Source organism: Drosophila gunungcola, unplaced genomic scaffold (genome assembly GCF_025200985.1).
Source record: "Drosophila gunungcola strain Sukarami unplaced genomic scaffold, Dgunungcola_SK_2 000158F, whole genome shotgun sequence".
In the NCBI taxonomy this organism is placed as follows: Eukaryota; Metazoa; Arthropoda; class Insecta; order Diptera; family Drosophilidae; genus Drosophila; species Drosophila gunungcola.
The window spans coordinates 81,212-149,375 of record NW_026453319.1 but is presented as its reverse complement, the minus strand read 5'-3'; the positions used below and the strand labels follow the sequence as shown (position 1 = coordinate 149,375).

Here is a 68,164-nt window from a genome sequence, read left to right as displayed (position 1 = left end):
TTTAATTCTTTTTGACATAGTTATGTTAGCTTTAAATTTTTTTCAAGACGAAAATCATCATAGCTTCAATGTTTTTAAGCAAATACGCAAATAAATAAATTTAATTGTTTTTAATAATATTTAATTTGTTCAATAGCTGCAAAATCGGCCTTATTAAATCTTTTGCGTGCGTTGGACAGTCATTTAAAGATAAATGGTTAGTATAATTGCTCAATTTAAGCATTTTAGTTAAGATTTTTTTTTTTTAGCTTTGTGCAGAACTACTCGCACTACCTCACCGATTTTAAACCAGTTCCTGCAGGAGCAGGTTGCCGAGAGCTTGATGGCGCATCGCAGTCATACGTAAAGACGCTCTGCGATACCCTCGAAAGTACTTCTAAACTGATGTTGACTGTCTTTCTGCTATCCCCTTGCTCTTGGTTCCCCATAATTTATTTTTGCTTGCGTTTTATCGTCCTTCCTGTACCGACGCTATATTTCCAGCCTTGTGTTCAATGATAACACCGATCCGCCAGCGAACAACGACCGTACCAACCATCCAATAAACCTACCACCAAAATACGCAAACGGATGTTAAAACTTCGTTGACTTGGCTCGCCCAACCCTCCAACTTTGGCGACGTTGTCGCACTTGAAACTGTTCAAATTCTCATTCGACGTTGGCATCTTCCACATCCGGTCCGCACACTCTAGGTACCACCCCCTTCGGCTACCCTACTCGGATTACACGTCTACGGTACAGCTATGGGTGCTAAGTCTACACTGCCAAACGAATTGCATTGGGCATGAAGCATTTGGAGTAAATGACTTCGTTTATGGGGGATCTGGACATTGCTCAAGATAAAAGAATCCCCTTAAGTCGTTCGTGTTTTTAGGTTTTGTAAGTCTTATCACGGAGAACGTGTCATCAAATAAATACACATATTAAGATACGTTAACCCAGTCTTTTTCGAGGTACTAATTTAAAAACATGTATGACATAGTCAAATGGGTATATTTTTATAAATTGGTAATTTATTGTTTTAAGACCATATAGCAACACTAGCTTACAAAAATATCTCGTCGAATTACTCAGAGACAATATTGTTTCTTCTGGAGCACTCAAAAAATACCCCGATTTGTGAACGTATGTTGAATTGTGTTTGAATTGAATAATACTCCTTATATTTTTCTATTGGTGGGGTAATGGTTCCAAAATTACTCTCCAAATTCAATGATTAAGAAACATTTTTTTTGGTAAATAAAATATTAAAAAAAACACTGAAATTTTGATAATCAAATACATCAGATTCCGTTTCTTTCTTTTCCGTAGATATACGTTTTAGCAACATTTTCTTAAATGTTTGCTTAATCGTTGTGATTTGTGGACGCTTTTGAATCACAAAAAATATCACGTTTCTTAGTTTAAGCCAAGTGTTTTCAGATGTTAATAACTTAAATAATAATGTATTTAATACCCATTTCAGCTTAACTTTTGGTATTTTTGAACGTCGCGACCGAAATGGTTACCAAACATATCTATGCATTTATGTCTAAAGAGATGACATTAGTTAAAGGTTATTTACAATTTTTTCACAAAAAATTTATTAATGTTTTTTTTTTTTGTATTTTTAAAGTCTGTCCCGTTCGAGATCAAAATTTTTGTAAAGTAAAAATCTATGAGCCTTTCCATATTCTTAGCACCATTTGTTGTTTTAATATTGGGTTCATTAAAAAAACAATTATGTGTCTTCATTTGGTAGAATAAACGAACATGTAAAATTTATTTAGGACTATTGTAGTTATGAGCAATATATTACTTTTTTTGAAGAAAGGTATTCAAAATTTTAAGCTAGTATGCTTGCACAATTATGCACTTAACGACGTTTACAAAATTCCAGCCACTAACACATATGGTTGTCGCAGAAAAAGTCAGATATAACTGAATGTTAACTTAAAAAAAGCGCCTTATTTTTGAAAAAAATTTCGCCAAACTTTACAAGAAAAACTTTAATAAGAAAAATATATTTCGCATCATTTCGGAGAAAAAAACTGTGAAATTTTTTGTTTAGTAACAATATGTCGCGTCCATATTCTTTTTGTACAATATTAAAAAAAATGTACCTAGGTACATACCTAGGTACAAGTACGTAGCCCAACACTGCCTATATATTAATTAAATTTTATTCTCGTCGAATTGGAAAATTAATGGTCTGGTACAAATATTTGTGCCGTTTACTGAAATTAATCTTAGGCAAGAAATTTAAAATCCTGTGATAAATTCACATATAAAAGTTAATCCGAAATCTTTAATTGGCCAAAAGGAGATATGATCCCTACGTACAGCAAGGAAGCACACATAAAACAGATTCTCTTCTTAAGAGATTTTACTTTTTAACCAACTAAAAATATAATTTTAAGGATTTTTAAAATTTATAGTTAACTGAAACGAAAGTCGAAAAACATTAATAATTTCTGATTATTTTATTTATAGAAAAAAAAATGGGAAACGGATTCAACTCATTTTAACATACAGTACAAGATACAACAAATAAAAAAATTAAAAATGTTATCTTTTTGGTGCTTAACATTTCCAATATTCGTAAAAATAACCGACCCAACAAAAACCACGTTTTAATTTTTTCCTATTTCTCAATTTTGCATCTGCATTATCAAAAGTTTAAGAAACAAATATTTATTTTTTAAATATTTAAAATGGCTTTTATAATTACTTTAGACGGCCCTTCAGTGTATTTATTTTCTTGTTTTTTGTATTTTTTTTTTCCGTACTTTAGTTCTTGCATGAGAATACTCTTAGCTGCCATAGGAACTCAATTAATTGTACTGCAAATCATACTTGCATACACGCAAGTAAATCATAATTTTAATGTCTTTAAGAATATAATAAAGTTTTGATATAAAAATATGAAATTTACAATATGGTCGATTCAACATTTTAATATCTAAAAATCTTAAAAATATTGATAGTGTTTTTGCGAAAAATTGATATCGTCGAAATGTACTTTTTTTTACATACATATCATACTGATACTTCATGTATCCCGCATAATATGATACAGAATATAGATTATTTTTTCTGTGTACAATTGTCGCGAGTAGGGAACAGCCAGTTGTCGTCCGATTTTTGAATCATGAAAAATATTTGTAGCTATCACCCGGATCAAGCGGTGAACACCAGCGGGGTGAGGGTGCATGAAAATATTCAGTCGGCAGATCCATTCTTCTTCAAGACCCAAAATAGATATGCTTATCGGCGCTGATACTTTCTTGTTCTATCTATTGGGCAGATAAAGCAGGGGACTGAACACTCCCTATCTTACAAAAGACAGTTCTCGGCTGGGTAGTGTCAGGGAGATGGGCCTCTGAAAAGAAAGTAAAGGCTGAAAAAATGGTACATCTCAGCTGCCATGAGAAAGCGTTGGAGTCATTTGACTGTGGGGGACCATACTCCTGAGCTACAACTCTGTCAACAAGACTTTGAGAAAAATACTCAAAGATTGTCGTCCGGTATATTTTTGGTTCGTTTGCCGTTCAAATCTGATTCAAATACTCCTGGTTCAAAACGTAGTTGCAAAACGAAGATTTCTTTGGCTAGAAAGAAAATTGTCAAAGGACCCTTCGCTGAAGAAGATGTATCTTGAATTCATGGAGGATTATGTTTCAATGGGCCACATGTCCTCCACCAACGACAAAATTCCGAAAACTCCGCACTATTTAATTTCGCGGCCACAAAGTACTTCTACTAAGTTGAGAGTAGTTTTCGATGCATCGTGCCGTACCTACACGCAGGTAGCGTTGAATGATCTTGATGGTAGGCCAAACTATCCAAGAACACATAAGTTTGTCCCTGCGGCTGACGTCAAAAAAGATGTAGCGCCAAGTGATGGTGGACGAAGCTGACCGAAACCTTCAGCTCACGGTATATGGAGACGAGATCCTTTAGAGTCCCTGAAAATCTTTAAGTTAAACACCGTTACATATGGAACTTCGCCAGCACCCTTTTTGGCGATCCGGTGTTATGTGCGGCTAGGAGAGATGGCGCAAGAAACTCATCCAAAAGCCGCAAAGGTTATTCAGAATGATTTCTATGTTGCCGGTTGGTTGACTGGCGCCGGATGCGTTGAGGACCTGCAAAGTCTTTGGGACGAAGTTTCTCAGGAATTGCTAGAGGCAGGTTTGAAATTGGCAAAGTGGTTTTCAAACTGCCCAGAGTTATCCGCATCTAATAACGCTGTAATGCCACTTATGGCAGACTCAGACATAACTAAGACCCTTGGCGTGGTTTTGTTACCGGTTAAAGATTACTTACAATTCCGGTTGGATGACTCTTTCCTGGATCTTCGCCCGACAAAGCGAAATATTTTGTCGGCGACTGCTCGACTTTTTGACCCACCCAAAGGGAAAGAAATTGTTGCAGGAACTGTGGCTTCGAAAATTAGATTGGGACGAGTCGCTGCCGTTGCAGTTGCTTACATCGTGGGAGACGTTTTAAGCGAAGCTTCTGCAGCTTCCGAAAATTAAGGTATCGCGACTCGTCAACACAGATCAACAAGTCCCGATTCAAATAGATGGTTTCGGTGACGCTTCCATGCGAGATTATAGAGCGTGCATCTACGTTCGTACCCAAACTGCTAAAAATTTGAAATATTTTGTCGGTGACTGCTCGACTCGACTCCCCTTAAGACGAAAACTCCAAACTTTTACACAAGTTATCGCAAATAAATCTGCCGAATCCTACTGCAGTCACACAAGTTTCGCGTTCGTTAATACAAACTAATATAAATTTGTACGCCACGATCAGACTTCTGTATCCTATATATAGCTATATATAGCTCCCATAGGAACTTGCAAAAATATTTCGCGCAATGTAAAAGCTATTGACATTCATCATTCCAAATCGTATTTTTTTTTTGCTTTTCTGCTATCCTATCCTATGAAATCGGTTAAATCTGAGGTTTTTCAGCATATTTCGAGCAGTATAAAAGCTATTGGCATGATTATTTTTAAATCGAATTTTTTTATGAATACCTTCATTTGGTTAAAGCGCGTGCCGATCTGACGTCTTCATCCTATAGCTGCCCTAGGAAAATTGGTGAAATATTTCGCGCAGTTAAGTTGTTGACATGCACGTTACTTGCAACTGGTACAATTGTGTCATCTATTGGATCTAGGTTAATGTGTGAGCTGATGTACATTTTGTATAGAAGCCAGTTCGTCCTATTCGTTGTTAAAAACTGTGAGTTTTGGATAGCTTAGGGCGCTCAAAGATGGACTTTGGGCCTCTATATGATTACCGTGAGTTCTTCTCGTAATGGCAAAGTCAATTAAATATGAATGTTTATCTGGGTCAGTTGACCAGTAGGTCGGTCTTCCTGGCGAGACAAAGTCCAGTTTAATACTTTGTTGGTTAATCGCGTTGTATAGTTGTCAAATTTTGGGGTTTAAAAAGCGAGATCTCCACTGAGTGTGCTTCGCAGTTTGTGTTATGCTTATGGTTGTAGTCTGAAAGTAGGTTGATTCGTACGTTGGAAGAAGATTGTGTTTCACAAGTCACTGTTTTTGTGGTTGGAACCATACCTGGATACCAAAGAGCGTTAGCGAATGTTGTGGTCGAATATACTGGCCTTTCTGCGTTTGTCTAGTGCCTTAATGGAATGAACTGAAGAATATTGGCAGATGGACTGCTCGGGAAATCAAGTTCCGATATTTTTATTCTGGAATTGCAAAAGTTCTTGTACACCGGGCATCCTCTGTAGTTGGCAGTATGGTTACCACCGCAAATACAGCATTTCCTAACTGTTGATTCGTCCTTATTGGTAGTTTGACAGTTTGTGCGCGGTTTTTCGCTTGCGTGATTCCTCAACAGAAATTCTACGATGTAGAACTTATTGCAGATTATAAATGCGGTGAACTGAGTTTTTATTAATTTGCTTAGTTTCGGAAAATAGTTAAATGTTAAAAATGGGCTGCTGAACTTTGTTTCAGCTAATTATGTTTGTTTTTATCGCGTATGCGGACGAAGTTTTAATGTAAATTTACAGAAACACTCAGAAACGTCATGGAAACAGCCCTCTTAGCACAGATAAAAAGGAGCTGGTACTTTTCCCCAAAAAGTAAAAGCTTCCAGAACTACCCCAACCATTCTAACCTCGCTTAATCTTTAGCGAAAAAGCCAAATATCTAGGCTTAACACTTCCAGGAAACTGTTCTGGACAGAAAGAATAGAAGACCATACACGGAAAGCGGGCAATGCACAGTGGTCGGGCTTGTATGGGCGCCGCGGCCATAAATAATTCTCGAGGGGCTATCGCTTTGAAACTTGTACCAAAAATCTAAAAAAAATTGTATTATGTTACTACACTACCAACTTAAAATTTGTAACGAACAACCTTGAGCTGATGGTATTGCAAACTGTTAGCCCTGCACGCGTTTAAAACCGGCTCTAACTCGTCAGCGAATGTCGTGGTGTCCTTGAGAGGCTTCAGCTTGCTGGGGCTCTTGAATTTCTTTAACAATTAAAATGTATCGCGTGCAAACAGGCAACGAGCCAATATCGGCCGGAAAAGAGATAGCATTACAAACAGACAGACAGATAGAGATACCACTTCTCACATTACACGCCCTAGATGTAAATGGGGGTGTTATCAACCCACCCTACCTTGGCCAACGCTCTTCCAATAAAATGCTGCATCAGGCCCCTTTTAACAACTGATTCTAAGACGGCTCTCGGGTTAGCATGGAGTTGTAAACAGGATTGTTTACTCAAACATTATAATAATTGTTTATTCTCTAAATATAAGAGGGAAAGATATGAACTTCATTTACATTTAGATATTTTTGTATACAGGTATTTTTTAAAACTAGCATGCATAATCCTTAATAAAACTGTAAATTTTCATAACTTCATGTATCGTGCGATCTCAATTACAGTAACAAAAGGCTAATAAAATATATTTAAATTTAATATTACAGATTTACTCTTTTTTTTCTTCACTGTTTCATAAGAAATATTACCGTTAGCATTGAGACATTTTATTTAGTATTTATTTACTGTCAATTTTAGTGTTAATTTACACTCGATCACTTGATTGCGTAATAAAATTTCGGATAACTCTCAAGACCTTTAAAATTGCCGCAGGGTACAAAATTGTCAAACTTGGCTCACCTGAGATATCCCACTGATGAAAGCGTTTCCATATGTTGGTGGTGTTGCTGAAAATTTGTTAACAAATGCAAGCCAAAGAAGTTCGGCAATTACAACCCTATCGGCTCATACGTCTGCACATATTTAACGTGACCAAAATTTGCATACACATCTCTTGAATTTTACATGTCCCTACTCTTTGCCTATATTCCCATCTTTTTACTCTATTATAACTAACGATAAAAACTTTCAAACTTCTTGTTCTCTCCTTATGTACAATCAATTTTCATTTTTATATTCACATTTCGTTTAAAATTTTAACATTTTTAACTTATTTATATTTTTATTGATTTTAATTGGTAGAACTTAGCCTTATCTTTTACGATTTCTATGTCTTCATTAGGTTTTATGTGTTTACTTGGCGATTTCAAATTTACTACATTTTTATTTGCGTAAACAACTGGGATTGCTTTTACTTTTGTGATTACATTTAGATTTGCGTTTACTTTTATATACGCATTTTGCTTTGCGTTTACTTTACTACTACTTTTGAGCACTATTCTGACCTAGTTTTAGGTTCCATATGCGATGTCCAGAATCGCATCATGCCTTCGTGGCTGGCTGTGACCCACATGCCGGAAGCTTCTGGAGAATCTTCACCGCCAAAAGAGAAGTTAACTGTCTCTGTCATCTTGTCAATGGGTACTTGATCCGATTTGCTCTTGAGCAGCGCCAAACAACATATAGCCGACCTATGTTCTGATTTCCTCACCATGAAATGGGTAAACAAGAGACTCCTTTTGGCTACTGGGATCCTCCTCATGAAATCCATAAATTAGATAGGAAACAAACTCGTTCCAGTCCACCTTAAAATCTCGATTCTGATTGATCTTTAAAAAGAGTCGGGTATACATCGAGTCGTTAGACATGACATCTAGATCTTCCAGCATGATTCGCAAGTCTTCGATCCCGACTTGCCGTTCGGGAGTGTTAAGAAAGGCTGCGTGCAGTTTCTCAAGTTGATCCTTTGATATGTATTTGTGCAAGCGCTCTGATAGATCCTCTGCTAAATGGTTTTGTGTCGAAGAAATTGTTTGGTATTCAACTGCGCTTTTAGTATTAACACTCGCATTATACATAACTGAAACTATTTTTTTTAGAGATCTTAGCCACATTAAGACGGATTGAGTTTCTATATTGGAAATTATGTATGATATAATGTATTTAAAGTTAAACATTAGCTTTCAAGCCTACTATGGTTTAATTTTAAGTGCTTTCATGCACAAATCAGGGCAAGCAAAACGTATCTTAAATATAGATTTCAAAAAAAAAAATTTATTTTATATTGATACTTAGGCCTGTTAGTGCAAAGTCCAAGAAATGAGCGTTTTACCGAGAACGCTTGCCGCTTGCCTTTTTTAACAAACCAGAAATACATACTAAATGTGCCTGAGATGTCATTAAAATCCCTACTGTCCGTTTGTCTTATGACTTCGCTGCGAGCTCTTGATTTTCCGATGGTGTCAACAAACACAGGTTTATTTTATTTTTGACATTAAGAACGAATTAAATAAAAGTTGGTTTTTGAAATAGAAGTACTATGAATTTTTAATGAATTTCTGGATAAGTCGAATAAGTTAAAATTTATATGGATTTTTAAATGGATTTTTTCGAGTTTTTAAGGGTATAGCAACCGTTTTTAAAGCCGTTTAACAGACCAAAATTTTCAAAAAGTTTGTGTTTGTCGAGCTCTTGCAGACAAATAACTTATAAAATCTAATTACTTAGTATGACAATGTTAAATATTGATCTATTAGTAGTAAAATTTTGTAAAATGCACTCGAGATATAAAATAAAACTTGAAAAGACAGGTGACAAAAACATTAAAAAACTGTCCCAAAAATTTTTTTTAGTGGGATACACGTAATCTAGAATTCGTACACTACAAAAAAATTTGTATTTTTGGCTTGGGGTATTATTTTTCATTTTGTAAACTACTGTTATTTCTAAAAAAAACCATGAGGAAACGGCATTACAGATTAAAAAAAGTTCTAAATAGTGTAAATATATATATATAACTAAAACTTGAACTATAAGTTTAGTTTTTTAAAACTTTAACTAGTTACATTTTTATTTTTGAGAAAACCGACTAATTGATTTTAAGTCTTGAGCTGAACTGATTCTTAAATATAATTATCATGTGGAGCCTCGGTTTCCGAAAGCTTTCGATCTTCTGAGTGAGTTATTTTTAATTAAGTGAACTTTCTATTTCGATTGACAGAACTTTGATTTTAATTGAGTGAAGGAGAGTTCTTTGTCTTATCTTGTTTACAGGTTTAAGGAAGACGCAATTTGAATATGTAAAAAGTGTGGGAACGTGCCGTTGAAATTTATCAGCGGCGCGACAATAAATGTTTAGTCTGGGATTTAACATTAACAATGGAAATTTCTCAGAGCCTTCTGAGTTTAGAAAATGTGTACAATAACTGGATTTAAAGTTTTTTTTCCTTTTGATAGGGGTGACTCAATAGTAAGATATAATGTGTGGAAAGGGTGTGTAGGCATATGCATATCGTGTGTGGGTGTATGTAAACCGACTAATTGATTTTAAGTCTTAAGCTAAAATGGCAAATATCTACCAAAGAGGAAAAACAGACACTCAATTCCCAAACGAACTTGATAGCCTTCGCAAATTACTAGAAGCATCTTATATCGACGTAGAACTAGATGCAGAACAGGCTAAGCATTATCTACTTTGATAAAGAGTTGCGAATGCGGAAAAACCAAAACAGTTTTGGAAGCTAGCTCATTTAATAATATATATATATAACTAAATACATTCATTGCAGTACCCAAAAAACAAATAACCACAGTGTAATGTATACAAACAACCAGGTAGTTATAGAGGCAATGGTAGAGGAAACTATCGAGTTAATTTCAAACGCCGTAGAAATAACTTCTACCAGGGAAATTATCGCGGTAGAGGCCAATACTACCAATATAATAATAATCGAGGAAATTATGGCCAGGGCCAATATCAAAACCAGAATTACTAAGGAAACCAAAACCAACATAACCAAAGATGTTCTTTCCGAAATATCTCAAATAATAGAGGAAACTCAAATGCTCAAGTAAGAGCTATTGAAACAGAACTGGAAAACTAAAAAATTCCCTTAAGAAGAAAGGCCACACAAAGCAACTATATATAATATAGTGACATATCCATAATCCCATATAACTCATATGCATATGTCAACAAGCCCACACACACATACACCCTTAGTACCCAAATCAGCAAATATCTAATTACAAATGCACCTAAGCCTTAGACTAAACATCCAAAACGAATCAGCCGATATCTAATTGCAAATGTACCCAAGCCTTAGACTAAACATCCAGAACGAATCAAATTACGTTATCAGTTCCTTCCATGCGAGCAAAATCCCAAGATTCTAGACTAAACAAAAAAAACATTTTTCTAAAAAAAAAAAATTATAAAATATGGTTGTTTATATAAGAATTTAATATTATCTTTATGAATCAAAAAAAAGTCAACTTCGGTCGCGTGTAGACGTGTTTTCTTAACGCTCCGGAAAAACGATAATCCACTTAGTCGAAAAGGTTCGAAAAAATTTATAAACGCGAGGTTTTGCGATTCGCGATGCTAATTCGAATATCGTAAACTAAAGTTTTAGTTAATTAATTATTTAATATTACGCTTTATCAATAAATGAGTAAGTACGTGGATCAGCGCATTCAACGCCAAAAACAACAAGACGAAGCCCTTGAAAAAATTCAGAGAGAGCAAGACAAACGTCGTCTCTCTTTGGCCCGAAACAATGCTTATTTCTCGTTCACGAGTAATACTCTAGAACCGAAAGTGCAAGAAAGTGCAAGTTTACTGACCGCCGAAAACTAGAGAGCTAGTTCTTGCTCTCCCGCCCTGCTTTTCAGCGCACAAACACCTTGGAGTGAGCAATGCAAAACTCCAACCGAGCTTCTGCCACCTAGTGCAACAACAACAGCAACTACTACGTCAACTACAACGGTCTCTGTCGCCAGCAATGCAATAACGACTCCACTCTCTTCTTCTGCAGCGGGTAAAGCAACAACACAACCAAGTGCAAAAATCGGGTCAAACGGCAAAAACAAAGCTACGGTACAAAAAATTACAATTCCGCAAGCGGGTTCGGCCATGCAGACAGGCATGGATCGCTATATTAATATTTCCAAGCGCAAGTTAACCCCCCAAAAAAATCTGACGGCAATATGCCCAAAATAAACCGTACCAACAAAGGCCCTGAAAATCTCGGGCCATTAAATGAAAATAGATTTTCCATTCTGGCGGAGCCTGAAACAGAGTACGAAGAATTAGCCCCAAAGAAACTTAAGCCCCCACCTATCTTTATTCGGGAGAAGATCTCCAACGTCCTAGTCAATAAAATAGTTGAGCTTGTCGGGAAGGATAACTTTCATGTTATTCCGCTTATGAAAGGGAATATAAGCGAAACCAAACTTCAAACCAAAACCGAAGATGATTTCCGAGCAGTGTCGAAATACCTAAACAATGCCAAAAAGAATTACTACACGTACCAGCTGAAAAGTTGCAAGGGCTTACAAGTTGTCCTCAAGGGAATATAACTTGATGTGACCCCCTCTGAAATTATAGAGGCTTTAAAAGAAAACGGTTTTTTTCGCCAAAAATGTTATAAACATTATGAACAAAAACAAGAAGCCGCAACCACTTTTCAAGGTCGAGCTGGAGCCAGACAGCAGAACTTTGAAAAAAAACGCAGTGCACCCGATTTACAAGTTGGAGTACCGTCTGCACCGTAGGATCACAGTAGAAGAGCCGCACAAACGGAACGGGCCAGTGCAATGCATAAATTGCCAGGAATACGGACACACCAGGGCTTACTGCACCCTCAGGTCAGTTTGTGTAGCTTGTGGAAACTGCCACGGCTCCGAACCCTGCCCTGCCAACAAGGGAGACTCTCTCACTAAAAAGTGTGTAAACTGCCAAAGAAACCACACAGCAAACTACAGAGGCTGTCCAGTCTACAAGGAGATGAAAAGTCGGATGCAAAGAGCGACAACGGCACGCCAGAACATTTACATGAAATCACAAACGACACCCGAAGTTTTTTTCGCAAAAGCAGCCAGGTCATCATTTGGCCCTTCAATTACCACCAACAGCATTTTCTACGCCAGTGCTCTAAGATCAGGCACAGCTCACATAGAGCCGAAAACTGATAACATACAGCAGGCCATGGGACAGCCACAAAGTAACATGGAAACTATGATGATAACTTTGCAACAAAATATGATGGAATTTATGTCCTTCATGAAAACCACCATGCAAACTCTAATGCAAAACCAAAATATCTTGTTACAAATGCTTGCAGTTCAGCAGTCCAAATAAATTATGCCGCTTTACAGTCTCAGAAGACCAATTCATGGACTTCTACAATTCACTTGGAGAGCGATTCATAGCAGCAGGTGATTACAACGCCAAGCACACACACTGGGGATCCCGCCTTGTTACCCCCAAAGGAAGGCAACTATATAATGCACCCATCAAAACATGCAACAAACTGGACTACGTTTCACCAGGCAGTCCTACATACTGGCCAACAGATCCTAGAAAACTACCTGATTTAATTGATTTTGCTGTGACAAAAAATATTCCTCGCAATGTAATATCTGCAAAATCGCTTTTGGATCTATCATCGGGCCACTCACCAGTGCTAATAACTCTTCTTCAAAGCCCGGAATTAATCGAGCACCCTTGCAGGCTGACGTCGCATCGAACCAACTGGCTGAAGTTCAAAAAGTACGTAAGTTCCCACATCGAACTTACACCACAGCTCAACATCAAGGAGGACATCGACTGCTATGCCGATGCACTGGAGTCTGTACTCGTCGCAGCAACCAAAGTCTCTACACCGCAAGGGAGGGATGGGCACACACACCAACACAAAACTAACCTTGAAATCGAACAGCTTGTTTTGGAGAAAATACGTTTGAGGCGTGCTTGGCAAACCAGCAGATCGCCATCCTCAAAACAAAGTCTTAAGGAAGCTGGTCGCAGACTTACCAGGGCTCTAAGGCACGAAGAAGAAAAAGCACAACGCCAGTACATTGAGAATCTTTCACCCACCAGCACCAAGCATCCCCTGTGGAGGGCCCACCCAAATCTAAGTGCGCCGGCCGAAACAGTAATTCCCATAAGAGACTCTTCAGGCAGCTGGGCCAGAAGCGACAAAGACAGAGCCAGTACATTTGCTTTACACCTTCGAAATGTTTTTCAGCCAAACCCTGCAAATAATTCATTCACACTACCGTTGCCGTCAATTCGAGGTGGAACTGAGACGGCGCCAATTCTGTTCCAAACAAACGAAGTTGCAAAAGTCATCAGCGAGCAATTAAAAACAAAAAAGACCCCAGGCGGTAATCTAATAACTCCTAAGATGCAAATTGAACTCCCAAACTGTGCAGTTGAGGTAATTTGTAAACTATTTAACGGGATTACACGACTTGGCTACTTCTTAAAAAAAATGGAAAAAGTCGGTAATCATAATGATCCCAAAGCCAGGAAAAGATCAAACAATACCAGCCTCATATAGACCGATAAGTTTACTCTCGTGTCTGTCAAAACTGCTCGAAAAATGCCTTTTGACACGCATAATCCCATATCTGAAAGAGCACAACATTATTCCGCCGCATCAATTTGGCTTTCGAGAAAGCCATGGAACAAAAGAGCAAGTTAACAGAACTGCATTCGAGTCTCAGGAATACTGCAGTGCGGTATTCCTTGACGTTGCGCAGGCTTTCGACCGAGTCTGGCTCGATGGCCTTATGCATAAAATCAGAACGTTACTACCGGAAAACACTCACAGGATACTTGAATCGTACCTTTACAACAGAGCCTTCGCCGTGAGATGCAACACTACAATATCCGACGATTACACGATAGAGGCTGGAGTTCATCAAGGTAGTGCTCTTGGTCCAACTCTATTTCTCCTTTACACCGCAGATATTCCCACGAACGAGCGGCTAACTACTTCTACATTCGCAGACGATACCGCGATCCTAAGTCGGTCCAAATGCCCAATTCAGGCAACAGCACTACTAGCTGATCATCTCGTGGTAGTGGAGAGGTGGTTATCAGACTGGCGTATAAAAATAAATGCGCAAAAGTGTAAACACATAACGTTTACTCTTAACAGACAAACGTGTCCCCCGCTAACTCTGAATAACACGCCACTTCCACAAGCTGACGATGTAACGTACCTTGGCGTCCACCTTGACAGAAGACTTACATGGCGAAGACATATCGAAGCTAAGAAAATTCATCTAAAACTAAAATCCAATAACCTCCATTGGCTCATAAACGCTCGCTCCCCCTCTGCCTGGACTTCAGAGAGAGCAAGACAAACGTCGTCTCTCTTTGGCCCGAAACAATGCTTATTTCTCGTTCACGAGTAATACTCTAGAACCGAAAGTGCAAGAAAGTGCAAGTTTACTGACCGCCGAAAACTAGAGAGCTAGTTCTTGCTCTCCCGCCCTGCTTTTCAGCGCACAAACACCTTGGAGTGAGCAATGCAAAACTCCAACCGAGCTTCTGCCACCTAGTGCAACAACAACAGCAACTACTACGTCAACTACAACGGTCTCTGTCGCCAGCAATGCAATAACGACTCCACTCTCTTCTTCTGCAGCGGGTAAAGCAACAACACAACCAAGTGCAAAAATCGGGTCAAACGGCAAAAACAAAGCTACGGTACAAAAAATTACAATTCCGCAAGCGGGTTCGGCCATGCAGACAGGCATGGATCGCTATATTAATATTTCCAAGCGCAAGTTAACCCCCCCAAAAAAATCTGACGGCAATATGCCCAAAATAAACCGTACCAACAAAGGCCCTGAAAATCTCGGGCCATTAAATGAAAATAGATTTTCCATTCTGGCGGAGCCTGAAACAGAGTACGAAGAATTAGCCCCAAAGAAACTTAAGCCCCCACCTATCTTTATTCGGGAGAAGATCTCCAACGTCCTAGTCAATAAAATAGTTGAGCTTGTCGGGAAGGATAACTTTCATGTTATTCCGCTTATGAAAGGGAATATAAGCGAAACCAAACTTCAAACCAAAACCGAAGATGATTTCCGAGCAGTGTCGAAATACCTAAACAATGCCAAAAAGAATTACTACACGTACCAGCTGAAAAGTTGCAAGGGCTTACAAGTTGTCCTCAAGGGAATATAACTTGATGTGACCCCCTCTGAAATTATAGAGGCTTTAAAAGAAAACGGTTTTTTTCGCCAAAAATGTTATAAACATTATGAACAAAAACAAGAAGCCGCAACCACTTTTCAAGGTCGAGCTGGAGCCAGACAGCAGAACTTTGAAAAAAAACGCAGTGCACCCGATTTACAAGTTGGAGTACCGTCTGCACCGTAGGATCACAGTAGAAGAGCCGCACAAACGGAACGGGCCAGTGCAATGCATAAATTGCCAGGAATACGGACACACCAGGGCTTACTGCACCCTCAGGTCAGTTTGTGTAGCTTGTGGAAACTGCCACGGCTCCGAACCCTGCCCTGCCAACAAGGGAGACTCTCTCACTAAAAAGTGTGTAAACTGCCAAAGAAACCACACAGCAAACTACAGAGGCTGTCCAGTCTACAAGGAGATGAAAAGTCGGATGCAAAGAGCGACAACGGCACGCCAGAACATTTACATGAAATCACAAACGACACCCGAAGTTTTTTTCGCAAAAGCAGCCAGGTCATCATTTGGCCCTTCAATTACCACCAACAGCATTTTCTACGCCAGTGCTCTAAGATCAGGCACAGCTCACATAGAGCCGAAAACTGATAACATACAGCAGGCCATGGGACAGCCACAAAGTAACATGGAAACTATGATGATAACTTTGCAACAAAATATGATGGAATTTATGTCCTTCATGAAAACCACCATGCAAACTCTAATGCAAAACCAAAATATCTTGTTACAAATGCTTGCAGTTCAGCAGTCCAAATAAATTATGCCGCTTTACAGTCTCAGAAGACCAATTCATGGACTTCTACAATTCACTTGGAGAGCGATTCATAGCAGCAGGTGATTACAACGCCAAGCACACACACTGGGGATCCCGCCTTGTTACCCCCAAAGGAAGGCAACTATATAATGCACCCATCAAAACATGCAACAAACTGGACTACGTTTCACCAGGCAGTCCTACATACTGGCCAACAGATCCTAGAAAACTACCTGATTTAATTGATTTTGCTGTGACAAAAAATATTCCTCGCAATGTAATATCTGCAAAATCGCTTTTGGATCTATCATCGGGCCACTCACCAGTGCTAATAACTCTTCTTCAAAGCCCGGAATTAATCGAGCACCCTTGCAGGCTGACGTCGCATCGAACCAACTGGCTGAAGTTCAAAAAGTACGTAAGTTCCCACATCGAACTTACACCACAGCTCAACATCAAGGAGGACATCGACTGCTATGCCGATGCACTGGAGTCTGTACTCGTCGCAGCAGCCAAAGTCTCTACACCGCAAGGGAGGGATGGGCACACACACCAACACAAAACTAACCTTGAAATCGAACAGCTTGTTTTGGAGAAAATACGTTTGAGGCGTGCTTGGCAAACCAGCAGATCGCCATCCTCAAAACAAAGTCTTAAGGAAGCTGGTCGCAGACTTACCAGGGCTCTAAGGCACGAAGAAGAAAAAGCACAACGCCAGTACATTGAGAATCTTTCACCCACCAGCACCAAGCATCCCCTGTGGAGGGCCCACCCAAATCTAAGTGCGCCGGCCGAAACAGTAATTCCCATAAGAGACTCTTCAGGCAGCTGGGCCAGAAGCGACAAAGACAGAGCCAGTACATTTGCTTTACACCTTCGAAATGTTTTTCAGCCAAACCCTGCAAATAATTCATTCACACTACCGTTGCCGTCAATTCGAGGTGGAACTGAGACGGCGCCAATTCTGTTCCAAACAAACGAAGTTGCAAAAGTCATCAGCGAGCAATTAAAAACAAAAAAGACCCCAGGCGGTAATCTAATAACTCCTAAGATGCAAATTGAACTCCCAAACTGTGCAGTTGAGGTAATTTGTAAACTATTTAACGGGATTACACGACTTGGCTACTTCTTAAAAAAAATGGAAAAAGTCGGTAATCATAATGATCCCAAAGCCAGGAAAAGATCAAACAATACCAGCCTCATATAGACCGATAAGTTTACTCTCGTGTCTGTCAAAACTGCTCGAAAAATGCCTTTTGACACGCATAATCCCATATCTGAAAGAGCACAACATTATTCCGCCGCATCAATTTGGCTTTCGAGAAAGCCATGGAACAAAAGAGCAAGTTAACAGAACTGCATTCGAGTCTCAGGAATACTGCAGTGCGGTATTCCTTGACGTTGCGCAGGCTTTCGACCGAGTCTGGCTCGATGGCCTTATGCATAAAATCAGAACGTTACTACCGGAAAACACTCACAGGATACTTGAATCGTACCTTTACAACAGAGCCTTCGCCGTGAGATGCAACACTACAATATCCGACGATTACACGATAGAGGCTGGAGTTCATCAAGGTAGTGCTCTTGGTCCAACTCTATTTCTCCTTTACACCGCAGATATTCCCACGAACGAGCGGCTAACTACTTCTACATTCGCAGACGATACCGCGATCCTAAGTCGGTCCAAATGCCCAATTCAGGCAACAGCACTACTAGCTGATCATCTCGTGGTAGTGGAGAGGTGGTTATCAGACTGGCGTATAAAAATAAATGCGCAAAAGTGTAAACACATAACGTTTACTCTTAACAGACAAACGTGTCCCCCGCTAACTCTGAATAACACGCCACTTCCACAAGCTGACGATGTAACGTACCTTGGCGTCCACCTTGACAGAAGACTTACATGGCGAAGACATATCGAAGCTAAGAAAATTCATCTAAAACTAAAATCCAATAACCTCCATTAGCTCATAAACGCTCGCTCCCCCTCTGCCTGGACTTCAAGGTTCTGCTCTACAATTCAACGCTTAAGCCAGTCTGGACTTACGGCTCCCAATTGTGGGGAAACGCGAGCAGCAGTAACATCGACATTATCCATCAAGCACAATCAAAAATCCTGAGAACTATCACTGGGGCACCTTGGTATGTTCGGAACGACAAAATACACAGAGATCTTGGCATTCTACCCGTAAAAGATGAAATTTTAAAACAAAAAGCTAACTTCTCATCCAAACCAGATCGCCAGGGGCCTAGCCAGGGTTTACAACCGGACCCGATTGCAACGAAATGACCTTCCAGCTCAGCAATAGTTATTAGAGCCCTTACATCCCGCGACAGTCAACTTGACTGTCAGATATAGCTTTTTAATTTAAGATTTTATATAATAAAATAATATAATAATAATAATAATAAAAAAACAGGAAAAGTAGTATTCGATGAATGTATAAATGGAATAATCAAACAAGAATCCACAAGCTGTAAGTATACCAAAACACATAAAAATTTCCAAATTAATTATGTTGAACAAAGTATTTTATTGGCATGGAATTGTCCTAAAACATTTTTAAATCAAAATTGCATTAATAAAGAAATTTTTATATTTGGGAATAAATAAATTGTAAACGTTCTACCAAATTCAGTTAACATAGAAGAAATTGTAATGTTATATCCAACACTTTCCATCTGAGGACAGGCCAAATTCAAAAAATGGGGGAGTGACATATCCATAATCCCATATAACTCTTATGCATATGTCAACACGCCCATACACACATACACCCTTAGTACCCCCACACACACATACACCCTTAATACCCCAATCAGCCAATATCTAATTGCAAATGTACCCAAGCCTTAGACTAAACATCCAGATCGAATCAGCCGATATCTAATTGCAAACGTACCCAAGCCTTAAACTACACATCCAGAACGAATCAAGTTACATTATCAGTTTGTTCCCACACTTTCGGAGCCCAATGGAAAATTATGATCGTATGATCGTCAAAGAAGTTTGAGTTAAGAAGCGAGTTCAGTTTGAGACCTAATCAATTTGGACGTGTTCTTCCAAATAACAATTGTACTAGTTGATAAATAAATTAAATAAAGTTATTTTTATGTAAAACTTATAGTACGAATATTTAATTGGCGCAGCCGGTAGGATTTCAAGTGAAAAGTTAAACGTCGGTTTAAACTAGTCTTAGAGATTATACTACACAACTAGTATATCCTGATTAGTACGAATAAATCAGAAATTGTTTAATGACACAAGTGAAATCCGCAAAAGACTCTACGTGCAAATCGTTGCGTATACCAGTGAAAAAATCCATATCGGTCAATACCAATAAAATTTAAAGTTAAATATTGAAAACCTCATAAAAACATAAAATCCAATTCGGTCAATATCGCTTAAATAAATAGTTTAAAGTGAAATATTGAAACTTTAACAAAACCAGAATGGCAAACCCAATCCAATTATCGGAGATCCATTTGAACCAACTAATTGGTCAAATTAAAGGGTTGCCCTACTTCCTTGGCAATCCCGCCGACCTAGGGGGTTATATCTACTACAGCTATATCCAACCCAAGATGCCCGACAAGTTCACATAATTTATGGAGCCTTCGGACGGACCCTCGTGGACACCGCCAAAGCCGTCATTTCCGAAGAAAAAACTGTGAATTGGTTGTCCACAAAAGCAGCCCTAGTCCGAGCATTCAAAGATCACAGACCATATGAAGACCTCATAGCTACCATCCATCAGACTACCTACAAAGGAAGCATCAGTAAGTTCGTAGACGAACTAAAGAAAAAATATGCAAATAAAATTAATAAGTTAGAATTAGAAACAGACCCCACTGACAAAAAAATTAACACTGCAGCTTTGAATAAAACTATTAGAAATTGCATAGAAAAGAAACTTCCCGACAGATTATTCAAATTCAACAAATGCTCAGTCTTCGACAAACCAAAATCGCATTCAACAAGAATTTAGAAATTCTCTAGCCCAAGGTAGAGCCCAAAGTTCATTAAATTATCAAGCTTCAACATCAAACCATTCTCCAAATGCTCCGATAAAAAGACAAAGAGAAAGTGAGAGTACACATGGATGGAATGGATGTAAATTTTCAGCAAACAGCCTCGGAGGCAGAAAATAATACCCTTATGTTAGAGGAATCGTAAAAGGTAAAATTCTTAAAGCCATGGTTGACACGGGTTCATCCATTAATATAATGAGGGAAAATTTTGGGAACCTCGAAGTCAACGAAGAAAATTTAAAAGTTTATACTATAAGCGGATCGATAGAATTAAGTAAAACCGTTATGATAAAACCAAGTAAAGTTTGCCCAGTAGAACAGAAATTCTATTTACATAAGTTTTCAGACAATTATGATGTTCTATTGGGAAGGGATTATCTTAAAGGTTGTAATGCTAAGATTAATTTTGAAGATGGAACAGTAACTTTAGGTGAAGATAAACTAACAGTTATTTATGGTGACGATGATAAAAAGGATAAGACCGCAATAAAATGCCTTAATCCTATATCATCAGAAAAGAAAGGTGAAAAGGATAAGACCGCAGTAAAACGCCTTAATCTCAAATCACCAAAGAAGGAAAAGATTGAAGAGGATGAGAGGATGAGACACCCTTATCTGATGATCAATCTTTTACTTTCGCCATTGAAAACGAACTGACTATCCCTGACTATCAAACATTAATACAAAACATAATTAACTAATGTGAACACGAGTTTATCTTTCGAAACTTAACCAGAAATAAAAAATATAAGAGAATAATTTGTCATAGATTTCTACATAGTAGGAAACCAACAATTCTTGTCCTGTATCGATATTTACTCCTAGTTCGCCACTCTCATAGAAGTCTCAAGTAAGGATTGGTTAGAAGCTAAAAAAGCTATAATAAGGGTATTTAATGAAATGGGAAAACCACAAGAAATTAAGGAAGGTAAAGATTCAGCATTTATGTGTGCAGCCTTACACAATTGGTTAAATTCAGAAGGAGTACAAATTCAAGTAACTACGAGCAAAAACGGTATATCTGATATAGAAAGGTTCCATAAAAGAGTAAACGAAAAATTAAGAATAATAGGAAGCGAAACAGACATAGAAAACAAGTATACGAATTTCGAATTAATTCTTTACATTTTTAATCACAAAACTAAACATAATGCGACGAATAGAATACCAGCTGACATATTCATGTATGCAGGAAGTCCCGAACATAATACACAAGGAAGAAAAACGAAAAAGATTGACAGGATAAATGAGAAACGACATGATTTTGAAATAGACACAAGATTTAGACAATCACCATTAGTAAAATCGAAATCTACAAACCCATTTAAAATAACAGGAAATTTGAGGAAAATAAACGATAAACATTTTGAAGAAACTAATAGAGGTAGAAGGATAACTCATTATAAATCAAAATTTAAAAAAAAAAAGATAATTAATAAAAGTAAATACGATAATTCCAGGGAAGCAGAAGGAAACCAAAGATCACAACAATCTGTTTAAGATTATCACTCTGTCGATAATTTAATTGACTATAACTAAAATGGCAATGTGACAAAGCATTGAGATAAATCCGATTAAAGCCCAAAATGGATACCTTGTATTCAAAACCGGGTCAATAGATATTCGAACTAATTTTGAATATCATTATTTAAGCATTAACATAACCATAACTGAGCAAATATTTGAAAGTCTTTTAAAAGAAGTAAATGAATTTAATGACATTATACAAATTCGTTATTTAGCAGAAAAACTCAAAAGAGAATTAAATGGAATTAAACTAGCCAAACGTAACAAAAGAGGATTATTTAATATTATTGGCACAACTTACAAATATTTGTTCGGAACATTAGATCTAGATGATAAGGAGGAGTTAGAGCAGAAAATAAGTAACCTATCAGAAAATAGCATACAAAACATAGATTTAAATATGGTTATTGATGTAATAATTAATGGCATCGAAGTTATTAATAAGTTAAAAGAAGATGATGAAAGGAAGCAACAAGCTAGTGTCTTAATATTTAACTTACAACATTTTACGGAATACATAGAGGATATTGAGTTAGGAATGCAGTTGACGAGACTTGGTATATTTAATCCAAAATTATTAAAACATGATGATTTAACAAGAATAAGTTCTGAGAAATTGTTGAAAATTAAAACTTCCACTTGGCTAAAAAAAGACACAAATGAAATTTTGATAATTTCCCACATTCCTACAGAAATCATAAAAGCACCAATTTTTGAAATAATTCCGTATCCAGATGATAATAATACCATTCTATAAAAAAAATTTGATAAGTATTACCTTGGAAGACAAGAAACTTCAGTCGCGTGTAGACGTGTTTTCTTAACGCTCCGGAAAAACGATAAGCCACTTAGTCGAAAAGGTTCGAAAAAATTTATAAACGCGAGGTTTTGCGATTCGCGATGCTAATTCGAATATCGTAAACTAAAGTTTTAGTTAATTAATTATTTAATATTACGCTTTATCAATAAATGAGTAAGTACGTGGATCAGCGCATTCAACGCCAAAAACAACAAGACGAAGCCCTTGAAAAAATTCAGAGAGAGCAAGACAAACGTCGTCTCTCTTTGGCCCGAAAAAATGCTTATTTCTCGTTCACGAGTAATACTCTAGAACCGAAAGTGCAAGAAAGTGCAAGTTTACTGACCGCCGAAAACTAGAGAGCTAGTTCTTGCTCTCCCGCCCTGCTTTTCAGCGCACAAACACCTTGGAGTGAGCAATGCAAAACTCCAACCGAGCTTCTGCCACCTAGTGCAACAACAACAGCAACTACTACGTCAACTACAACGGTCTCTGTCGCCAGCAATGCAATAACGACTCCACTCTCTTCTTCTGCAGCGGGTAAAGCAACAACACAACCAAGTGCAAAAATCGGGTCAAACGGCAAAAACAAAGCTACGGTACAAAAAATTACAATTCCCCAAGCGGGTTCGGCCATGCAGACAGGCATGGATCGCTATATTAATATTTCCAAGCGCAAGTTAACCCCCCCAAAAAAATCTGACGGCAATATGCCCAAAATAAACCGTACCAACAAAGGCCCTGAAAATCTCGGGCCATTAAATGAAAATAGATTTTCCATTCTGGCGGAGCCTGAAACAGAGTACGAAGAATTAGCCCCAAAGAAACTTAAGCCCCCACCTATCTTTATTCGGGAGAAGATCTCCAACGTCCTAGTCAATAAAATAGTTGAGCTTGTCGGGAAGGATAACTTTCATGTTATTCCGCTTATGAAAGGGAATATAGCGAAACCAAACTTCAAACCAAAACCGAAGATGATTTCCGAGCAGTGTCGAAATACCTAAACAATGCCAAAAAGAATTACTACACGTACCAGCTGAAAAGTTGCAAGGGCTTACAAGTTGTCCTCAAGGGAATATAACTTGATGTGACCCCCTCTGAAATTATAGAGGCTTTAAAAGAAAACGGTTTTTTTCGCCAAAAATGTTATAAACATTATGAACAAAAACAAGAAGCCGCAACCACTTTTCAAGGTCGAGCTGGAGCCAGACAGCAGAACTTTGAAAAAAAACGCAGTGCACCCGATTTACAAGTTGGAGTACCGTCTGCACCGTAGGATCACAGTAGAAGAGCCGCACAAACGGAACGGGCCAGTGCAATGCATAAATTGCCAGGAATACGGACACACCAGGGCTTACTGCACCCTCAGGTCAGTATGTGTAGCTTGTGGAAACTGCCACGGCTCCGAACCCTGCCCTGCCAACAAGGGAGACTCTCTCACTAAAAAGTGTGTAAACTGCCAAAGAAACCACACAGCAAACTACAGAGGCTGTCCAGTCTACAAGGAGATGAAAAGTCGGATGCAAAGAGCGACAACGGCACGCCAGAACATTTACATGAAATCACAAACGACACCCGAAGTTTTCTTCGCAAAAGCAGCCAGGTCAGCAAAAAGAGCCAGTGCTCTAAGATCAGGCACAGCTCACATAGAGCCGAAAACTGATAACATACAGCAGGCCATGGGACAGCCATAAAGTAACATGGAAACAATGATGATAACTTTGCAACAAAATATGATGGAATTTATGTCCTTCATGAAAACCACCATGCAAACTCTAATGCAAAAACAAAATATCTTGTTACAAATGCTTGCAGCTCAGCAGTCCAAATAAATTATACCTAGCCTCCGAATAACTCTGTGAAACGCCAACGGTGTTTCACGGCATATACCTGAAATAATTCAATTTCTGAACGAAAATCACCAGCAAATATAACTTTCAAATACGAGGATACACGCTCTACGGCACCGATCATCCAGATGGTAAAGCACATGGCGGAGCCGGCATCTTAATAAGAGACCGTATCAAACACCACCTTCACCAACGGTTTGCAAAAAATTATCTGCAAGCTACATCGATAAAATTACAGTTGGGCACCAGCAACCTTGCCATTGCCGCTGTCTACTGCCCACCCCGCTTTACAGTCTCAGAAGACCAATTCATGGACTTCTACAATTCACTTGGAGAGCGATTCATAGCAGCAGGTGATTACAACGCCAAGCACACACACTGGGGATCCCGCCTTGTTACCCCCAAAGGAAGGCAACTATATAATGCACCCATCAAAACATGCAACAAACTGGACTACGTTTCACCAGGCAGTCCTACATACTGGCCAACAGATCCTAGAAAACTACCTGATTTAATTGATTTTGCTGTGACAAAAAATATTCCTCGCAATGTAATATCTGCAAAATCGCTTTTGGATCTATCATCGGGCCACTCACCAGTGCTAATAACTCTTCTTCAAAGCCCGGAATTAATCGAGCACCCTTGCAGGCTGACGTCGCATCGAACCAACTGGCTGAAGTTCAAAAAGTACGTAAGTTCCCACATCGAACTTACACCACAGCTCAACATCAAGGAGGACATCGACTGCTATGCCGATGCACTGGAGTCTGTACTCGTCGCAGCAGCCAAAGTCTCTACACCGCAAGGGAGGGATGGGCACACACACCAACACAAAACTAACCTTGAAATCGAACAGCTTGTTTTGGAGAAAATACGTTTGAGGCGTGCTTGGCAAACCAGCAGATCGCCATCCTCAAAACAAAGTCTTAAGGAAGCTGGTCGCAGACTTACCAGGGCTCTAAGGCACGAAGAAGAAAAAGCACAACGCCAGTACATTGAGAATCTTTCACCCACCAGCACCAAGCATCCCCTGTGGAGGGCCCACCCAAATCTAAGTGCGCCGGCCGAAACAGTAATTCCCATAAGAGACTCTTCAGGCAGCTGGGCCAGAAGCGACAAAGACAGAGCCAGTACATTTGCTTTACACCTTCGAAATGTTTTTCAGCCAAACCCTGCAAATAATTCATTCACACTACCGTTGCCGTCAATTCGAGGTGGAACTGAGACGGCGCCAATTCTGTTCCAAACAAACGAAGTTGCAAAAGTCATCAGCGAGCAATTAAAAACAAAAAAGACCCCAGGCGGTAATCTAATAACTCCTAAGATGCAAATTGAACTCCCAAACTGTGCAGTTGAGGTAATTTGTAAACTATTTAACGGGATTACACGACTTGGCTACTTCTTAAAAAAAATGGAAAAAGTCGGTAATCATAATGATCCCAAAGCCAGGAAAAGATCAAACAATACCAGCCTCATATAGACCGATAAGTTTACTCTCGTGTCTGTCAAAACTGCTCGAAAAATGCCTTTTGACACGCATAATCCCATATCTGAAAGAGCACAACATTATTCCGCCGCATCAATTTGGCTTTCGAGAAAGCCATGGAACAAAAGAGCAAGTTAACAGAACTGCATTCGAGTCTCAGGAATACTGCAGTGCGGTATTCCTTGACGTTGCGCAGGCTTTCGACCGAGTCTGGCTCGATGGCCTTATGCATAAAATCAGAACGTTACTACCGGAAAACACTCACAGGATACTTGAATCGTACCTTTACAACAGAGCCTTCGCCGTGAGATGCAACACTACAATATCCGACGATTACACGATAGAGGCTGGAGTTCATCAAGGTAGTGCTCTTGGTCCAACTCTATTTCTCCTTTACACCGCAGATATTCCCACGAACGAGCGGCTAACTACTTCTACATTCGCAGACGATACCGCGATCCTAAGTCGGTCCAAATGCCCAATTCAGGCAACAGCACTACTAGCTGATCATCTCGTGGTAGTGGAGAGGTGGTTATCAGACTGGCGTATAAAAATAAATGCGCAAAAGTGTAAACACATAACGTTTACTCTTAACAGGCAAACGTGTCCCCCGCTAACTCTGAATAACACGCCACTTCCACAAGCTGACGATGTAACGTACCTTGGCGTCCACCTTGACAGAAGACTTACATGGCGAAGACATATCGAAGCTAAGAAAATTCATCTAAAACTAAAATCCAATAACCTCCATTGGCTCATAAACGCTCGCTCCCCCTCTGCCTGGACTTCAAGGTTCTGCTCTACAATTCAACGCTTAAGCCAGTCTGGACTTACGGCTCCCAATTGTGGGGAAACGCGAGCAGCAGTAACATCGACATTATCCATCAAGCACAATCAAAGAAGCACAATCCTGAGAACTATCACTGGGGCACCTTGGTATGTTCGGAACGACAAAATACACAGAGATCTTGGCATTCTACCCGTAAAAGATGAAATTTTAAAACAAAAAGCTAACTTCTCATCCAAACCAGATCGCCAGGGGCCTAGCCAGGGTTTACAACCGGACCCGATTGCAACGAAATGACCTTCCAGCTCAGCAATAGTTATTAGAGCCCTTACATCCCGCGACAGTCAACTTGACTGTCAGATATAGCTTTTTAATTTAAGATTTTATATAATAAAATAATATAATAATAATAATAATAAAAAAACAGGAAAAGTAGTATTCGATGAATGTATAAATGGAATAATCAAACAAGAATCCACAAGCTGTAAGTATACCAAAACACATAAAAATTTCCAAATTAATTATGTTGAACCAAGTATTTTATTGACATGGAATTGTCCTAAAACATTTTTAAATCAAAATTGCATTAATAAAGAAATTTTTATATTTGGGAATAAATAAATTGTAAACGTTCTACCAAATTCAGTTAACATAGAAGAAATTGTAATGTTATATCCAACACTTTCCATCTGAGGACAGGCCAAATTCAAAAAATGGGGGAGTGACATATCCATAATCCCATATAACTCTTATGCATATGTCAACACGCCCATACACACATACACCCTTAGTACCCCCACACACACATACACCCTTAATACCCCAATCAGCCAATATCTAATTGCAAATGTACCCAAGCCTTAGACTAAACATCCAGAACGAATCAGCCGATATCTAATTGCAAGTGTACCCAAGCCTTAGACTAAAAATCCAGAACGAATCAAGTTACGTTATCAGTTCGTTTCCACACTTTCGGATCCCAATGGAAAAGTACCATGCGAGCAAAACGCCAAGACTCTAGACTAAACAATCGGATTGAGTGGCTGGTGCATTATCAATCAACAATCCAAAGGGCAATTAGAAAACTCACTCAATTAACGCCAACTCCACTCATAGAAAGCTCTAAAGCTCAAAACCGAGGTATGACCGTCAAAGAAGTTTAAGGATGCGTCATCGTTCATCTTGCCCGGTTTTGAGTTGAGCACTAATCTCTGCCGCTTCCATCCTGTGGGGAAGGTTCGTTCTATGAGACACCTGTTATACATTTCCGTGAATATACTCGGGTAAGCTTGCACTATTGTGTGCAGCGCAGCATTGGGAATGCCATGCATGGTTTTCCTTAGTGCTGCCAGTATTTCTGCTTCGCTAGTGAGTGCGGTATCGCCTAATCCGGTAGCTTGCGTCCTCTGCTTCTCTGACACTTGCGTCGAGCCCCTAGGCAGTCTCTCCTTGCTCCGTCTATCTCCTCGTTCCACCACGGAACTGGTCTACGCCCATTACCACCTTTCGTGGCTTTTTCCATGGAGGCATCATACACCGCCTTAACTCTATCGGCTAAGTTCTTCGCGCAGGTGTTAGCGTCTCCTGTAACGCAGACGCCTTCCATGTGTGCTAGGAGGGCCACTGTGTTAAGGGTATGGGCTTTGTAGGACGTTAGGGGACTGCTAGGGGACGCCAGTCTGGGTCTTGTCTGGGAGATGATCAGCGCGTGGTCGCTGTGAGTGTAGACGTCTGACACCATCCATGCGCAGTTACGTGCCAGTTCTGTGCTGGAGAAGGTCAAATCGATAATCGATTCCCGGCCTGACTTGCTAAAGGTTGGCCTGTTCTCTTCGTTGGTTCCCCGCTGTGTCATACTAGCTGCCCCATGTTGTGGACCATGCGTTGAAATCACCTGCGATGAGGATTGGTGGCCTGCCGCGTTCGTCGTCAGCGATCTCCTGCATTATTGCTCTGAACTCGCTAATGCGTACGCTCGGGGCACTGTAGCAGCTGTAGATTGTTAGTCCTCTGAACATCGCTCTGGTATATCCCGCCCTGGATGCCCGTTGCGATAGGTGTCCAGAAGGCTGCCCGCAGCTCCAAATCGCTGCTCTACCGTCCGCGCTATGTTGCCATACGCCTTCGTGATTGGCCTTATAGGGCTCGCTGAGTATTTCCGGTACTCAGGACACAACCTACTGAGGGTCGAGTGTTCGGCCTCTCCTCCAGTTATTCCTCGTCTCGTGCAAATGATACATTTCGGTTTGCCTTGAGTACAAGTTCTGTACTTGTGCCCATCCTTGCCACATCTGAAGCAGGATTCCTGCGTGTTTTTGGCTGTTGCCTACGACGCTGGGCATCTAGCAGACATGTGGCCTATTCCCATGCATTTGTAGCATCGCCTGGGCTCCATTTCTGCCTTATGCGGCCGATTACCCATCCTACCCTGATTTTCCCCTTGTCGAGGATCCGCTCTGCATGCTCTTGTCTGAGGTGAGCCGTCGACGTTTGGTTTCCGCCATAGGCCTTTTGCATCCTAGGTGCAGTGCCCGCCGGGATATCGCATTCCTACTCAGCGTAGACTGCCTGTAGTACCTTCCACCTGCACCGAGTCCTCCAGTATAGCCACTTCGGCTTTGCCGCTGAAGGAGAACTTCATGGCTGTATGCAGTTGCTGCGTGGCTGGGTCTGAGGGTTTCTGCATCTTGAGTAGCAGGCTCCCATTGGCTGTCCTGCGTATGCCTTGCAACCCATCCTTAAGCCCCTGAAGGGTAGGCTCGGTTTTAACCAACCGATCAGGATAGCGTCAGGGCGCTGGCTCTTCAAATTCACGGTGAGTCTCGCGTGATCTTCGCGGATACTCTGATATTCTCAGCAGTCACGCGGAGCTTCTTGGTTTTGCGCCTAACCTGCTGCCAGCCAGGGTTTCTCGTCTGGTTGCCTGCGCCAGTATGCACCCTCTCTGTGCTAGCGGCTTCTTGTCCTGGGCCAACAATCGATGGCGTTGTCTGTCGGAGCCCTGGCGTGAGTTTCGTCCAGCGTCGCACTTATCTCGCTTTGCAGCTTTTTCATAGCCTGCAGTGAGTCGATCGTGGCCAGGGTGACATGACGGACAACCATCTTGTTGTTACTCTTCGTGTCAGTGAATTTCGCGATCATTTCGTCGAGCATCTTACCCAGCTTACCGGTGAGAGCTGTGGCGCTTTTCTGGACCCGCTGCTTCTTCTGGGCTCCATCGATCGCCTCTTCAGGGCTGGTTGGTTGCCGACTTCTCTTCGGCGTGGTTTGATCGTCCACATTACTGCTGAAGTTGAAGATTGTTCCAGCTACTTGAGACGGCGCTGACAATGGGTGAGCCTCGGAGGTCTGCTCTATCCCCGTAGTAGACCGCGGCACCTTCTGTTTCATCATCTGGAACTTCCTTAGCAGCTCTTCCTCAGCCCTGGCAACTGCAAGGGCCTGGGCCTCGTCATGTCCGGACCCTTTCTCCGTATCCATCGCCTGCACCAGTCGGAAGTCCCTCGGTGAACCGGGATTTCCCCCGGCTTATGCCTGATGGGATCAGGATAGCGTCAGGGCGCTGGCTCTTCAAATTCACGGTGAGTCTCGCGTGATCTTCGCGGATACTCTGATATTCTCAGCAGTCACGCGGAGCTTCTTGGTTTTGCGCCTAACCTGCTGCCAGCCAGGGTTTCTCGTCTGGTTGCCTGCGCCAGTATGCACCCTCTCTGTGCTAGCGGCTTCTTGTCCTGGGCCAACAATCGATGGCGTTGTCTGTCGGAGCCCTGGCGTGAGTTTCGTCCAGCGTCGCACTTATCTCGCTTTGCAGCTTTTTCATAGCCTGCAGTGAGTCGATCGTGGCCAGGGTGACATGACGGACAACCATCTTGTTGTTACTCTTCGTGTCAGTGAATTTCGCGATCATTTCGTCGAGCATCTTACCCAGCTTACCGGTGAGAGCTGTGGCGCTTTTCTGGACCCGCTGCTTCTTCTGGGCTCCATCGATCGCCTCTTCAGGGCTGGTTGGTTGCCGACTTCTCTTCGGCGTGGTTTGATCGTCCACATTACTGCTGAAGTTGAAGATTGTTCCAGCTACTTGAGACGGCGCTGACAATGGGTGAGCCTCGGAGGTCTGCTCTATCCCCGTAGTAGACCGCGGCACCTTCTGTTTCATCATCTGGAACTTCCTTAGCAGCTCTTCCTCAGCCCTGGCAACTGCAAGGGCCTGGGCCTCGTCATGTCCGGACCCTTTCTCCGTATCCATCGCCTGCACCAGTCGGAAGTCCCTCGGTGAACCGGGATTTCCCCCGGCTTATGCCTGATGGGAGCTATACCGCTCCGACTCGGACATCAGGGCCCCGTTTAAGCTGGCGCCGCTATCCCGGTGGGGTTGGGAATTGGCCGGTAATTTGGCTTTTTGCTCATCCACCCCTGGAGGCAGTGGCGAAGGTGGTAAAGTTGGGTTTAGTTATATTTTAAATATTCCTGGTAACCGATATCGGATAGCTCCCTAGCAGCCGCTGTAAAGCTCAATCGGGAAAGCTTAATGTTAAGCTCGGCGCTGTCCAACACTGCAATCAGCTGATCGCTGTTGCTTGGTTTTGCCGGAAAAAAACGCGCGTGTGCGGCTTGTGGAAACTGAGAGAAAACTCCAAAATATGTGGTGCTCTGGAGTGGAGCGTTGCTGTGTGGGTGCGGAAGAGAGAGAATCCCCCCCGTTGCGAGCGTATCAGTGTGGTTAGTTGGCTGGTTAGAACCTTCCTGTCGCGTCTGTGGTACGTACCTGCAACCTGAGGTGTCCCGCACTAAGCAAATCACACTTTTAGCTATTTTTGACCTTTACGACGGTGGAAATCCGAATCTGATTGGAGAGCGCGGAAAAACCCGTCCTCTGCGTGTCAAACTCCAAAACAGGCACCGCATATGCATATAGTGTGTGGGTGTATGTGTAGATGTAGATATGTCCCTCCCCCAACCTTTGAATTTGGCCTGTCGTCAGGGCTATAGTTTTGGGTGTAATAGAATGTTTTTTTGTATGGGTGCGTTTAAAATATCATTAACAACTTCTATGGGTACATTTCTTTCATTAACAATTTCTTCATTGTCTCTGTTTTAGGTTTTACAAAAATCTGAAAAAAATTTATAATCAAATAGGACAAGAATTTGACAGATCGTAACACAATATACTATAGCTTTCATAGGAATAATCGGGAAAAATTTAAAAAAATTATAACTTTTTTGTTTTTACATTTTTTTGTTAGTTTTTAAGATAAAGTAATAGTTTAATATTGCCGAGTTTCGGTATTTATATTATTGAAATCAGACAACTATATCATATAGCTTTCATTGATACGACACAGAACAGAATCTACTTCATTTAGTAGCTAATTGTCGAGCTGGCTCAACAAGCGACGTCCGCCGATAACCCTCCCGAGAAGGCCTCGGTGGGTATGCTCCTTACCACATGTAAGCTGATCTTGAAACAAACCGTAACCAGTCTTTCTTATAGCAGATGACTCTCAATCACCACCATCAAGCAACCAAAACTTACTTGGCCCACACGTAACGCCAAAAGAAAAACAGGCACTCATATAGGGCACTAGGAAGACGGAGAGGAAACCATAGAACACCTCCCGTGCTTGTGCCCTGCGCACAACCACTTAAGGTTCCTACACCAGTTATATCTTGCCCAGCCTTGCGGCTATACCAACAATCAAACAGGGCAATCTTTCAAAATTCTTGCATCATACCAGATAGTTCGACGCCAGAATTACCTGACTAAACCTAACCTAACCTTACTACATGGGTTTTTCCCAGATATCAGATCGTTACACCAAACAATTTAAATTAGAGAGTGAAGAGTAACGTGCGTGAATATAGACGGGTGACTACCTTCAAAAGTCACCTAACGATATATTTTTTCGGTAACTCAAAGCCTGGCTTATGTAGTTATTAAGGGGCTGGTCTTTTCCCAACGAAGAAAACGTATCTCGCGAAGGATATAAAATATGTTCTTCGTTTTCCTGTTCCCTCAAGTTGCAGTTTGGACACACAGAGTCTCTGGCTGAAAATTTTCGTAACGTAACTTAGAGGAAGGACCTCTCCTCTGGCCACAAACATTGTTTGAATAGTGGCCAACGCGCGCTGCCAGGGTTACCCTTTCTATCGCCCGTTGTGTAAAAAACTAGTACCTTTAAATGATAGAACAAAAAACAAAAGCCCACGTCTAATAACAATGCTTGGCAACAACAACAAGACGAACGTCGGAAGAGTTATCAATCAAACGGAGAGAGCATGCCAACTCTTTTATTAAGTGCAAAGAACAAAATGAGCCATGGATACCCATTTCGTTTAAAACCGTATCTATGACCCTAAAAACGACAACAAATATAAGAACAACTACATAAACTGCACTTGATTGTCAGTTCTTTCTGACAAGCTTACGTTTCCACAACGAAATAATTTAAAAAATGCTAACGGAGCTTTATTATAGACCAGAATCAATTAAAAAAAATGCGTTAAAAGTAAAGAAAATAAATAACTGTGCCAAATAATACGCAGACAGAAGATATATTCTCAATTCTAAGTAACACAAACGAAGAAGTTGCTAACGCTCAAAGCAGGCCACTGACGCCGCACCCTATTCACATTTGCCATTCAAAATGGTTTAATAATCAAAAAATGTACTGACAAATTGGGGTAAGAAAATATTAGATCATGTCTACAAAAAGAAAAACTAAAATAAAACAAATATACAACCAAATGACAAACAACACTATCGATCAATTGCAAAATACCTCGGCATCGGAAAAAGAATTACTACACCTACCAACTTAAAATTTGCAAAGAACTACAAGTGGTTAGCGAAGGAATCTGTCCAACAGTCCTTATCGAAGAGATAATGTCTGAATGTAATGGAAGATTTTAAACAAAATAAATAGAAACAAAATTCCCCAGCCGTTTGCGTTGCCTGCGGGGTAAATAAGGAGGACTATGCTGCCAATCCAAATTGCAAGCTATAGAGACAGACCTGAATATAAAGACCGTTTTTAATTTTTACTGATGCTCAAAAATTGTTTAGAATACATGGTTGGGAGTTTAGGTAGATTTTAGTACTCTGCATTGATATCAGAGTTTGTTGATTCTTGATTTTTGAAAGCTTATGGGTCCTTTGGTTTTTTGATTTGTCCAACTCTGTTTTAGGATCTCAGAATTACTCAGGCAGGAATGAACCTTTGAGTTGTAACCTCTTAGATAAAAAGTGGCTTTAAAACCATAAATATGGTTTATTTAAACTGGTTTGAAAGTTTAATTTTAATTTATGATAAAACCTTTTGTTTTGACTTTGCTTTACTTTTCAAAACTGTTTTTGAAAAAAAATATATACACTTAGTACTTGGGTTCATGTATACGTCACTATATGTATGGAAATACCCATCAGCCATTTAAACTATTTGAAAATAAAACCTTAAATCAGAACCTAAATGTCTCCTCTCGGTGTATATTTTAAGTAGTGGTACTTACTGCTTTCCGATGATGCTGTACGAATAGGTTCCATATGCGATGTCCAGAATCGCATCATGCCTTCGTGGCTGGCTGTGACCCACATGCCGGAAGCTTCTGGAGAATCTTCGCCGCCAAAAGAGAAGATAACTGTCTCTGTCATCTTGTCAATGGGTACTTGATCCGATTTTCCCTTAAGCAGCGCCAAACAACATATAGCCGACCGATGTTCTGATTTCCTCACCATTGGAGGTCCTGAAATCGGTAAAACAAGAGACTCCTTTTGGCTACTGGGATCCTCCTCTTGAAATCCATAAATTAGATAGGAAACAAACTCGTTCCAGTCCACCTTAAAATCTCGATTCTGATTGATCTTTAAAAAGAGTCGGGTATACATCGAGTCGTTAGACATGACATCTAGATCTTCCAGCATGATTCGCAAACCTTCGATCCCGACTTGCCGTTCGGGAGTGTTAAGAAAGGCTGAGTGCAGTTTCTCAAGTTGATCCTTTGATATGCATTTGTGCAAGCGCTCTGATAGCTCCTCTGACTCCTCAGTCAAAAATAAATCGCCTTTTGTAAAACAATGTAACAATTAGTAGCTAAGCGCTTGTATTAGAAAGAGCTTTCGCTCACTCGCACTCGCGAGAACAACTATTGTAATTTGAAAACTCATTTAATGGCTCTAGATGAGCTTGAATAAATCTGAGAGGAGCAATCTCAATTTGAAAACGAAGGTGTCCACAAGTCTTGTTCTCGTCATTCCGAATTATTATTGGCAGTCGTGATTTTGCACGAACATTTTGGCTACCCCGGGTGAACATTTTGGACATTTTCGTCGGACCCATTTCGTTGGAGCAGTTGGACTTATCGTTGGAGTCAGATCGATGGAGGCATCTCGGAAAATTTTTTTTGCTCATCCACCCCTGGAGGCAGTGGCGAAGGTGGTAAAGTTGGGTTTAGTTATATTTTAAATATTCCTGGTAACCGATATCGGATAGCTCCCTAGCAGCCGCTGTAAAGCTCAATCGGGAAAGCTTAATGTTAAGCTCGGCGCTGTCCAACACTGCAATCAGCTGATCGCTGTTGTTTGGTTTTGCCGGAAAAAAACGCGCGTGTGCGGCTTGTGGAAACTGAGAGAAAACTCCAAAATATGTGGCGTTCTGGAGTGGAGCGTTGCTGTGTGGGTGCGGAAGAGAGAGAATCCCCCCCGTTGCAAGCGTATCAGTGTGGTTAGTTGGCTAGTTAGAACCTTCCTGTCGCGTCTGTGGTACGTACCTGCAACCTTAGGTGTCCCGCACTAAACAAATCACACTTTTAGCTATTTTTGACCTTTACGACGGTGGAAATCCGAATCTGATTGGAGAGCGCGGAAAAACCCGTCCTCTGCGTGTCAAACTCCAAAACAGGCACCGCATATGCATATAGTGTGTGGGTGTATGTGTAGATGTAGATATGTCCCTCCCCAAACCTTTGAATTTGGCCTGTCGTCAGGGCGATAGTTTTGGGTGTAATAGAATGTTTTTTTGTATGGGTGCGTTTAAAATATCATTAACAACTTCTATGGGTACATTTCTTTCATTAACAATTTCTTTTTTGTCTCTGTTTTAGGCTTTACAAAAATCTGAAAAAATTTTATAATCAAATAGATCAAGAATTTGCCAGATCGTAACACTATATACTATAGCTTTCATAGGAATAATCGGGAAAAATTTAAAAAAATTATAACCTTTTTTGTTTTTACATTTTTTTTTTAGTTTTTAAGATAAAGTAATAGTTTAATATTGCCGAGTTTCGGTATTTATATTATTGAAATCAGACAACTATAACATATAGCTTTCATTGATACGACACAGAACAGAATCTACTTCATTTGAGTAGCTAATTGTCGAGCTGGCTCAAAAAGCGACGTCCGCCGATAACCCTCCCGAGAAGGCCTCGGTGGGTATGCTCCTTACCACATGTAAGCTGATCTTGAAACAAACCGAACCCAGTCTTTCTTATAGCAGATGACTCTCAATCACCACCTTCAAGCAACCAAAACTTACTTGGCCCACACGTAACGCCAAAAGAAAAAAGGCACTCATATAGGGCACTAGGAAGACGGAGAGGAAACCATAGAACACCTCTCGTGCTTGTGCCCTGCGCACAACCACTTAAGGTTCCTTCACCTTGCCAGTTATATCTTGCCCAGCCTTGCGGCTATACCAACAATCAAACAGGGCAATCTTTCAAAATTCTTGCATCATACCAGATAGTTCGACGCCAGAATTACCTGACTAAACCTAACCTAACCTTACTACATGGGTTTTTCCCAGATATCAGATCGTTACACCAAACAATTTAAATTAGAGAGTGAAGAGTAACGTGCGTGAATATAGACGGGTGACTACCTTCAAAAGTCACCTAACGATATATTTTTTCGGTAACTCAAAGCCTGGCTTATGTAGTTATTAAGGGGCTGGTCTTTTCCCAACGAAGAAAACGTATCTCGCGAAGGATATAAAATATGTTCTTCGTTTTCCTGTTCCCTCAAGTTGCAGTTTGGACACACAGAGTCTCTGGCTGAAAACTTTCGTAACGTAACTTAGAGGAAGGATCTCACCTCTGGCCACAAACATTGTTTGAATTTTCTAAACCGGGAACGCGTCGATAAAATAATTTCCAATGTCCAGATAATATTCCAAATTCCTATGCGTAAGACGGGTCGCACTTCTGGCCGATTCCTCGTTGAACATTTCCTCCAGCTTTGGGGGTTCGCTCTTTGACCATAGTGACCAACGCGAGCTGCCAGGGTTACCCATTCTATCGCCCGTTGTGTAAAAAACTATTACCTTTAAATGATAGAACACAAAATCAAAAGCCCACGTCTAATAACAATGCTTGACAACAACAACAAGACGAACGTCGGAAGAGTTATCAATCAAACGGAGAGAGCATGCCAACTCTTTTATTATGTGCAAAGAACAAAATGAGCCATGGATACCCATTTCGAATAAAAAACCGTATCTATGAACCTAAAAACGACAACAAATATAACAACAACTACATAAACTGCACTTGATTGTCAGTTCTTTCTGACAAGCTTACGTTTCCACAACGAAAAAATTTAAAAAATGCTAACGGAGCTTTATTATAGACCAGAATCAATTAAAAAAAATGCGTTAAAAGTAAAGAAAATAAATAACTGTGCCAAATAATACGCAGACAGAAGATATATTCTCAATTCTAAGTAACACAAACGAAGAAGTTGCTACCGCTCAAAGCAGGCCACTGAGGCCGCACCCTATTCACATTTGCCATTCAAAATGGTTTAATAATCAAAAAATGTACTGACAAATTGGGGTAAGAAAATATTAGATCATGTCTACAAAAGAAAAACTAAATTAAAACAAATATACAACCAAATGACAAATAACACTATCGATCAATTTCAAAATACCTCGGCATCGGAAAAAGAATTACAACACTTACCAACTTAAAATTTGCAAAGAACTACAAGTGGTTAGCGAAGGAATCTGTCCAACAGTCCTTATCGAAGAGATAATGTCTGAATGTAATGGAAGATTTTGAACAAAATAAGTAAAAACAAAAATTCCCCAGCCGTTTGCGTTGCCTGCGGGGTTAATAAGGAGGACCATGCTGCCAATCCAAATTGCAAGCTATAGAGACAGCCTTGAATATAAAGACCGTTTTCAATTTTTACTGATGCTCAAAAATTGTTTAGAATACATGGTTGGGAGTTTTGGTAGATTTTGGTACTCTGCATTGATATCAGAAATTTGTTGATTCTTGATTTTTGTAAGCTTATGGGTCCTTTGGTTTTTTGATTTGTCCAACTCTGTTTTTAGAATCTCAGAATTACTCAGGTAGGAATGAACCTTTGAATTGTAACCTCTTAGATAAAAAGTGGCTTTAAAACCATAAATATGGTTTATTTAAACTGGTTTGAAAGTTTAATTTTAATTTATGATAAAACCTTTTGTTTTTGAGTTTGCTTTACTTTTCAAAACTGTTTTTGAAAAAAAATATATACACTTAGTCCTTGGGTTCATGTATACGTCACTTTATGTTTCGGGGGAAATACCCATCAGCCATTTAAACTATTTGAAAATAAAACCTTAAATCAGAACCTAAATGTCTCCTCTCGGTGTATATTTTAAGTAGTGGTACTTACTGCTTTCCGATGATGCTGTACGAATAGGTTCCATATGCGATGTCCAGAATCGCATCATGCCTTCGTGGCTGGCTGTGACCCACATGCCGGAAGCTTCTGGAGAATCTTCACCGCCAAAAGAGAAGTTAACTGTCTCTGTCATCTTGTCAATGGGTACTTGATCCGATTTGCCCTTGAGCAGCGCCAAACAACATATAGCCGACCGATGTTCTGATTTCCTCACCATTGGAGGTCCTGAAATCTGTAATACAAGAGACTCCTTTTGGCTACTGGGATCCTCCTCTTGAAATCCATAAATTAGATAGGAAACAAACTCGTTCCAGTCCACCTTAAAATCTCGATTCTGATTGATCTTTAAAAAGAGTCGGGTATACATCGATTCGTTAGACATGACATCTAGATCTTCCAGCATGCTTCGCATACCTTCGATCCCGACTTGCCGTTCGGGAGTGTTAAGAAAGGCTGCGTGCAGTTTCTCAAGTTGATCCTTTGATATGCATTTGTGCAAGCGCTCTGATAGCTCCTCTGCTAAATGGCTTTGTGTCGAAGAAATTGTTTGGTATTCAACTGCGCTTTTAGTATTAGCACTCGCATTATACATAACTGATATTGTTGTTTTTTTTAATCTTATCCACACTAATACGGATTGAGCTTCTAGATTGGGAAACTATTTATGATAAAATGTACTTAAGGTTAAACATTAGCTTTCAAGCCTACTGTTCAGTCAAAAACAAATCGCCTTTTGTAAAACAATTTAACAATTAGTAGCTAAGCGCTTGTATTAGAAAGAGCTTTCGCTCACTCGCACTAGCGAAAACCACTATTGTAATTTGAAAACTCATTTAATGGCTCTAGATCAGCTTGAATAAATTTGAGTGGAGCAATCTAAATTTGAAAACTAAGGTGTCCACAAGTCTTGTTCTCGTCATTCCGAATTATTATTGGCAGTCGTGATTTTGCACGAATATTTTGGCGCCCCCGGGTGAACATTTTGGACATTTTGACATTTTCGTTGGAGTCAGATCGTTGTAGTCATCTCGGAAAATTTGGTTGGATTAAAAGACGGAAATTAACAAAAGACGCAAGAAACATGGCTATAGGAGCAGTATTGTCACAAAATCATAAACCAATTTGTTATGCTAGCAGAACCCTCAACGAAAATGAAATAAATTACGCGACTATTGAAAAAGAACTTTTAGCAATCTTTTGGGCCACCAAGTATTTTAGAACCTAATTATAGGTAGGTCTTTTGAAATATTAAGCGATCATAATCCTTTAGTTTGGCTAAATAACATAAAAGAACCACCATGAAATTACAACGATGGAAAATAAAATTAAACGAATTGGATTACCAGATTAAATATTTACCAGGAAAAGAAAATTATGTAGCGGACGCATTATCTAGGACCAAAATAGGAGAAAATATGTTTACAGATGATATTGAGGAAAATATACCAGAAGAAACACCCAACAACGCAAATGCCACAGCCCACAGTGCTCAAGAAGATAACCAGAACTATATTTCCATAACTGAGAGACTATTTAATTATTTTTCCCGACAAATCGAGTTTATTAAAGGATATGAGGACAAAACAGAAGTAACACATTCTTTTCACAAATTTAAAATACAAATTATTTATAAAGAAATGACTGAAACTTTAGCGAAAGAAATAATTAAAGAATACATATGTACTAAAAAGAGTGCCATTTATTTCCATAACGATTTAGACTTCCTTACATTTCAAAAAGCTTATGTGGAAATTATAAATGCAAATCACTTGACGAAATTAGTAAGATGTACGGCCAAACTTGAAGACATACTGACATATGCAGATTTTAAAGAAAAATATTGAAAAGACATAAAGAACTAATACATCCAGGTATCGAAAAAACTACTAAATGGTTTAGAGTAAAATATTATTTCCCCGATTATCAAAAATTAATTCAGAATATAATAAACGAATGTGAAACTTGCAACATTGCTAAAACAGAACATAGTGTAACGACCTGATTTCTTATGTATTCTCGCTCCTTAACGGGCGGCCAGCTCAGAGAGGTTATGGGTTCGTTCCACCAAATTTATATTGGGTGATTGCTTTTGACCAAAGAAAAAGCAAGAGTTCTGTTGGGATCGTAACGGTTTTTATTCGTCTCCTTAAACAAGCCTCGCGGCTCCTCCGCTACTGCTGCACCACGTCGTCGTCCTCTGCGGCGTCGCTGTCCTTCGAGGTTCGACCTCTTCGCCCACACAAGGACTCCCTGAGCTAGATTCAGCATTTATGTGTATAGCTTTACACAATTGGTTAAATTCAGAAGGAGGACAGATTCCAATAACAACAAGTAAAAACGGTATTTCATAAAATGGTTAATGAGAAATTGAGAATTATAGGAAGCGAACCAGACATTGAAAATAGGTATACCAAATTTGAATAAATTTTGTACATTTATAATCATAAAACGAAACATAATACTACAAACCAAATACCAGCCAACATATTTATGTATGCAGGAACTCCTGATTATGACACACAAGAAAAGAAAATAAATAGAATTGCAAAATTAAATGAAAAACGTCATGATTATGAAATAGACAAAAAATATAGAAAGTACCTTTAGTAAAGTCCAAAACTACTAATCCATTTAAGAAGACAGGAATCTTAAGAAAAATAGACGAAAAATATTTTGAAAAAACAAATAGGGGAAAAAAGATTATTCATTATAAATCAATATTCAAAAAGAAGAAGGAAATTATTAAAAGTAAATATGATGATAAATCCAGGCAAACAGAAGAAAATGAACGGACTAAACAACAACTCAATGAAAAGAATGATTTTCTTCATAATATTAACAACTATATCTTATATTTAAAACAGGATCAATAGATATCTTGATTAATTATGAATATCATTATCTAAGGGCAAACATAACAAAAACTGAACAAACCTTCGAAAGTCTTTTGAAAGAAGCTAGTGAATTTAGTGGCATAATACCAAATCCGATATCTAGTAGAAAAACTAGTAGAGAAGTAGTAGAAGTAGTAGTAGTAGTAGTAGTAGTAGTAGTAGTAGTAGTAGAGAAATCAGTGGAATTACTTTAGCAAAACGCAGTAAGAGAGGTTTATTCAATATTATAGGATCAGTTTATAAATACCTATTCGGAACATTAGACCAAGATGATAAAGATGAAATGGAAGAAAAAATTAATACTTTAGTAGAGACTAGTGTTCAGAACACCGATTTAAACATGGTTATAATGGAATTGATGTAATCAATAAATTAAAGGTAGACGGAGAAAGGGAACAAGTCAGCGTTTTAATATTTAATTTACAACACTTTACAGAACACGTAGAAGATATTGAATTAGGAATGCAGCTCACAAGATTAGGTTTATTCAATCCAAAATTATTAAAACATGATTATTTGAAAAACGTGAACCCTGAGAAATTTTTGAAAATCAAAATCTCCACTTGGCTTAAAACAGACACAAATTTTGTTTCATTCCCACATTCCTTCAGAGATAGTTAAAGCTCCCGTTTTTGAAATTATTCCTTATCCCGATGAAGATAATAATATTTTAATAGAAAATATATTCGACAAATATTTCTTATATGACAACAAAGTATTTAATAAAGAAACAGAAAAAATTGTATTTGAAGAATGTATAAATGGAATAATTAAACAAGAAAACCAAAACATATAAAAATTTCCAAATTAATTATGTTGAACCAAATATTTTATTGACCTGGAATATCCCTAAAACATTATTAAATCAAAATTGTATTAATAAAGAAATTTCTATAGTTGGAAGTAACCTTGTTAAAATCCTTAATTGTTCAGTACAATTAGAAGAATTCAAAATTTTAAATACAATGTTAGATTACACACAGAGCGTTTACGTAAATAATAATGTAACAAAGTTAGAGGGATTATCTTATATTCAAAGAAATAATAGAATCACACAAAAAATATTATAATGTATTCCAAATAATCACTTTAACAACTTTTTTAATCATTATTATAAGCATTTTATTGTAATCATTGTATAAATTTAAGAGCATACCAAGAAAACTTATTGTAAAATATGTAAAATCAAAGGAGGAAACACAAAAAAGTACAGAAATTGTAAACAAACTCAGTTAACATAGAAGAAAATGTAATGTTATATCCAACCCTTTCCACCTGAGGACAGGCCAAATTCAAGAATTGGGGGAGTGACATATCTATAAACCATAACTCTTACACGTATAAACACACGCCCACACACATACAGATTAGTACCCCCACACACATATACACCCTTATTACCCCAATCTGCCAATATCTAATTGCAAATGTACACAAGCCTTAGACTAAACATCCAGAACGAATCAGCCGATATCTAATTGCAAATGTACCAAAGCCTTAGACTAAACATCCAGAACGAATCAAGTTACGTTATCAGCTCGTTCCCACACATTCGGATCCCAAAGGAAAATTACCATGCGAGCAAAACCCCAAGATTCTAGACTAAACAATCGGATTGAGTGGCTGGTGCATTATCAATCAACAATCCAAAGGGCATTTAGAAAACTCACTCAATTAACGCCAACTCCACTCATAGAAAGCTCTAAAGCTCAAAACCGAGGTATGATCGTCAAAGAAGTTTAAGTTATGAAGCGAGTTCAGTTTGAGACTTGTCTTAAGACAGTCAGTGTTCTTCCAAATAAAAAATCTTGTAACTAGTCTAAAATAAATTAAATAAGGTTTTTTTTTATGTTAAGCATATGGTTCGGAAATTTAATTATATATATTCTTGATCACCATCACTAGGAGTCGATCTAGCCGTGTCCGTATGTCCGTCTGTCCGTCCTTTCTTCGCAAACTAGTCTCCCAGTGTTGAAGCTTTCTTAATGAAACTTTCCCAAAAGTTGTCTTTGTATTGCACGAAATACTGTAACGACCCTGTTTTGGGAGTCGGTATAGCTCGCCGTGGCCAGGGTTCGAGACAGAAATTTATTTCCCCTTTGATCGGTTTACCTCCCTTTCCCCAAAGAATAACACAAATCGAACGCTAAAGAGTATGGTTATATTTTAATAGTACGATTGATTGAGACTACGTTTTCTAACTATAATTATATCGAGCGTGATACTGCTTGCTAAGTGGTGTCGGCGCTGCTGAAGGGCCGAATGGGGTACTGCTTGTTGATATCGACGCTGCAAAAGGGCCGAGTATATCGCAGCTCGTTGAGTATCGCACTGCGTGGAGTGCGGTATCGGCGCTACGGAAGGGCCGTATGTTGCACTGCTTGCTACTGACACTGTGCAATGGTTAGATGAACTGCTTGGCGTTGCCGATGTGTGATGACCGAATGTACGGCTTGTTATCGACGTTGTGTGGTAGCTGGGTGCACTGCTTGGTGTTGGCGCTTTGGGAGGGCCGATTATGCACTGCTTGACTTCGACGGTGCGCTGTGGCTGGGTGTACTGCATGGTGTCGGCGCTTCGGAAGGGCCGCTTGTGCACTGCTTGGCGTCGTCGGGTTCGTAGTGTTCTGGGTCGTTTTAGAGGAACGAACTACTTGGATTTTCTAGTGGGACGTGGGAATGTAGGGCATCGTTAGTTTCGAGCTGCCGTGTTATTCCGTATCGTTTCCGGAAACGAGACTTCTGGGAGGAACTAAATGAGATGGGCCGGAGTTACGAAAACCGGGCCGGGCTCAGCGATCTCGACCGGGCCTGGGTGCGTATTCCACACCGGGCGTCGGTGATCCTCACCAGGTCGTAGAGCCGAATTTCAAACCGAACTCTTACGGATCCACCACCACTACCAAGACTAACTACCAGAACACTTACCCGGGTATTCCTCCTAGTTGTTGTTTTCGCGAGAGTCGTCGGAACGCAAGTGACTGGTCTGGGGCGGTGTCTCCGCTTATATAGGCGCTGCTTAGTGTGACCAGATCGAACGATGATGATAATCCCGCTTTGGGTAATCGGGTTTTGTTGGGCGATGATTATCGGCAATCGATAACTTCGTCGAATAAATGTGACCGGGTGCTGTTGGCTTTTGGCGCGCGTTTGAATAATAAAAGGCCAGTATTTGGAATGTTCTTTTTAAGTTTTAATGAGAAAGTTGAATTAATATATATTTGTGACGGTGGGTCGATACACTCCCCCCCCCCCCCGTTTATTAAGCCGTGGCTCCCGTGGTCGTCACGCTGTGCAGTTGCTGGTTGCAGTTCTCCAGTTGTCACCCACCGGGTCCCTCGGCTTTCTGGGCGCCAGGTGGACTTTAGGAGGGCTACGGCTTCCGCCACCTTCTACTCGTGCTGGGTGACGATGAGTGGCTTTGCTGTCCTTCCGCACTCCTCATCCCAATTCCCCTCCGACTCCTCGGATAGATCCACTGGACCAACTCCCAGGTCCTTATATTGGTCGGATAGGCGTCTCGGCTTCACCCATGCCGTCTGTGGTCGCTGTCTGTTCAGTAGTTGGTTTCGTCTAGTTCCTGTGGATGTCCTTTGCTGTGGGGATCTTGATCTGTGGCTATTCCCTTGCGGTTGTTTCGTGTAGTATCCTGTTCCTTTTCCGTGTCCTTGTGTTGTCATTGTCGTCGTTGTAAGGTTTGTTTCTTCTCTTCTAGCTGGTGCCTGCCTTGCGACCGGTGCCGCCCTGGTTGGTCTTCTGCCTATAGCTGGACCTGCCTCGTCCACGGCCCCGAATATATTATGACTTAGCTTCGATATGTTTCCGCCATGTAAGTCTCCTGTCTAGGTGGACGCCAAGGTACGTTATTTCGTCAGCTTGTGGAAGTGGCGTGTTATTCAGAGTTAGCGGGGGACACGTTTGTCTGTTAAGAGTAAACGTTATGTGTTTACACTTTTGCGCATTTATTTTTATATGCCAGTCTGATAACCACCTCTCGGTGCCGTAGAACGTGTATCCCCGTATTTGAAAGCGAACAAGCATTTATTGCATGTGCTCAAAAGGGCCAACAGCAAACTACGTAATAGTGATAGTGAGTTGTTAAAAACATTAAAAGAGATCAAATTAAACACATTACACCGAAATAATAAGCTTACGAAAAACCATTTAACTGCACTCAAAAAAAATAAAAAAGTTTACGATACCTACCGTGCCCAAAACGTACTTTAAATTCCAAGAAAAAAGTACTAATATAGGTCGGATAGGCGTCTCGGCTTCACCCATGCCGTCTGTGGTCGCTGTCTGTCCATTAGTTGGTTTCGTCTAGTTCCTATGTATGTCCTTTGCTGTGGGGATCTTGATCTGTGGCTATTCCCTTGCGGTTGTTTCGTGTAGTATCCTGTTCCTTTTCCGTGTCCTTGTGTTGTCATTGTCGTCGTTGTTAGGTTTGTTTCTTCTCTTCTAGCTGGTGCCTGCCTTGCGACCGGTGCCGCCCTGGTTGGTCTTCTGCCTCCAGCTGGACCTGCCTCGTCCACGACCCCGAATATATGATGACTTAGCTTCGATATGTTTTCGCCATGTAAGTCTCCTGTCTAGGTGGACGCCAAGGTACGTTATTTCGTCAGCTTGTAGAAGTGGCGTGTTATTCAGAGTTAGCAAGGGAAACGTTTGTCTGTTAAGAGTAAACGTTATGTGTTTACACTTATGCGCATTTATTTTTATATGCCAGTCTGATAACCACCTCTCCACTACCACAAGATGATCAGCTAGTAGTGCTGTTGCCTGAATTGGGCAGGTATATTCTGCGAATGTAGAGGAGAAATAGAGTTAGACCAAGGGCGCTACCTTGTGGAACTCCAGCCTCTATCGTGTAATCGTCGGGTATTGTAGTGTTGCATCTCACGGCGAAGGCTCTGTTGTAGAGGTATGATTCAAGTATGCTGTGAGTGTTTTCCGGCAGTAACATTCTGATTTTATGCATACGGTCATCGAGCCAGACTCGGTCGAAAGCCTGCGCAACGTCAAGGAATACCGCGCTGCAGTATTACCGAAGCTCGAATGCAGTTCGTATTTCTGTTGTTAGTCTATTGACTTGTTCTATTGTTCCATTGGTTTCTCGAAAGCCAAATTGATGTGCCGGAATAACGTTGTGCTCTTTCAGATGTGGGATTATGAGAAGGCATTTTTCGAGCAGTTTTGACAGACACGAGAGTAAACTTATCGGTCTGTATTGTATAATCTTTTGTGTAATCTTTTCCTAGCTTTGGGATCATTATGATTACCGACTTTTTCCATTTTTTTGGTAAGTACCCAAGTCGTTAAAAAGTTTACAAATTACCTCAACTGCTCAGTTTGGGAGTTCAATAAGCATCTTAGGAGTTATTAGATCACCTCCTGGGCCTTTTTTTGTTTTTAATTGCTCGCTGATGACTTTTGAAACTTTGTTTGGTTGAAACAGAACTGGTGCCAATTTGAATTGACGGCGACGGTAGTGTGAATGAATTATTTGCAGGGTTTGGCTGAAAAACATTTCGAAGATGTAAAGCAAATGTACAAGCTCTGTCTTTGTCGCTTCTGGCCCAGCTGCCTGAAGCAACTCTTATGGGTGTTACTGTTTCGGGCGGCGCACTTAGATTTTGGTGGGCCCTCCACAAGGGATGCTTGGAGCTGTTGGGTGAAAGCTTCTCAATGTACTGGCGTTGTGCTTTTTCTTCTTCGTGCCTTAGAGCCCTGGTTAGTCTGGGACCAGCTTCCTTAAGGCTATGTTTTAAGGATGGCGATCTGCTGGTTTGCCAAGCACGCCTCAAACGAATTTTCTCCAAAACAAGTTGTTCGATTTCAAGGTTAGTCTTGTGCTGGTGTGTGTGCCCATCCCTCCCTTGCGGTGTAGAGACTTTGGCTGCTGCGACGAGTACAGACTCCAGTGCATCGGCATAGCAGTCGATATCCTCCTTGATGTTGAGCTGTGGAGTTTGTTCAATGTGGGAACTAATGTACTTTTTGAACTTCAGCCAGTTGGTTCGATGCGACGTCAGCCTGCAAGGGTGCTCGATTAGTTCCAGGTTTTGAAGAGAAGTTATAAGCACTGGGGAGTGGTCCGATGATAGATCCAAAAGCGATTTTGCAGATATTACATTGCGAGGAATATTTTTTGTCACAGCAAAATCAATTAAATCAGGTAGTTTCCTAGGATCTGTAGGCCAGTATGTAGGACTGCCTGGTGAAACCTAGTCCAGTTTGTTGCATGTTTTGATGAGTGCATTATATAGTTGCCTTCCTTTGGGGGTCACAAGGCGGGATCCCCAGTGTGTGTGCTTGGCGTTGTAATCACCTGCTGCTATAAAATCGCTCTCCAAGTGAATTGTAGAAGTCCTTGAATTGGTCTTCGGAGACTGTAAAGCGGGGTGGGCAGTGGACAGAGGCAATGGCAAGGTTGCAGTTGCCCAGTTGTAATTTTATCGATGTAGCTTGCAGATAATTTTTGCAAACCGTTGGTGAATGTGGTGTTTGATGCGGTCTCTTATTAGGATGCTGGTTCCGCCATGTGCTTTAACATCTGGATGATCGGTGCCGTAGAACGTGTATCCCCGTATTTGAAAGCGAACAAGCATTTATTGCATATGCTCAAAAGGGCCAACAGCAAACTAATTAAGGCAATTATACGTAATAGTGATAGTGAGTTGTTTAAAACATTAAAAGAGATCGAATTAAACACATTACACCGAAATAATAAGCTTACGAAAAACCATTTAACTGCACTCAAAAAAAATAAAAAAGTTTACGATACCTACCGTGCCCAAAACGTACTTTAAATTCCAAGAAAAAAGTACTAATTCAAAAAGTGATTTCTTACCAATTCTAATAAATTCATTGCTCTATCGAATTTTTCTAATAATTTTGAATCATGTTTAAAAATAAACTTAATTTAAACAAAGTAATTTTAATGAACCCCATCACTTATCAAAAATTGGTTAACGATAATAAATTTGATTCCGACTCATTTTCCATTAATAGAGAGTAGTTTTCTCAATATTGAAATTAATCCTTAAATCAACATTGTTTACGAGCAGTTTAGGTTGATTAAAAATATCTCAGTAAACTTTACCAAATACTTCAACCTTATAACTATATTTGAATATATTTTTTAGGGTTTCATTTGTTGTTGGATATACATATTGACCCGAAGTTATTCGTACAAAATTTGGAAAATAACCTTGAGCTAATAAGTGACTTTCAGAGGCTTCGCTATCATAATTTAAAACGCTAAACCAGCACTTGAATTGGTTTAACTCAGAGAAAATCATGCACATGAGGGCCAAAGACACAGCGTTGCTCTCTCGTAGAATGCAGAGTAATTGAATACACAAGGACTATTTGAATACTGATTTTATTAGGGCAGAGGTCCCATAGAAACAATAGGGTGAAATCGGTTAAAGTTTGATGTTTTTCAGCATATTTTGAGCAGTATAAGCTATTATTTATTGATTTATAGTTAACAATGAACTGCTAACTTACACATATATGCTAAAAATAAATATAGCTTAAACTAACTAAATATTATATGATTCAAGAAAAGCATAAATGTTTGATAATATCCGATCAATAGAATTTTCCAAAGATATTGAAGGATATACTGCATTTTAATTTTAACAAAGCACCCGAAAGGGCACATGAAGGGCAAAGTTGGATCTGCGAATTGGCAAGTGAATAGGGCGAAAAGTACGAGTAAATCTTGAGGGAATAATAGCTTAGGAGGAGGCCAGAATTCACCTCACCTATGAGAAGCTTATGCAAAAAAATTACTCCGCTGCACATTCTTGATTGTTTTAAAGACTTTAGATCAATTAACATTAATTTTGAAGAGTAAGGTGGCAAACGCCTCACCGGGTCTCAATTCAGCTGTCGAAGAGCAAATAATAAAAATTGCTTTTGGGCTGACTCGATTTTTGTTGATCAATATATTGAGGGCTCCAAACACATGCGCAGTATTCCAAAATGGGGCAAACCATGGAAATGTAAAGAGTCTTTGTTGTATACGGGTCGTCAAACTCTTTGGCCCAACGTTTTATGAAGGCTAAAACACCCTTAGTGTTGTGTTTGGTTAGAAGCGTTCTCGGTGAGTGCTGGGTACAGACTGACGTTATTCAGAGATCAGCGAGAGAATGAACAAAAGTAACGTGTGTGTGTATACATGTGTGTGCTTATTGAACGAAGGAATACAGATTTGTTTTGGATGTGCGAGGTAGCGAGAATACATTTTGCTTATACATAACACATTTCCTCCTTTAATTAAGAACTATTTCTATGCTTAAATTTTCTGAAGTCCTTTGGCTTAAAACGATCGACTTCCTGGCGAACACGGTTGCTTTGGCGTACTGGTATGCCTGAAAGACGTCGTGTAGATTGGTTCTGCCTCGGCTGCTGGGTAGGCTCTGCTGCGCGTCCAGGAGGACGAGAAACAGGAACAGGATCAGATTGCTGAACAACTGGCGGAGTTAGCGGTCGATCTTGTTGCTGTATTTCTTCAGTTCAGGAATCCACCAAATCTCTGGAGGTCTCTTGATTGAGTTGTTTGCTGACAACTTCGGTTTCAGCTGGTTGAAATGGCGCTTGATGTAACCATTTGACGTGCGAACAATGAACATCATTTTTCCAACTGGACGGTCGATAATGCCTTTAATCCACTTTTCTCCCCTTGAATAGTTTTGAGCGTATACCATTTGATTAGAGATGTACTTGGTGATTGTCCGTTTATTCTCGACAGGCTGCTCGAAAAGTTGACTAAGCACGGTGCGGACTGGTCGACCGTGGATTAACTCGACAGGAGTTTACCTTGGGCGTTTGGAGTGAACCTGTAAGAAGAAAGATATTTTGTTACAGCTACCCTAAGTGGTATACCGTCTTTGAGGTTCTTCTTGACTGCGAATTTAAACGTCTATACAAATCGCTCTGCTAATCCGTTGGATGCTGGATGAAACGGTGCTGTGGTAATATGCTTTATACCGTGCAGTTTGCTGAATTCTTCGAAGGCGTCAGCTGTAAGCTGAATACCGTTGTCGCTAGCCATGGTTTTCGGCTATCCCTTGATGGCGAAAATCGAAGACAGTGCATCGTGTTGGCCGTTGTTGTAGACGACATTTGGATGACAAATGGGAACTATGAGTACGCGACCACGCATATGAGCCACATAGCTTCAAAGATTGGACCGGCGAAGTCGATATGAATTCGCTCCCATGCTGTTTTTGCTGCTGGCCAACTTTGGTACTCTCTTGGTGGTGCAGGATTGTTGCACTTGCAGATGCTACAAGGCTGAGCAAGGCTTTTGATGTCATCGTCTATGGTTGGCCACCAAACATGTTGTCTTGTCAACTGCTTCATTCGAATAATGCCCCAATGGCCTTCATGTAAGAGACTGGCTGGAATTATAATACGATTTGCGTCTGTGTGTAGGCAAAGCAATTGTTTGTTAATTGTAAGAGCAAACTTCCGGTTAAAGTAAGGAAATAGGCCTTCGTTGCCTGGCTGGAGTTTTTCTGGCCATCCTATAATTACGTACTGCAGGACCTGTTTGAGAACTTTGTCTTTGTCCATATGGTTGCGAATTAGCTCAGAATTTATCGGTGGTGATACTTCGACTACATTGTGGCAAGCTTCCTCTTCTTTGTCGAAGTCTGGATCTGTACCCACTGGAAGGCGTGAAAGAGCATCTGCATTACCATGAGCAGATGTGGATCGATACTGGATATCGAAGTTGTAGGCCATGAGAATAATAGCCCAACGTTGTAGCCTGTTTGACGTCATCAACGGGAGATGCTTGCCTGGATTAAAAATAGTAACAAGCGGCTTGTGGTCTGTGATTAGGATAAACTTTCTGCCATAAATGTATTGGTGAAAACGCTTTACTTCAAATATTATTGAAAGTCCTTCCTTTTCTATTTGGCTGTAATTAACCTGATGCTTGTCGAGCGTTTTAGATGCGAAAACAATGGGTCTCTCTCCGCCATCTGGCTGAAGATGCGAAAGGACTACCCCGATGCCAAAGGATGAGGCATCTGTAGCGAGCATTAGCGGTAATTTTTCAACAAAGTGAGCTAGCTGCGTTGCGTTAATGATGTGGGACTTAAGAGCTGTAAAAGAAGGCTACGTCTCTTCTGCGAAGTTGATTCAATGGAGCACACAACTGCGAATAGTTCGGAATAAAATTACAATAATAATTAACTTTACCCATGAATGCTTCCAATTGTTGTAAGTTAGAAGGCGGACACAACAGTTTTAAAGCCTCCAAGCCTGAGCTGTCTGGGAGAATGCCGTTCGCGCTGATTCTCCGCCCTAAGTATTCTATTTCGTCCTTGAAAAAGAAGCATTTTTGCCGTTTGCATCTGATGCCGTTTTCTTGAAGAGTGCTGAGAACTCGATCGATTCGGTTCAGATGTTCCAGTGGTGTGTTTACCACCATGATTTCCATCGAAGCCTCATCTAATTCCATCTGGAGATAGGCATCCTTGAGGTCTATCTTGCTGAACTGCTTACCATGACGAATTATGTGAAATAGAGCTTCTTTTGTTGGTAACGGATACTGTTCGACGTCGATTTGTGCGTTAACTGCCTGTTTAATATCGCCACAAATACGAATATCGCAACCTGGCTTAGGAGCGAGCACGATTGGGGATGCCCAATTGCATAATTTTACTGGTTTCCAAATTCCGGCTTGTGTGAGTCTGTCTGCTTCGGCTTAAAAATTTGTCCATTTAAGCGAAGGAAATTTGGAGGCATTTAAAAAATTTTGGTGTCGCTGAAGTTTTTAAAAATATGCTGGCTTTGAAGTCTTTAATGACACCCATGGCTGGTTGAACACTTCGCTGTACTTGTTGCAGAGGTCACTTACTTGTCATTATGTACCTCAAAAATGTTTGATACTTGCATGATATCAAATCCGAAAACGTTAAATAAATCCATGCCGAAGAGATTAGTCGAACTTTCTATATTTGTCACGATTATGACCACTTGTTTCTCTTTCCCTCCGCACTTTGCGAAAGTGTGCAGCTCCCCTAGTATTGGTATTGGAGTATGTCCAAACGCATGTGAACTCGGGAACACTTTTGCAATTGTGACATACGGCGGTTCTGAACTTACTTTTTTCTCTCTGGTGAGTTTGACCACAACCAGAGCAAGATTTAAGATCATCTTTAAACGATCTGGCATCGTTTCCACTGCTTGCTGGCTTTTTTGTCTATGTGTAAATCGCATTAATTGGATCCTGTTTGTATACGTTCTCTTTTAGCGTTGCAACGGTTTTTGTTGTTGTCTCATAGGTTTCTGCAACTATGAGTACATCTTCAAAAGTTGGCTGTGACTTTTGAAGAGCAGATGCCCGGACTGCATCATACGGAGTATGTACTATGATCTGATCTCGTATCATCTCATCTACATAACTTAATAAACAACCGTTTGCGTTGCACACAAATTGGCATTCACGAGCGATCCCGCGCAAGTCGGCCACTCTCTATGTGCTTGTGAATGCTTCATCTCTCGTTTGAAAAACTCGTAGCGAGCTGCTACAATATGGTGTTTTGGCGAACACGGTTGCTTTGGCGTACTGGTATGCCTGAAAGACGTCGTGTAGATTGGTTCTGCCTCGGCTGCTGGGTAGGCTCTGCTGCGCGTCCAGGAGGACGAGAAACAGGAACAGGATCAGATTGCTGAACAACTGGCGGAGTTAGCGGTCGATCTTGTTGCTGTATTTCTTCAGTTCAGGAATCCACCAAATCTCTGGAGGTCTCTTGATTGAGTAGTTTGCTGACAACTTCGGTTTCAGCTGGTTGAAATGGCGCTTGATGTAACCATTTGACGTGCGAACAATGAACATCATTTTTCCAACTGGACGGTCGATAATGCCTTTAATCCACTTTTCTCCCCTTGAATAGTTTCGAGCGTATACCATTTGATTAGAGATGTACTTGGTGATTGTCCGTTTATTCTCGACAGGCTGCTCGAAAAGTTGACTAAGCACGGTGCGGACTGGTCGACCGTGGATTAACTCGACAGGAGTTTTACCTTGGGCGTTTGGAGTGAAACTGTAAGAAGAAAGATATTTTGTTACAGCTACCCTAAGTGGTATACCGTCTTTGAGGTTCTTCTTGACTGCGAATTTAAACGTCTATACAAATCGCTCTGCTAATCCGTTGGATGCTGGATGAAACGGTGCTGTGGTAATATGCTTTATACCGTGCAATTTGCTGAATTCTTCGAAGGCGTCAGCTGTAAGCTGAATACCGTTGTCGCTAGCCATGGTTTTCGGCTATCCCTTGATGGCGAAAATCGAAGACAGTGCATCGTGTTGGCCGTTGTTGTAGACGACATTTGGATGACAAATGGGAACTATGAGTACGCGACCACGCATATGAGCCACATAGCTTCAAAGATTGGACCGGCGAAGTCGATATGAATTCGCTCCCATGCTGTTTTTGCTGCTGGCCAACTTTGGTACTCTCTTGGTGGTGCAGGATTGTTGCACTTGCAGATGCTACAAGGCTGAGCAAGGCTTTTGATGTCATCGTCTATGGTTGGCCACCAAACATGTTGTCTTGTCAACTGCTTCATTCGAATAATGCCCCAATGGCCTTCATGTAAGAGACTGGCTGGAATTATAATACGATTTGCGTCTGTGTGTAGGCAAAGCAATTGTTTGTTAATTGTAAGAGCAAACTTCCGGTTAAAGTAAGGAAATAGGCCTTCGTTGCCTGGCTGGAGTTTTTCTGGCCATCCTATAATTACGTACTGCAGGACCTGTTTGAGAACTTTGTCTTTGTCCATATGGTTGCGAATTAGCTCAGAATTTATCGGTGGTGATACTTCGACTACATTGTGGCAAGCTTCCTCTTCTTTGTCGAAGTCTGGATCTGTACCCACTGGCGTGAAAGAGCATCTGCATTACCATGAGCAGATGTGGATCGATACTGGATATCGAAGTTGTAGGCCATGAGAATAATAGCCCAACGTTGTAGCCTGTTTGACGTCATCAACGGGAGATGCTTGCCTGGATTAAAAATAGTAACAAGCGGCTTGTGGTCTGTGATTAGGATAAACTTTCTGCCATAAATGTATTGGTGAAAACGCTTTACTTCAAATATTATTGAAAGTCCTTCCTTTTCTATTTGGCTGTAATTAACCTGATGCTTGTCGAGCGTTTTAGATGCGAAAACAATGGGTCTCTCTCCGCCATCTGGCTGAAGATGCGAAAGGACTACCCCAATGCCAAAGGATAAGGCATCTGTAGCGAGCATTAGCGGTAATTTTTCAACAAAGTGAGCTAGCTGCGTTGCGTTAATGATGTGGGACTTAAGAGCTGTAAAAGAAGGCTACGTCTCTTCTGCGAAGTTGATTCAATGGAGCACACAACTGCGAATAGTTCGGAATAAAATTACAATAATAATTAACTTTACCCATGAATGCTTCCAATTGTTGTAAGTTAGAAGGCGGACACAACAGTTTTAAAGCCTCCAAGCCTGAGCTGTCTGGGAGAATGCCGTTCGCGCTGATTCTCCGCCCTAAGTATTCTATTTCGTCCTTGAAAAAGAAGCATTTTTGCCGTTTGCATCTGATGCCGTTTTCTTGAAGAGTGCTGAGAACTCGATCGATTCGGTTCAGATGTTCCAGTGGTGTGTTTACCACCATGATTTCCATCGAAGCCTCATCTAATTCCATCTGGAGATAGGCATCCTTGAGGTCTATCTTGCTGAACTGCTTACCATGACGAATTATGTGAAATAGAGCTTCTTTTGTTGGTAACGGATACTGTTCGACGTCGATTTGTGCGTTAACTGCCTGTTTAATATCGCCACAAATACGAATATCGCACCCTGGCTTAGGAGCGAGCACGATTGGGGATGCCCAATTGCATAATTTTACTGGTTTCCAAATTCCGGCTTGTGTGAGTCTGTCTGCTTCGGCTTTAAATTTGTCCATTTAAGCGAAGGAAATTTGGCGGCAATTAAAAAATTTTGGTGTCGCTGAAGTTTTTAAAAATATGCTGGCTTTGAAGTCTTTAATGACACCCATGGCTGGTTGAAACACTTCGCTGTACTTGTTGCAGAGGTCACTTACTTTGTCATTATGTACCTCAAAAATGTTTGATACTTGCATGATATCAAATCCGAAAACGTTAAATAAATCCATGCCGAAGAGATTAGTCGAACTTTCTATATTTGTCACGATTATGACCACTTGTTTCTCTTTCCCTCCGCACTTTGCGAAAGTGTGCAGCTCCCCTAGTATTGGTATTGGAGTATGTCCAAACGCATGTGAACTCGGGAACACTTTTGCAATTGTGACATACGGTTCTGAACTTACATTTTTCTCTCTGGTGAGTTTGACCACAACCAGAGCAAGATTTAAGATCATCTTTAAACGATCTGGCATCGTTTCCACTGCTTGCTGGCTTTTTTGTGTATGTGTAAATCGCATTAATTGGATCCTGTTTGTATACGTTCTCTTTTAGCGTTGCAACGGTTTTTGTTGTTGTCTCATAGGTTTCTGCAACTATGAGTACATCTTCAAAAGTTGGCTGTGACTTTTCAAGAGCAGATGCCCGGACTGCATCATACGGAGTATGTACTATGATCTGATCTCGTATCATCTCATCTACATAACTTAATAAACAACCGTTTGCGTTGCACACAAATTGGCATTCACGAGCGATCCCGCGCAAGTCGGCCACTCTCTATGTGCTTGTGAATGCTTCATCTCTCGTTTGAAAAACTCGTAGCGAGCTGCTACAATATGGTGTTTTGTGGTGAAATGCTCCGTTAACTTGACTGTGAGCTGCTTGTATGTATACGTGTTCAAATTGTTACTCCCGAATAGATTTTTAGTAGTTCGAATATGTTAATACCACACCATGAAAGAAAATAGGCTTTTAGTTTTTGTTCTGCACTAACCGAATATGCGTTGAAGTGCTGCGATAATTGTTCCAGATATGACTCCCAATTTTGATTGTCTTTGTCGAATTTGTGGAATGGAGGACACATAGATAATTCACCCGCGTGGCTTGAATCACTAGCAACTGGAGAAGCGTTTTTTTCTAGGATTGCTTGCATCCATGTTCGTTGTTGTTAAATAAGAGCAGCTGTAAATTCTTGCTGTTGAGCAAGCATTGTCTGGGTTATGTTCTGATCTGCCGGCATGTTGATGAAAATCAAGGACTACGCGACACTGTATTACACAAAAACGATTTGTTTTTGCGGCTGATAACACGGTTTACACAAGAATGTTGTATTCCTGTTGCTGCTTTACGATTTACACAAAAACGCCAATAATGTTGCGTTTGGTTAGAAGCGTTCTCGGTGAGTGCTTGGTACAGACTGACTTTATTCAGAGATCAGCGAGAGAATGAACAAAAGTAACGTGTGTGTGTACACATGTGTGTGCTTATAGAACGAAGGAATATAGATTGGTTTTGGATGTGCGAGGTAGCGAGAATACATTTAACTTATACATAACACTTAGCTTTACCAATAATGACAGAAATATGGCTTTTGAAACATAACTTGCTACCTTTTTTTTTTTTAGCAAAACAGTTCCGGTCGCGTGTGGACGTGTATTCTTAACGCTCCGGAGTGCATTGCCTTCCCAGATTGGCGATATACTCGTGGATCTCCTAAGCCTCGACTGCCAACAAATCGATGCGTCATCGGATACTGCGGAATCCGGAGCAGCCTCTCAGAGCACAGAGTCTATAAGTAGATTCGCTGATTATCGCCGCATCGGCTTGGATTTCCCGCACAGTCTGCTTTAGTAGATCATGCGCGGCTTCGCATTACTTTCCCCTCTGCGAGAAGTTTTGCTGCTATTTGTGGCACCAGTCCGAGAACGGCCACTTTTGTGCCCGCATAGGCTGAGCGAAGCGCTTTCACCCGTTAAGCATCCACTTGGTGGCCTGTTGCCGCAAATACGGCTGCTGCTACCTCCTCTTTGGTGGACAGGTCGTCTATGTCGCGTATTTCCAAGTGGATTTCCTCAACAATTGCCCGTACGCGAGCATGGTCGCCGAGGACTCGGCTCCTGTTCCAGAAGCAGCTCTCCCTTGGCCGTGCGTTTTATTCTGCGCACATTCTTGCGGACTCCCTCCAGCTCGTTGTCATCTCTGCTCATTACCATATTTAGGATTTCGCTGTAGGAGTGGCCTTCTGCCCTAGCTATAACAAGGGAGTCAGGGCGGACTCTCCGGATAGGCTTATCCGCATTGCGCTGGGTCGTCTGCCCGGACATTCTCGGTCGCGCCCTATTTTCCAGCACGGATGGCTTTCTTGCCTCTGGCCCTGGTAGGTTTGCCTTCTTAGCCAATTGGCTGTAAGACGCCGAACCCGGCGTTGTTTGCGTGGCCGCGCGCCCTTTTGCAATCCTCCAATCTTTCGCTAAGTTCTAGCTGGATCTCCTTAATGCTCATTAGAGTATCCTTCATGCTCTGATTTATCAAATTTCCCAAATCGAGCACTAGCTCGACGGGGGGCTTCTGGCACTTTGATTTCTTTGCCTGCTTCTCGGACTTGAAGTGCTCATAGCATCCCTTCTCCCTTTTGGCGTCTCGCTTTCGGCAGCCCGCTCAAATGGGAAGATGTCCCCCTCCAAAACCGGCGGCGCTGATGGTGGGGGCGTTCGACCAACCCTAGGTCGCTTGTCGAACGCCTGGAGACAGCCGCCTCTTCCCGCTAGCCCTGCCTTCGACTCCTTAATTGGTAATACGAATCGGAATAGCTCCCCCGGTGGCCGAGAAATTTCTTTACGGCGCCCGATGGGGGTTTCACCGCCCCTGGTCGGTCCCCAGAGCCCATTTTTGCCAGAAGCCGCTACGCGGTGGGGTTGGGAGGCAATGCAATCCTTGCCTTTTCCTCTAGTTGCCTACCGACGTATTTCCTAACTAATTCGCCTTGGCGGGAGGGGTTTTTTTTTCTTTTATTTTTTTAAATCAGCAGATGCGCTGGCAGAAGCTCGGAGCTGCGAGACTAATCGAAGGCGCTGCAGGTGCTTCCAAATGGCAGCACTGACCCAATCGCAGCACTGACCCAATGGCAGCACTGGCCGCGATCAGCTGGGTTCTGATCGGAGTTTCTCAGCACTATCAGCTGATTTGCTTCGATCGTTTGCTGGTTTGGGAAAGCAGGACAGGAAAAACAATCGACGGTGGAAAAACAACAACAAAAAGCTTGTTTGTGGAATGCGCAGGATTTCCTCCCTGCCCCTGCCTCCTCCGATTAGCAGAGGGGTGCTTGGGGTGCGATAAAATAAAGCGCCTTTCCACTAGGGGTGTTTGCGGCTGTGGCTTAGTGGATCTCACCCTGTGCTGGTTGCGAACGTTGTCAGATCGCGAAGAAGCTTTCCTTGCGCTGTGCCGCACGCTGTGTGCGCTGTGTTTAACTCTAAAAAAAATTTAACGAAAGACTTGTAAGAGATTAAGAAGAAATGGATGCATTACACATTTTTAGATATGTCACGTAATTCTCCGGCCGAGGTAAAACCTCAACTGGGGCCAAGGAACATATAGAGTATAGCGAAATCCCGAGGTCTACATTAGGGTGCAGCTGGCGGTCCGTGATGGCGATAGGGCCGACTACACTGCTTGGCGTGAAACCCGGCTCTCGGCTAAGCTGCACGCACGCATTGGTGTCACTTTATTAATATATGTTTGGGTTCACAATGAGAAGTTACAAAGCGTGCGTGCAGCCTAGCCGAGAGCCGGAAGAAGAGAGCGATATAGACGTGTTTTTTAGAAAATATCGATTAGAGACAATAACAATAAATATCGTAGCTAAGTTCTTAGTTTACAGATTTTCCGCTAGATGGTATTTTAACTTGGGCGGCCACAGCACTCCCTCTAGAAAGGCTGGTTTTAGTCGATCGACGGAGACAGCTACTTCCTTGCCGTTGACATTTGATGTGAAAAATCGGTCGCTGTTGCGATAAACGACTTCAAAGGTCCTGAATAAGGCGGTTCCAATGGTAGTTTGACTGCATCGGTCCGAATAAATATATGAGAGCATTTGTCTATTTCTTTTAGGCGGACGAATCTTTCGAATCAAGTCACGAAAATCGCCAATGAAGGTTGCAGGATCTACGCTTACATCGAGATCTTCAAAAAATTCATTCGGCATGTGTATTGTTGTTCCATATAGCATCTCCGCAGCCGCTGATTTAAGGTCCTCTTTTAAACAGGTACGAAGTCCAAGCAGAACGAGGGGTAGCAGTTCCGGCCAAGGGGTGATTGAATGGCACATCATCGCAGCCTTAAATGATCTGTTCCATCTTTTGACCATTCCGTTGGACTGGGGGTGATAGGCAATCGTATGGATGTGTTCGCTGCCCACGAGGTGGGCCAGCTCCTTGAACAGCGCTGATTTGAATTGAGTGCCTTGGTCAGTTGTTATTGTTTTAGGTGTTCAAAAACGAGCTTTAGCCACTGTATCAGCCGATATGTTTGTAAGAGGACAGCCTCCGGCCAGCGAGTAAATCTGTCTATCATGGTAAGGCAGTACCGAAAGTTTTGATGGAACGGCATGATGACAGTGTCCAGATGAATCTATCGCTGGGAACTGTGATCTTTTCTGGAGTCAGATGATTATGCCTGCTTATCTTGGCACGTTGACAAGAAAGACAAGTTCTGCACCACTCAATGACGTTTTTCCTTATTGCCGGCCATACAAATTTTTGCTTAGTTTGCTGCAGAGTGGATCTGGCGCTCGGATGTGAGAGGCTGTGAAAGAAAGAGAATATTTTATTGCGAAGAGCAGTGGGTACATAAGAACGAACGTAATTTGTTGATATGTCACAGTAAAGTGCGAAATTGTCATCGTAGCGTATTTTTTGCAGCTGAAGCGAAGTAGTTTCTTGCAGTAAGTTTGGGAGCTCAGTATCGGCTGCCTGTGCTTCCTCGATTTGCTTTAGGCTGACAGAGAAAATGCATCCGCGATTACGTTTTCAGATCCCTTGACATGAATGATCTCGGTCGTGAACTGCGAAATTTAGCCAAGATGACAAAGTTGCCTCAGTGACGCTTTTTCAGGCCGTTGCCTAAATGCATACACGAGAGGCTTGCGGTCTGTTTTAATGCAAAATATTCGACACTCGAGGCAGTGCTAGAAATACTTGATGGCTTTATAAATGGAGAGCAACTCTCTATCGCATGTGCTGTAATTTTTCTCAGTTTCGGAAAATTTTTTGGAGAAAAAACCAAGAGGCTGCCAATGACCATTGACCAGCTGTTCTAGTGCAGCTCCGATTTTCACAAAAAAATTAACCGAAACTGAGAAAAATTACAGCACATGCGATAGAGAGTTGCTCTCCATTTATAAAGCCATGAAGTATTTCTAGCACTGCCTCGAGTGTCGAATATTTTGCATTAAAACAGACCAAAAGCCTCTCGTGTATGCAGTTGTGGTTCTCGTTCTGGTGTCCATTTGATCGGGCGTTGGTCGCTTTTCTTGACGTTTCTAAGAAGTTCTGAAAGAGGAGCCTGGATGTGTGACGAATCTTCCTAGGTCGTTGATTGTAGAAGGCCCCGTATAGTTTTATATTGCCTCTACCCGATTACTAGGAGGTTTGATTCCGTGCTCGTTAATATTATAGCTTAGAAAATTCACCTCTATCTGGGCCAATTGACACTTGCTTAGATTGATGCAAAGTCCGTAGCTACGAAGGACGATACGCAGCTGTTTTTCGTATTCCTCAAAGGAACTGGACATTATCAGGATATCGTCAATATAACAATAAACGAAATCGATGCCACAGAAAATGTTATCTATAAACCTTTGGAAAGTCTGTGTAGTGTAGAGGAATTCAATAAGGCCAACGGGTGTACAAACAGGGGTTTTAGGGATGTCAAACTCAGCCATTGGAATCTGATAATACGCTTTTACTAGCTCGAGAGTAGAAAAGAGCTTTTTCCAGTGTAGTTAATCCGAGAAATCGTGGATATGAACAATTGGATAAAAGTCAGGTACCGTTATCGCGTTGAGTTTGCGATAGTTCCCACAAGATCGCCAACTTCCATCTTATTTGCTCACCATATGTAGCGGGCTTGACCACTGGCTTTTAGAAGGACGACAAATACCTTCTTTAAGCAAGAAGTTGATTTCTATCTTTGCGGTTTAAAGTTTCTCACCAGAAAGACGGCGCGGGCGATCGGAGATTGGGCCACCTGTAGTCTCAATGTAGTGTTGTATATCGTGATGGTTCCTGTAACAGACTTTGGAATCTGTGTGCACCTTGAACGGTAGACACAGAGTGATGTACAGCGTTGGAAAGACAAGCTGGCGTCGATAGATTGGTGTTCGCATAGATGAGTTTTTAACCCTTTACGTCGACGAGGAGATGAAAGTGGGACAGAATGTCTGCACCAATTATAGCTACTTTGGTGTCAGCAACGATAAAAGGCCAGATAAGGTTACGCCGTTGCCCAATGTGCAGGTCAACTGGCATGCTTCTGTAGGTGTGGATGACTGTTCCAAGATCGGTTTGTTTTGTGTGATGCCTTGCCCGTGGGCGGAGAGCAACAGAAACCACGGAGCCCGAGTCGATAAGGAATCTGTGGTGGGAGTTGCGGGCGGTAATGTAAAGGCGGACTTCAGATAAGATTACTGACTGGACGAGCTTTTCGCTGGCGTTGGTTGTACTGCCACCCTCCAGCGGTGAAGATGACAGCGGCATTAGTTTACTTGCGAGCATCATTTCCAAAACGACGATGATAATAGCAAAGTTCAGCTTGTTGATCGCCAGGCTGTTGTAATGGACCATGAGAAACTGTTGCCGATTGAGAGCGTTTTTGTGAAGCGGATCGGTGAAATGATCCACGAGTTGACTGGCGGAAAGATTACTAGATTGAATTCGTTTAAGGTAACCTTGAATCGTATCAACCTTTTTTGTCAGCGCACGCAGAGAGTCTGAGATGGCAAACGTGTTGGAAGATCCGATGGTTTCAAGAATTTTGTCTGCCATTTTGGCCAATTTTTCAAGGTCTCTTCCCAGATGGTTAGAATCAAATATTCTGTGGCATTTCAGAAAGAAACAGTGTATGGATTATTGGTTCGCTGCTGAATTCTGGTGCCAGCCGACGCATGTGAGCTAGAATTTGGGAGGGCTTCAGGCCAGAAGTTCCTCCACCCTGCAGTAAACGTCGTAGATTTGATTCTGCTGGCTCTGCAAATTTGTCGAGCAAGCGAGCCTTCAGCGTGTCAAACTTGTTTGCGACTGGAGGATGCGTGACTAAATCCTCAACGGCTAATACGACCTCCGGATACAAGTTAACGGTGTGATCAAATTTGTCGTCGTCATTGTTAACGCCGCGCAAACGAAATGAACGTTCCACATGGGCAAACCATAGTTGAGGATTGCTGCTAGTAAACTTTGGCAGGCGGACTGTTGCCCGTGCCATTGGTCCAGTGTTCGCCGCTTGCCCTGCAGTAGAATTTATTTCTAAAGCCTCCACCTGAGCTTGAAGCTCTCGAATCCTGGTTTGCAGTTGTTGTTGCTCGTCGGGCATGTTCTCGTCGCTCTCGAAGATTAGCTTTCTGGGTACTAAGGATCGCAAGTTATATCGAGGTTCGCCGGGCATTAACTTTCGTTATGTTGGTAGCGTCACTTTTTGTGACTATATGTATGTGTCTCCGTTGCAAAATGTTTGCATGTGTAAATGCATAAAACTCAGTACGTGGGCAAATTTTAAATTTTGCGACAGTTTGGCTCAATTAAAAAGATTTTTGTCATACAGTTACAAAGTGTGCGTGCAGCTTAGCCGAGAGCCGGAAGAACAGAGTGATAGAGATGTGTTTCTTAGAATATATCGATCAGAGAGAATACAATAAATATCGTAGCTAAGTTCTTAGTTTACAGATTTTCGTTGAAGAGGGTGATCCCACTGCTTGGACGGCGGGATTTATCTGCTCCTTGTGGACTCGGAGTCTACTGGGTCCTATACTTCGGATGAACTCTGAGTTTACGGGGGTACTACACTCCGGACATTCTCGGGATCTACTAGGTTTCTACCCTCCGGATATTCTCGAAGACTACGAGGCTTCTACACTCCGGATATTCTCGGAGACTACAAAGATTCTACACTCCGGATATTCTCGGAGTCTACGAGGATTGTAAGGTGGGAGTTCTCCGCCGAGATACGCCGCCCGGATGCGAAACCAAACACGAGTCGTTGATCTGGATCGATAAAGGGTAGGAGAATGGGGAGGGGGTGTGGGCGTAGAAGTAACACACGGGGTTTGATATTTTGGTCTATTGATAAGAACAGGGCCCTGGCTGCTGCCCTCACAATGGGAATCCCTGCTTACGTGTATTTTGGTGCGCTCGCCGGTGTTGCGCGGATCGACACTAACCGAAAAAAACATTGACATAAGAAGAGGGGCGCGGCGTCGGGTGCGGGTTCGGATATGCAAGGCTGACTTGAGTCCCCGGCGGATCGGCGCGTATGTCTCCGTGTGTGTTGGTATTGGTGTGCCGGAGGAATGCTCGAGCACACATCCACTCTCGGCGAAAAGTCAAAACGAAAACAGAGCGATGTCAGAAATCAGAGATCGCACTTTAGTCGAACATTGCGCTCGCTGAACCAGTTCCCCGATATCGATTTTGCTATCGATCGCGGACCTCACGAGTGCGATAACGCGATAGTACTAGTTTTAATTAGTTTCCTTAGTTTCTTTTTTTTCAATTTATACCAGGGAGGACTTCGTGTCCGAACTTACAGCTAATAATAAAACTATGACAATGTAATAAAAATCTAGATGGCGACTCCGATTTGTGCGCCCTCGATTTAGGGCGTCACATCCCCTCCCTACTTCGGGGAAGAAACGAAATGTTTCCGGCGTCGTTAGGCTTCAGGGTTACCTGGTAGGAACCTTCCTCGGTCGGGACCCTGAAGCGCTGCAGGGGTTCGTGCGCAGATGGCCTGCCGTGGTGTTGCCCGTCCGTCCCAGCCGGAAGCGGACATCGCTCGTCGCCGGAGGGTGAACTGCTTTCGGGGGCCTAGCGACCCTCGTTTGGGGCTGTCGCTTCGGACTGCGGACCATAGGGTCTTCATTTCCGTTGGGATTGACCCCATCAGGAGGTTGAGTGTCGTGGGCGACATCCGCATCGAGGTGTCCGATGGGCTGGATGTTGGTGTTGTTGGGGGGTGCGGGTCGTGTGCGACTGCCCCCGCGTCTGTTCCGCGTCCGCTAAATGTGGGTGCGAGCGGGGAGGCCGTGTCGATGGGTGCATAGATTGGTGGTGGCTGAAACGGCACCAGTACGAGTGTAGGCTCCTTCAGTAGAAAGCGCTGCCCGGTGCTCTCCTCGTTGTCGCTGTGTGGTGGATGTCCCGAGGGAGAGTGTCGTTGACGGCCCGCGAGAGAGCGTTGTGGAGGGTCCTCCTAGGCTGCCAATGACCATTGACCAGCTGTTCTAGTGCAGCTCCGATTGCAACATCAGAAGCATCACATATAAGAGCCAGTTGTGCTTTTGGAAAGGGATGAGCCAGTAGTACCGCGTTCCATAACGCTTTGTTTACAAGAATCGTAAGCGGCAACTCGTTCCGGTGTCCATTTGATCGGGCGTTGGTCGCTTTTCTTGACGTTTCTAAGAAGTTCTGAAAGAGGAGCCTGGATGTGAGACGAACGAGGCAGGCATCTCTTATAGTAATCTATTATGCTGAGGAATCTTCCTAGGTCGTTGATTGTAGAAGGCCCCGTATAGTTTTATATTGCCTCTACCCGATTACTAGGAGGTTTGATTCCGTGCTCGTTAATGTTATAGCTTAGAAAATTCACTTTTATCTGGGCCAATTGACACTTGCTTAGATTAATGAAAAGTCCGTAGTTTCGAAGGATCTCCATAACGATACGCAGATGTTTTTCGTGTTCTTCAAAGGAACTGGACATTATCAGGATATCGTCAATATAACAATAAACGAAATCGATGCCACGGAAAATGTTATCTATAAACCTTTGGAAAGTTTGTGTAGTGTAGAGGAATTCAATAAGGCCAAAGGGTGTACAAACAGCGGTTTTAGGGATGTCAAACTCAGCCATTGGAATCTGATAATACGCTTTTACTAGGTCGAGAGTCGAAAAGATCTTTTTCCAGTGTAGTTGCTCCGATCGTGGATATGAACAATTGGATAACGGTCAGGTACCGTTCCCACAAGATCGCCAACTTCCATCTTTTGTGTTCACCATATGGCTTTTAGAAGGACGACAAATACCTTCTTTAAGCAAGAAGTTAATTTCTGTCTTTGCGGTTAAAAGTTTCTCACCAGAAAGACGGCGCGGGCGATCGGAGATTGGGCTTCCTGTAGTCTCAATGTAGTGTTGTATATCGTGATGGTTGCTTCCCTTCCGTGCTGGAACAGTAACGTCCACAAATGTACGTCCAGTGATGTACAGCGTTGGAAAGACAAGCTGGTGTCGATAGATTGGTGTTCGCATAGATGAGTTTTTAACCCTTTACGTCGACGAGGAGATGAAAGTGGGACAGAAAGTCTGCACCAATTATAGCTACTTTGGTGTCAGCAACGATAAAAGGCCAGAAAAGGTTTCGCCGTAGTCCAACTGTCAACTGGCATGCTTCTGTAGGTGTGGATGACTGTTCCGTTTGCTGCATATAAACAAGGTCGGTTTGTTTTGTGTGATGCCTTGCCCGTGGGCGGAGAACAACAGAAACCACGGAGCCCGAGTCGATAAGGAATCTGTGAAGGGAGTTGCGGTCGGTAATGTAAAGGCGGACTTCAGATAAGATTACTGACTGGACGAGCTTTTCGCTGGCGTTGGTTGTACTGCCACCCTCCAGCGGTGAAGGTGACAGCGGCATTAGTTTAAAAGGTGCTCAAGAGAGCAAGGAGATTTGCACTTGCGAGCATTATTTCCAAAACGCCGATGATAATAGCAAAGTTCAGCTTGTTGATCGCCAGGTTGTTTTAATGGACCATGAGAAACTGTTGCTGATTGAGAGCGTGTTTGTGAAGCGGATCGGTGAAATGATCCACGAGTTTGACTGGCGGAAAGATTACTAGATTGAATTCGTTTAAGGTCACCTTTAATCGTATCAACCTTTTTTGTCAGCGCACGCTGAGAGTCTGAGATGGCGAACGTGTTGGAAGATCCGATGGTTTCAAGAATTTTGTCTGCCACTTTGGCCAATTTTTCAAGGTCTCTTCTCAGATGGTTAGAATCAAATATTTTGTGGCATTTCAGAAAGAAACAGTGTATGGATTATTGGTTCGCTGCTGAATTCTGGTGCCAGCCGACGCATGTGAGCTATAATTTGGGAGGGCTTCAGGCCAGAAGTTCCTCCACCCTGCAGTAAACGCCGTAGATTTGATTCTGCTGGCTCTGCAAATTTGTCGAGCAAGCGAGATTTCAGCGTGTCAAACTTGTTTGCGACTGGAGGATGCGTGACTAAATCCTCAACGGCTAATACGACTTCCGGATACAAGTTAACGGTGTGATCAAATTTGTCGTCGTCATTGTTAACGCCGCGCAAACGAAATGAACGTTCCACATGGGCAAACCATAGTTGAGGATTGCTGCTAGTAAACTTTGGCAGGCGGACTGTTGCCCGTGCCATTGGTCCAGTGTTCGCCGCTTGCCCTGCAGTAGAATTTATTTCTAAAGCCTCCACCTGAGCTTGAAGCTCTCGAATCCTGGTTTGCAGTTGTTGTTGCTCGTCGGGCATGTTCTCGTCGCTCTCGAAGATTAGCTTTCTGGGTACTAAGGATCGCAAGTTATATCGAGGTTCGCCGGGCATTAACTTTCGTTATGTTGGTAGCGTCACTTTTTGTGACTATATGTATGTGTCTCCGTTGCAAAATGTTTGCATGTGTAAATGCATAAAACTCAGTACGTGGGCAAATTTTAAATTTTGCGACAGTTTGGCTCAATTAAAAAGATTTTTGTCATACAGTTACAAAGTGTGCGTGCAGCTTAGCCGAGAGCCGGAAGAAGAGAGTGATAGAGATGTGTTTCTTAGAATATATCGATCAGAGAGAATACAATAATATCGTAGCTAAGTTCTTAGTTTACAGATTTTCGTTGAAGAGGGTGATCCCACTGCTTGGACGGCGGGATTTATCTGCTCCTTGTGGACTCGGAGTCTACTGGGTCCTATACTTCGGATGAACTCTGAGTTTACGGGGGTTCTACACTCCGGATATTCTCGGGATCTACTAGGTTTCTACCCTCCGGATATTCTCGAAGACTACGAGGCTTCTACACTCCGGATATTCTCGGAGACTACAAAGGGAGTTCTCCGCCGAGATACGCCGCCCGGATGCGAAACCAAACACGAGTCGTTGATCTGAATCGATAAAGGGTAGGAGAATGGGGAGGGGGTGTAGGCGTAGAAGTAACACACGGGGTTTGATATTTTGGTCTATTGATAAGAACAGGGCCCTGGCTGCTGCCCTCACAATGGGAATCCTTGCTTACTTGTATTTTGGTGCGCTCGCCGGTGTTGCGCGGATCGACACTAACCGAAAAAAACATTGACATAAGAAGAGGGGCGCGGCGTCGGGTGCGGGTTCGGATATGCAAGGCTGACTTGAGTCCCCGGCGGATCGGCGCGTATGTCTCCGTGTGTGTTGGTATTGGTGTGCCGGAGGGATGCTCGAGCACACATCCACTCTCGGCGAAAAGTCAAAACGAAAACAGAGCGAGTCAGAAATCAGAGATCGCACTTTAGTCGAACATTGCGCTCGCTGAACCAGTTCCCCGATATCGATTTTGCTATCGATCGCGGACCTCACGAGTGCGATAACGCGATAGTACTAGTTTTAATTAGTTTCCTTAGTTTCTATTTTTTCAATTTATACCAGGGAGGACTTCGTGTCCGAACTTACAGCTAATAATAAAACTATGACAATGTAATAAAAATCTAGATGGCGACTCCGATTTGTGCGCTCTCGATTT

The 68,164-nt window shown here is 41.5% G+C and overlaps 3 protein-coding genes across 3 annotated transcripts; all 3 read right to left on the bottom strand.

Annotated features, from left to right (window-relative positions):
- Positions 1 to 7,541: 7,541 nt before the first annotated feature.
- LOC128265806 (WD repeat-containing protein on Y chromosome-like) lies at positions 7,542 to 8,338 on the bottom strand. Its single transcript, XM_053002025.1, is given in 2 exon segments — positions 7,542 to 7,919; positions 7,921 to 8,338. Coding segments are annotated over 2 exon segments (618 nt in total). The 5' UTR covers positions 8,319 to 8,338; the 3' UTR covers positions 7,542 to 7,699.
- A 22,624-nt stretch (positions 8,339 to 30,962) lies between these two features.
- Positions 30,963 to 36,957, bottom strand: LOC128265813 (WD repeat-containing protein on Y chromosome-like). Its single transcript, XM_053002028.1, has 3 exons — positions 36,867 to 36,957; positions 34,175 to 34,726; positions 30,963 to 31,081 (listed from the first exon to the last, which is right to left on the bottom strand). The coding sequence occupies exons 1-3, from the start codon at positions 36,955 to 36,957 to the stop codon at positions 30,963 to 30,965; spliced, it is 762 nt and encodes a 253-aa protein (XP_052857988.1).
- A 1,240-nt stretch (positions 36,958 to 38,197) lies between these two features.
- LOC128265812 (WD repeat-containing protein on Y chromosome-like) lies at positions 38,198 to 43,798 on the bottom strand. The gene is made up of 3 exons (XM_053002027.1): positions 43,622 to 43,798; positions 38,331 to 38,997; positions 38,198 to 38,256 (listed from the first exon to the last, which is right to left on the bottom strand). Exons 1-3 carry the CDS (start codon positions 43,796 to 43,798, stop codon positions 38,252 to 38,254), a joined length of 849 nt encoding a protein of 282 aa, XP_052857987.1. The 3' UTR covers positions 38,198 to 38,251.
- Positions 43,799 to 68,164: the final 24,366 nt, after the last annotated feature.

What these genes read in the sequence shown, in the direction of transcription:
- LOC128265813 (XM_053002028.1), bottom strand. Translation starts at nt 36,957, where the DNA reads ATGGGTAACCCTGGCAGCTCGCGTTGGTCACTATGGTCAAAGAGCGAA. An exon ending in CAACGAGGAATCGGCCAGAA is followed by an intron (nt 34,727 to 36,866) that starts GTGCGACCCGTC and finishes GTTTTACAAAAG; the next exon opens with GCGATTTATTTTTGACTGAG. An exon ending in TACAGCATCATCGGAAAGCA is followed by an intron (nt 31,082 to 34,174) that starts GTAAGTACCACT and finishes CACTGCCTCCAG; the next exon opens with GGGTGGATGAGCAAAAAGCC.
- LOC128265812 (XM_053002027.1), bottom strand. Translation starts at nt 43,798, where the DNA reads ATGCAGTACACCCAGCCACAGCGCACCGTCGAAGTCAAGCAGTGCATA. An exon ending in CTAACCATTGCACAGTGTCA is followed by an intron (nt 38,998 to 43,621) that starts GTAGCAAGCAGT and finishes TATCATAAATAG; the next exon opens with TTTCCCAATCTAGAAGCTCA.